General features: G+C 37.9%; 1 protein-coding gene across 1 annotated transcript; it reads left to right on the top strand.

Moving 5' to 3' along the window:
• Positions 1-8,238: 8,238 nt before the first annotated feature.
• On the top strand, positions 8,239-58,653 carry PPP2R3B (protein phosphatase 2 regulatory subunit B''beta; the record flags this gene model as incomplete). The annotated part of the gene is made up of 13 exons (XM_082013986.1): positions 8,239-8,586; positions 36,782-36,967; positions 38,666-38,769; positions 39,325-39,427; positions 40,140-40,214; positions 43,671-43,757; positions 44,181-44,337; positions 46,474-46,522; positions 47,827-47,916; positions 48,635-48,810; positions 52,246-52,364; positions 52,462-52,568; positions 58,380-58,653. 13 exons carry the CDS (start codon positions 8,239-8,241, stop codon positions 58,522-58,524), a joined length of 1,746 nt encoding a protein of 581 aa, XP_081870112.1. The 3' UTR covers positions 58,525-58,653.
• Positions 58,654-61,743: the final 3,090 nt, after the last annotated feature.

Genomic DNA, 61,743 nt, shown 5'->3' on the forward strand with positions numbered 1-61,743 from the left:
CTAAAAATCTTTATTTTAAAGAAATTAATCTGGGGCTCTTATACTTTTTTTAATTAGCATTTTTGAGCCATTAATTTCATATTTCCAAGACACTCTTTTCAACCACAAGGGCTCTTTTTAACATATACATTTAATGGAAGATAATATTATTTCATAGTCACAGGACTCTGGAGTTGGAGCTTTACAAGAAAAACACTAAATCTTATGAAACTTGTGATAAAATTATTGGTGTTGGCAACCTTGCAGACATATGACTAGAGCTGCACAGTGTTTTCCTCCTCTAACTACTGTAACTAAAAAGACATTAATGAGAGCAAAAGAATGTGGCTCTGTCTGCCCAGAATCTTTTGGAATTTTCACTTTTCCCTAATGAAAATGAAAACATATACTTTTTTTTTCCCCCCCTGTAAGCTTTTATGGACATCTGAACTGACTTGTAATGAAGAAGGATTAAGCAAACTCAGGGAAATGATAAATGTGGTTTCTATTAGTACACTAATTAGCTCATAAATTTAGAAATAGTTAATCTTTTAGTTTTGCTGAATGAACATAGCACTCAAATTGCAGATCAGATCTTGGAACTGGAGTAATGCACTGCTGAATTAAAACCCCCTGAGCATAGGTGTCTGATCCCATAGCATTATGAAAACTTGAAATTTTGCTACTGGCTTTGAAGAACACAAAGTGAATTTAAGCAAAGTTGTAAACTATTACTTAAGCAGCCAGATACTTAATAGATAATAATAAAAAAAAAAAGTAATTTATTAGGTGTGTGCTTCTCGTTGTGTTGTAAACCAGCTATTAACTATGTTAATTATTTTTAGTTCAGAGAGCTAATTAGAGCACTGGTAGCTAGCACAACCCTATGTTTTACTGCAATTTTCATTTAATGTGTGTATATATATGTATATGTACATAGATAGTCAAAGACCATGCCCTAGAAATACACGTTATTTCAGAAACAGTTCTGAGTGCCAAGTGATAAAAATACAGTTATCCGTTACATGATTTACATTTCTTTAGAATTGTCAAAGTAGAAAAAGAGCCCAGGCTTTATCTGTTTTACACTGTGTCCTTGATAATCTGATGAAGACTGCTCTGATGGAACACAGAGAAATGTGTATTCTATCTCAAAACAACAAGTTTAGGTCTCAGTTCTTCAGACTGGGTCCTAGCCAGGTGGTGGAGACGCAAGAGCCAAGCACTCGGGCATGGTTTGCAGTATGGTAGCAGACAAGTAGCTGGCAGACATTGCAGGCTGCTGAATACAATAGCTCAGAGTCTCCTCTCCCCTTTAATGGCTGCACCAGGACAAGGTTAGAAGAGAACTGGGCTCCGTAACACTCAACGTGGAGAATGAATAGACTCCCATTCTCACACCCCATAAACATCTTCATGCACACCTTGTTAAACACCACCCTAGAGACTGCATTTCAAGCAGTTTTCCATAAACTCCATGTGACCGGGATACGATACTAGATAAAACCATCAGATAAAATACAGCCCTAGAAATATGTGAACCAGGGATTAGAAGATCAGGGTGACTTAATGAGGAACTAGCCTTCCCATATGGACTGCTGTAAACATTGCTCAATCCAAGGCCCCTGTGGAAAAAAACAATACACCGATAGTAATTCAGTAAAATGTACGAGAAGTGTTCATTGGTAGCCCTGCAGTGATAGGCAGTAGGAATTAATCTAAAATCATGATGGCAAACAACTGCTGAACCAATTTTCTTCTTTGGCTTGTAGTGCACCTGGTCTTACAGTATCTGCATTTTATACTCTCTTTTTTTCTTGCAGAAATGTAAATATTCCCCCATTAAACCAACTACTCGTGTAAAGAGCTAGCCAGTGACAAGGCGCTGGTCTAACTACACAGCGTGATAAGGAGGAAATAAAATGTGTCTGCAAGTCCAGAATGTTTAAATGACTGCACTCATGACACAAGCTGGCAAGTTACAAAGCAATTTGTAACTATACCTCCAACTTGCTCCTAAGGAGTGGTGCATCAGCAAGCTATTAACCAGATCCTACACAACTGCAGTATTCCACCTCAAAGCGGTAGGAGATAGAGAAAATTCAAGCCTCAAGTCTCAATATCAGGCTCTTCTGAGAGCATTGCTGGCTGCCGAACATGTGCACCCAGTCAGCATTGCGGACATTTTTTTGTCTGCATATGATGCTACTTTTGGAGGCTGTATGATCTGTAGCTCACCATCCTAACTCTATTTTTGGTAAGCTGCTGCAAGAAAGGGTGAAGTGGCATGGTTAGCTGGTATGGGTGGGTAGTTTAAGGCATTCCCAGTTCTTACCACTTTCTTAGCCTTTCCCTTCACTTTAACTGAGGCTGCATAAGGCACCCAAAGTCCTCTCCATTCTCCCCCCAAAATAGTACCAGGACTAGCAATTTTTCTTTGAGTAACAGAATGCTAGACTTCATCTTTCACTAAGTGGAAAGCAACATTTACACTCTCCTGAAGTCTCTCTGACTGCATACCACAAGCAGGTTTACAAGGAACATCACCTTGGCAGCACAACCTCAATGAGCCCTTCTGGACAAAAGTTTCAATTTCAGCAACTCAAATAAAAGTGACCCGCTTGTCAGAGATGTTCAGCACACTTGCTTCCCACTAAGTTAGCACATCAGGAAATCAGGACACAATTATTTTAGTACTTATATATAGGTTAGAACCGAACTTCAGATACCTAAATTTGAAAATTGAGAAATGTGTCATCAAAAGCATTATAAGAAGACAGATCAAAATGCAATATTCTCCTTAAAGCAACATCCTAAGGAGGTATTGTAGCTCTCTTCCCTATATGACAGGCATATGAAAAGCTCTAGAATAAGGACTCAGAAAGATCCTGCAGTGAACTGCATTTTTGATCTCCAGCACGTGTTCCACCTCAACCTCGCACACTCTGTGGAATGATGACAACTCTACTTTCGAGACAGGATAAGACTACATCTAACACAGCCCTGTGCAACCAGATGAATGTGACACTGCGAATACATTTATTCTACCTAACTTTAGACTTCTAAAATGTGGTTGTGTATACCTCAGATGCTAATTGAGATTCTTATCAATTAGTGAGAGGAACAAGTCATGACACATCTGACCTAGGTTAGATGTCTACCTCAGGATAATATTAATCAGGCCTTAGAAATGCCACTTCACTCCCATCAAGTACAGAGGCAGTGTAGACAACCCTTTCATACCCAGATGTCTAAGTTGTACATACCCAAGGTTATCGGGGAAGAAGCCCAGCCCTTGTTGCGAAATGCTGATGGGGAATGGGAATATCCCCAATGAACACCACTGTGTCACTGTAACAGTGACAAATAAAGGCAAGGGACTTTGATATTTAGCCACCAGTGTATATTGGCAGTACTGCTAATATCACCTTGTGTGTCAAGACTGGTAAAACAAGGTCAGAAACGAGCTGTATGCAAATGAGCCAACAAGAACTGGAAGCTGGTCTGGCTCTTCAGCTTCTGCACTGGGGTTAGCACCTCCATGCACTACATGGAGGGAGGTACTGTGCTACGTGGACATACTAACGTGGGTGTGCTAACTCCACTGCACTGTGAAGTTAGGCGCAAGCACTCCATTACTTATTGGTATGAATTACACCAATGTACTACTCTCTTGCACTTGTTAAACAGGCCCCTGCCTTACCTAAAATGTAGTCTGCGTCTTTTACAACAATGCTAAGTGTGACCCCATCACTTTAACTTTCGGGTATCAGTTGGATATTGCACACTCGGTATTTTATATTTAATAATTATTCAATGGACTTTTAAAGAGCCCATCCTTAAAACAGATAGATACACTTCACACAAACTGTAACACACTAGAACAGCTTTCTGTTTTCCATACATTGAAAGCAACATAGAAATTGTACAGCTTCTGCACTTACCACGCCAGCAAGCACATGGAAATAGTGGTCAAAAAGGAATTTTGAGTTTCAATTCTTGGTGGAAGGTCTGAACACACAAGTTCAATTTAGGTATTTTTCCACTTTTGGCCAAGTTTGGGCTCCTGTGTCGCTACGGACACACATCCCTAGCAGTAGATACACTGCTGAGTAGATCTGATCCATCCAAAGACACGTTCAAAATAGCTGTCAATTGCAAGTATCTGTATGACCTTGTGACGATGCCCAAAGCACTATTTAAGAGAAGACAGACAGAATTGATTCCTTTCTCATATCCACGTTAATCATGACAAAGTCTAATAAAGTCAGAATTAGAATTGCTTTTAATATATACTAGCATGCACAAGAGAATACTGCAACTGTCTGTACTTCTCAGAGGTTGGTTTTTTTCATTTCTTTTTTCTTATTTCTCCCGTTCCTCTGGGAGATCTTATTGCCAGTTTCAACAAAGGGCATCATCTCTATGCAGATGATATCCAATTCTACAACTCTGTCAACTTACTCTCTGATCCCCTTCTTGCCACCTGTCTTCAACATGTCAATCAACAGATGGCTACACCATCACTAAGGAATGCTTCAAAGGCATTCAAAATGTTTTAAAACTCCTCTTTGTTCCATGTCTGTGGCTCTGCTATCAGTCTTCTTAATTCAGCTCTTCAGTTCTCAGCTAAAAATCTTGCTGCTACCCATAACACAAGGTTTTTTTCTTTGCCCCTGCTTTAAAGCTACTTCCATAATATTTAGAGATTTATCCATACTTTGACATCTGCTTCCTCTGTCTTATGTTGAATGCTTTACTCCAGTTTAAAATAATGCCATTTTGTCTGCTTTGGTTTTCTAAAAACATACCTTCAAAACTTCACCAACCAATGGGCAGGAAACAGAGTACTACTCTGCAAAGTGGAGACTCCCTCAAGAACTTTCAACACTCCACAGGTTTTCTTGAATGTAGAATCTCATTTTAAGACTTGTGAAAATATATTTCAGTGTCTACAGCAGTAAGGCAAAGCCCTCTGATATACTTACAACAGCAACACTGTTTTTGCCACAAGATGATGGTATTTTGATTATAAAAATGTAACCGTATTGATCTGTACCAGATCTCTCTCACAGCATCTAGTGTTTCTTACCTCTGTGTCCTCTCTCCAAGCCTGCAGTAATAAGAAAGTCCATTCCTTCACTTGCCCTGTTTTAATCTTGACTGCATATTTAGGCCTTCTCTTCAAACTGCTGAAAGATGTAAATGGTATCATCTCTAGAACTGCCTCAGTTCCACAGTAGTAACGTTTCAATGATTTGTGATAATAACCCATCACAAATCTTTGGAGCATCTGTCATAGTAAAGGAAGTGAAAGAACATAAAAGGAGTAACTGAAGTGTAGCCACGTAAGGAAAACAGAGTAGTGGAAGCAAGGATCTGATGCAAAAACACAGACGATTTGCTGATGTACAAAATACCAAGGAAAGAAAGTACATGAGGGTGAGGCTTTTGCATGTAAAATTCCATTGGCATGTCTACCTAGAGAGCTTTGCAGGAGTGCCTGTGAAGGCTGGTAACCACAAGTCTCCCGTGTATGTTACCCAGTGCAAAAAGGGGCTGCAAACAAATTGGCACACATTGTTTTCTTAGAAAGGGGATTACCTTTTTATTTGCTACTGCCTCCACTTCCCCTTTCACCCTCTCATTTGTAACCCGGTAACAGTAATGGTAACTACGGCAATTACTTGTGTAGAAACGGTATCTTGTGCTCTCCTTTTAACAGGATTTAGCAGCTGGAACACACAAAGGTTAAGCTCGCGTACTTTGCCGGCTCCTCTCAGAAAACAAGTGAGCGAGGAGCAGCCCGTGAGCCACGGGTCAGACGCCGAGCTCCTACCACAGCTACCCCGCAAGGTCAGCGCAGGTGACGGGGCTGAGGCGGCCCTGGGACCAGGGAAACGGGGGTGGGCGACTCCGCAGCAACTCAGCCGCCCCACACGCCCCCGCCCGGAGAGCAGCGCCCCGGGCACCGCTCTGACTGCAGGGCCCGCGGCAGTCTAGGGGCGGGAAGCCCAACCGAGCAGCCCGAGCGCTGCCTTCTCCCCACCCTGCCCCTAACGGAACGGCGCAGCTGCCTCGGCCCCGAGGCGGGCTCCTACGCGGAGGCAGCGGCCGAGCCGGGCCAGGCAGCTCCCCGGCGGCAGGGGGCCGAGCCCACCGCCAGTCGCGTCGCCGTGACGGGTGCGCGCACCCAGGGCCGCGCTCGCCGCTGAAGCACGCGCCACCACGACGGTCCGGCAGCGCAACGGCGCTCCCACCGCAAGGCCTCCTGGGAAGGCAAGAGACCACCACTGCCCTTCGCGCTGTAATGTAACGATGCGCGCAGAAAACATGACGCTCTCGCGCCCCGCCCCCTCTCGTTACCATAGTGACTGTCCACCGCGTCTCCGGCGGGGGAGGAAAGAGTTGAGCTCTCGCGAGATCTCGGCGCGCGCCTCGCCGGCGCGGGGCTGGCCGGGCCGGAAGGAGGCGCGGATTTGAAGGCAGCGGCGGGAGGGGCGGCACGGCAGGGCAGGTGAGTGGCAGTTTCGCTTCTTCGCGGTGCGCGCTCCATCCGTGTCTCTCGCATCCCCCCGTGTGGGTCGCTCTACGCGGCGCGAAGCCACGTCACCCCTGGGGTGCAGCGGAGGGAGTGGGTGCTCTGCCCATGTGCTCGCCAAGCGTCTCCGGGGGCAGCAGGTGCTGGCGTGTGGCGGTGGCGGTTCCCCTCCCCGCTCCCGAGGCGGTGCCACCGCCGCCCTCCTCCTCCCGCCCCGGCCCTGGCGGCGCGGCCGTTGCGGGCTGGCCTTTCCCCGGTGCCGCCCGCCCCGCGGGGACGGAGGCGGCCCCACTGCCCAGCTTTGCGTCCGCCGCGTTTAAGCGGCCCGCAGGAAGGCCATCCCGCTCCCGTCCGCCGCAGCGGCGGGCGGTGTGGCAGGCCGGCCGGCGGGGCCAGCTGGGCGGCTGGGGCGAGCGCCGCTTGAGGCTTGCGGGCACAGCGGCGCTGGTCTGAGAAGCTGGTGAAATAACGTGACCTTCAGTTTGAGCAGCGAGTAACTTAACCGTTGAGTTGTTAAGGTTTAAAAGGCCTGACTGGTGCGGCATTATAAAGGTTCTCGTTCTGCCTGGGATGAAGACTGAGCTTTCATTTTAATAGTACATTCATTTGCTGGGTGTTCTTTCCAAGTTTAAGTGTGTATTTTAAGGCTTCTTCAGCAAAGTATTGTGTATCTTTGCTGCCTTCTCCATACGGATCAAATATTGATAAAGGCTTTAAAAAAAAAAAACAAAACAGAAGGAAGGATGGGGTTTAGTTAAACTGTACCAGATAACTAAATAATTTGATTGCAGAGATTGACAGTAGTAACTTGAGTTCTATTCTCGGTATTTAGCTCCAGTCTTCTGGCCCTCTAAAAAAAAATACATGTATCTTCTTTGCTTCAGGTGAGCAACTGAACCTGAAATCGTACTACTCCAGTTCTTGAGTCACATTGTGTTTCACATGGGGCTTAAAAAACGGTAAAAGAATGTCAAATAGATCAGTTCTTAAAGTACCAAATGACTGTGTGGTACCAAGCAGGTGGGCAAATCAAATCCTGAGGAAGGATGTTGGGGAATTTAGTTGGGCATCACTCGCGTGGGAATGCATCTTGCACTGCAATATGCAATTCAAGATTTTAAATCAGAAGCACAGAATTCAGAATGAAAATTGAGCCTTTAGTCTTAGCTTTAAATCTCTTGACTGAAAAGCTTGCTGCTTAAATCTTAATTTTGCACCAAGGCTTTGCATAAACTGCTTGGATGTTTAGTTCTTACCAGGTTCAATTATAAGTCTTTTAAAGGCTATTTGTCATAATAAATTGTATTTTAATACATGTTCTTGGAGAACATTTGTTGGATAGCTCTCTTTGAGAAAGTCTGAGTGCAGTTTCTTTCTCTCCAGTCTCCATCATTTACACAGTATGCTTTTAAAAGAAATTATCCTCTGGATTTGACTCTGATTAATGACTTCTACTTGCAAAATGACTATATGTCATTGTAGTCACACGTTAGCATGTATCTCACAACACCTGTTGGTATCTTGAGGGAATAAATATCAACACTTTTTAAAAACTGTTAAATAATAAGGTTCAATTAACCTTTAAAAGGTTAAATAATAGTATTTTTCTTAATAGGAACCCTGGAGTCTGTGAAACAGTGGAAGTCAAGTGGAATAAGTAGATGATTGTCAAACCTTTATTTTGAATTTCATCTAACAAAAAGGGAAACTGGTAGAAAATGTCACCTGGGAAAGTTCTGCAACCTGTACTGAAAATGAAGGTGGATGAACTCTTTTTGTGCTGGTTGAGTCAGCCTGCAACTCAGCTGACACTAAAGGACTGCTTGAGAAGAATCAAGAACGAGGAGAAAACGGATACTGGTAGTGGAGATTCAGGAAATGGTAAAAATGGGAGATTTGCCGATAAAAATTCCAATTCCAAGCAATGCACATTAGGAGATACCAGATTGCCTTTGGTGTCTTTCAATCCTCCTCAACTTTCTACTACTCTTCCATTGGCAACTCCAGCCAGCCCAAGGAACATTTCTAATGTTAGAGCAACACGTCGATCCTCAGGAACCAGAATAGTAAGCTTGTTTCTTACTTATTAGACCTATTTGTTTAAATGTAAGTGAATCTTGTGTTTGTGGTATTGGCAATTATGCAAGTAATTAGTCTCCCCACAAGAGGTGTCCAGAGCGGAGTGAAGCAGCGGCAATGAACATAAAATATCAACATTTGTGTATCATTAGGGCTAATGGCTAGGTGGCCTAAACTTCCAAAAGAGCGTCTTGGCTCCTTGGTGCTCTGTTGCTTTCTATAAACCACGCATGCCTGACACAAAATGAAAAATTAATTGTTTTCTATTTCCAATAATTTTTCTGTCGAGCAATTATTATTTTGATATTGCCCTTGTTCTTTAAAACTGAAGAGTGGAAGGCATCTTAAAAATTCCATATCCAGTACAAGTGATTAGATTTGGTCTATTTACCCTGGTTCTAAGCTGCAATTTCAGACATCATGCAGTACTCATCTGTGTTGCAGCTAATTTACATGTTATGTTTGCTTCTGTCGGTGCAGCATAGATAGAAAAAAGTCAAAATAAGTGATTCTTGCTTTCTGAAGCATTGCCTTCCCTATGCAAAAAGCTTAGGGCTAGTATCTTTATGCTTGCATTTCTTAGCTGGCATGAACAAACTAGAAGTGGTGGAAAAGTAAGAAATAGCCTTATAATAAAAAAAGTAGTTTTCAAAAATGTCTTAAGACATCTCTCACTTTATACTAAAAGAAAAATCTAGCATTCTATCAGAGGTGGTAGTTTACAAAGGCTATTTAGTTTACTAAATAGATCATAGTTGCTGGATACCTCTTGTTTAACTTACTTTTGCCAGAGGTAACCCAAACCAGGTGTTGATGCTTCAGATGCCATGGTTTCAATAACAGCCCTTCCACTGTTAAATACCATCTAATTGTGGATAACTGTAAGTCCCTGTGTTTGTTTGCAGTGTTACTTTTATAACATACTACAAGATATTCCTTTGTGTAATGATACCAGGCACTATTGTTAGTACAAGACTCAAAGACTCAAATGTGGCTCCACTGATACTGCATATTAACAAAGTAATTGTTTTGGTACTGCATGGTACACTCAATGCTTCCTTTCTAAGGAGGTCTTGATTTATAATAGACAATGCCCTCTATGCAAGAATGACACCCCTGCCCCCAACCTGAGATTTTTCTTTTTAAACTTGCAGTTCAGTTCAATCTAATTTCTAGCCCTTTTCATAAACTGTAAAAACAAAACTGGATAGAAAATGATGTGGTGACTGACAAAACTAAATATTGCTTATGTGATCTGCCTTTGATAAAAGGAGTTAAGAGGTATGCTGTTTATGCTATAGGACTATGAATTCATATCCTGTCATAAAACTGGTAAGTTGTAAGCGGTCATCACTCCCAATCACTCTACATACTTTGTCTATCTCAATACAGTGGCCAAACCTCCTGGTGTTCCAGGGAAACCTTCTTAGGTTGGTAAGAGGTAGCTCTGAGCTGAGGATGTTTAAGAGTATTGGTTATTTCTTGTCTTTTATTGGTGTGCATTGAATGTATATGCTTACCTTTTGACCCAGAGGATTAACGACGTGACTACTGTTTTGCACTAAAACCTTTAATCTGAAGTGTTGCCTTGATTGCATAAACACTAATTTTCAAATCTAGCTTGACAACTTGGAGTCCCCACTTCTTAGTTTCAAGACGTCACACTTCCAGCCTAAAGTTTGTCTAGATTAGCTTTATAATAATAGGGACTTGTATTTTACGTGTAATCTCCATCCAGATGGCAGGGCATGACAATTGATTTACGTATTTGTTTCTTTATGTTAACACCATTGTATTTCCTGTTCTAGTGAAATGTAGAAAGTTAGCAGATGCTCAGTTTATTCTTGTATCAGACAAAAGGGAGAGTTTCCATTAAAAGCCACCGTTAACTTGATGTATTTGATTATGTACTGCAATTTCTCTTCACGTGTCTTGGTTGATCACTTTACATAGATCCCATAAAGAACAACTAGAAGAGATTAATGAAGAGTAACATTTTTCACTTAATTGGAATTGTTTGTATAGTGCTGAGAGAGAACCTAGAGAGTTAGGTTGTTGGTTGTGGGGGTTTTTTTTTGTGGCTTTTTTTCCAAGGAGTTGGGCAGGAGGAAGTTTCCAAGCAATAACAAATTTATTTGTGGCTTTTATTCAGCTGAACTGAAGCTTCATCCAAAAGTTTCCTAATCTTTAAGAAGTGTAAATTACATTTGGAGCAGGCATCAGCTCTTAAAATACCACCAAGAGTTGCATAATTGCATGTTCTGCCACAACAATGTATTTTCTCAAAGAAAGCAAAATATACCCCTTTTCCTTCTTGTACATCCGTAAACTACCTGCTGCAGCAAAAGCAATGCATCTGTTTTATGCACTTAATCATGGTTCATGAATTGAGCCACAATGGTTTCACCTATGTCATTTGAGTTTAAGTCTGAGGTCTTCATCTCATTTCTATAAATGGAAATGTTTCAGATAGCTCTTTAAAAAAGACAGCTTGTACTGTAGGTCAGGTAATACATATTTAAATCCTAAATAGCAGTCCTAGAAAATGGTAGAAATTAATGTGCTTAACTCTGTGTGCCTGAGGGTGATATCAGGAAAGGGCTTTATGCAGCTATAAAGAGCTGGAGAATTATTTCTTTTAGGACTATATAATTCTACTTGGGCATCTTCTTATTAAACTTTTTCTTACCATGTACAGGAATTCTCATAATGCAGCATACAAGCAGTAAACTCATTTTGGCAGGATACATTTTCAGTATCACTGAACTGAATCACTACATTTGATTACGGGTAAGGTTGCTGTACACCTTGTCCTGTTTCTTTAAGATGCTCCTTCCTTTTTGGTGGAAGGACACCAAACAATGAAGCTGATACCACAAAACTGTCATCCCCAGGTTCTTACTAGGTAGTAAGGATGAATGTGTAGGAAACCACATTTTCATGTTTTTTTAATACATACAGAAACCAATAGCATGTTTTGCAGCATAGGAAGCATTCCTGGAAGACCAGTCTTGAAACTAATTAGGTATTTAATCTTTAACACCTTAAACAGTAGTGTATGAGCAAAGCAAGTTGGTGTTCTGATGGCAACCGTTAAACAGCATTAAAAGTACTGTAGCTAACAGCTATTTTGTTCTCTATCTCTTCTCTTTTTCAGAGGCTAGCTTGTAATTGAATTTTGAGCGTTGTATTTTTATCCAAAATTCAGAAGTTGCCATGTTTTTGGTGAAACACTAATGTCTTGTCAGAGAATTTGCTGTCTTTCAAGATAGTTGAAGCTTTCCACTGATGAGCAAGTCTCAAGTACTTTCTCAGATAATGAAAGCACCTACATGGTCCATATGTTAAAGATGAACAAAAACTGGAGGTGCTTCAAGCAGGAATTTGTTCATCTGGACAGGGCACTTAAAGCCAGGTTCTAGAAAAACACTAATTCAGAATAAACTATTGGCTTAATCTACACACACTTTTTGAAAGCTAGACAGAGCTCTACCATGAAAAATCATTTTATGATGTGTTTTAGTGCAAGTGAAACTTGCACTTAGGTATGGGTTTTTTTCCCTTTAGGGGAGGTACTGCCCCTTCACTTGCATGTTGTCATTCAGAGTGAGAGCGGTGTTCAGTGAGTGCAATGGTACTGCATCCATTGTACAAACACTGTAATTGCAAAGTTCTGGTCATCTTTGTTATGTGGTGTGAAGTGCTTGCCAGCACTCAGTGTACTGCAAGTAGGCCTGTGATTGGTATCTACTGAATGTATTAAAATAACAGAAAATCGGAGGCATAGAAAAATCTCAACATTTAAGTCTTGAATATTTTCTGAGTATATTCCTGTAAAGAAAGGAAATTCTAGAGCTGTAACTTTCAAACTTGAGGAATAGCTGTCATAGCTTTCTTTTAACCCTTATCACTACTGTACATGGATTTAACAGTGTTTCTGGCACTCTAGATTATCTTAAACATATGGGATATACACAATTGTACACTGTTCATCGCATTGTCAAAAATGCCAGGCCTCAAGGCCTAAAAGATGCCGCAGGCAATATGTTTAATCCTAATCAGCTGGTGTGCAAGGCATCTGGGGAAACAATTCACAGAATTCCCTATGGCCACTTCAGGGGGTGGTGGTGCAGCGAGAATGTGATATGATCTGAAGTACTTCAAAGTTATTTTCCATTTCTCTCCGGGGTCAACCTTTGATAGAAAGGTACTTCTTGGATTGGTTTCTGTATATCTTTCCTTGATAAGCATACTGTTCCTGCTTGTTGTCTTATGACAATTATTAAACCTCATTGTCCTGTATTTCTGTAATTTCTATTTTTTATTAACTACTTTACTATGTTGCTCTATAGCTTTTTTCATCATTACCATTCTTGCCAAATTTTTGTTATTAGTTAATTGATTTAAATGGAGTGGTAATACTAGAATCCAATTTAGTTCAAAGGGAGACTAGAATGAAACCTTTTAACAATGACAGACGTTTTGAGCATAATAACACTTAACGGTTGCTTATTGAAACAATTGTGTTCTTATGAGGACTCGAGTTAAAGGGTAGCTAGTCTTAGACCTGCATCTGTTAGACCAGTGGTGGACTATCTCCATGTTCTGCAGGTGTGCTGTAAGGTTTTGGGTTTTTTTTGGTGGCATGGGGGACACACACACTACCTCCTACTAGAAAGGAGAGAAACGATGTTCATAAAACATCAGAAAAGCAAGAGGAAGTGTATGAATCCTGGCAGCTTAGTTATTAAGTTTTGATGTCAGCCTTGAAATTTCAAGTGTCCAGTCTTACATGCCTGCATCTGAGTTGCTACCTAGTATACCTTAATACTAGAAGCAACATTAACTACTAAGTCTGGGTTACGTAAGCTGTATTAGCATTGCCCTGCACAGCAGATTACACTGTGCAGGACTGAGTGTGGTCTAGCACATACGCTCCCTAACTCTGTATTATGCAAAGCTAGTGTTAATGGTGCCATGTCCCATCACTAAGTGGGGAGGATGGTGGACCTGGCTTCCAACTCGAGCCCGTGACTTAAAGGCAGACTGTAAATAACCTGGTATCAAACTGATGTACTTTTACGATGATAACAGGGTACTATGACAGATGTCAGCACTCATCTGTTCACAATAAAGGTCCCTTCTATGGTGCCAACAAAGGAAGGACAGCCCAAAGTTCATATTAAAGTCTGGAAGAGTGCAGCTATAGGTGTTCCTAGAACATCATTATTAGTTTCAAGTGTGGTGAAATAATAGTAGTCAGCATAAGCAGCACTGGTAGTATGTTGTGTTATTCTTCTTAAGCTTTGTTGTATTGAAATAGCTTAGAATAGAATAATCATTATCCTGATTAGAGAACCAGCTATTCATTTTATGTATAAATGAGAAACTGAAAGCTATTCACTGTTACAGCTTTTTGGTAGTGCTCTTTATTCTAACTGCATCTTGTACCCTGGGACATAAATGTTGCACTTTTCTTAGCAGTGGTATTAACGCTGTTTACACATTGTGCTTAGAAGAAATAGTGGCCTGTTGTCCTCTTTAAAAGTGGCAGTTGCACTTGAAAGAAGATACTTATGTCCTACTGGAAACTCATAAATATTTCTTATGTGTTGCATCCAGTCTTAAGAGGTTTTGGCATTTCTAGTGATGAAAAATTGAATTCAGAATTATATGTGGCTTTCTTCAAATTTAAAATTCACCTGAATCCTGACACAGGACAAATTAAAATATTTGGATGAAACTTACTAATCACAGGCACTCTCTCTCCTGTGTAACTGTCACTTAAAAGCAAACAAAAAAAGTTTGTAGCTGTATGAGATCATTACTTTCTTCCAGTTGCTCCTCTCTGTCCAGTCTTTCAAAACATTTAAGCTTAATTATAGCCTTACATCAGTCATTTAAACAGTTCATTCTTTTAACAGGTGGTCAGTCTGGGAGGAAATTAGATATAGAGGAGATGGATTTCTTTTTTTCCTTTGGTGATTTTTGGGAACCTCTCCATTTGCATAGCAATCACTATTCTATATAAAAAATAGCTAGAAACTGTAGAGCCACCCATGTACCATTTCTTGATCACAGGTACTTGCAGGTACAATGAACGCTTAAGGGCTGTTGGGATATGTGCTTAAATAACATTGTGTGTACTGCTTAGTTTCATTTCATATGGAACTAGCCTCACAGTTTTGTTGATGCAGATCTTACTAGAAACTTTGATTTCAGGCTACAAATGGGATGAGTCGGAAGACTACAAGGAGACTTTCACAACATTTGTAGAAATCTATATGCAAGGAAAGTTCAGGGAAAGACCTTATGAGGGGGTGACGAGGGAAACATTGCAAAACATCTATAAAATGGAGTTGTAATGTGTCCACCATGAACAAGATTGGACCTTCTTGACATTATCTTGACAGTTTTATTCCTTTAGAAGCTAGATTTGTATTGATAAACAGTTAATATTCCAGATTTTGTAAACATTTCTACTAGATGTGATCATCACTGATAGATCTTAAATAATCTTCATCCTTGTGGCATACTTCATTGACGAAGAAATAAAGCAAACTATTTGAAATCAAGTAATGTTGAAAGCACTTAATAGGCTAGATTTGTCTTCTGTCTACTAACAGTCTTCATGAATCATCATCATTTACAGTAAATACTTCTAAAAAGTCTTCTGTTGTGACTTAAATTTTAAACAAAAGATCACCAATTTTGTTGTCTTACTTGCTGTTAACACACTAAAGAATACCTCCTAAAATTTTGACTGCTTGTTTATTTATCAAGTAACAAATTTAAGCTTAGTATTTTAGAAGGATCTTCTAGAATGTTTGAAAAAATATTTAGACATCACATCAACACTTCCAGTGATGGAGAATGGAGGAAACTGCTAGTCAAGATGTGCTGTTGCTGTTCTGGCAATGTATTTGTATTGTTATATCTCTGTAAGTTGTCTTATTACTTAAGTCTTATTTCTTCATGTGTAATGGTTGTCCCTTTAGTTATACCGGAAGCTGAAGTTCGTGCGTTACTAGTGACCAGCTTCTTTGCTCTGCCATCTTTCTTTCCTTTGTCCTTTACCACTTATCCTGCTTGCAAGTTTGGAAGTGCATGACTTTTCATTTAGGTCTGTAGAAACCAGTATAGTTTATAGTCCCTCCACTTCCTGTATCAGCAATGATTTCATATTGATTCATGATCAACACAGTAGTGTTAGTTCAAGAGTAAGTCTCTACAGGACTTCTACCAGAAGTCCCATTGTTGGTTGGTAAGTAACAGTCTGTGATCTTACTGACAGACTTGTAGAACAAGGTCTGTAGCTTAAACTTTCCAATTTGTTGGTTTTGCATTAAGATCTTTAGGAAGGGAAATCTCAAGCAAAAGCATAAGCAAGAAGCTGTCCTGCAGGCAAAATTACGGTCTTGTGATTTCGGGGACTAAATTATGTCATGTTAGCCTGTGATGCTGGAATTAAAGTAGTGGTTGTACTTTCATACACCAACCATTCTAGTTTTGGAAGTTATGAAATTCCAAGATATAACTGTGTTTTTGAAAGGATTAATTGAAAATTCAGTTCATGTCAACATGATGAAGTACTGAACAGCTGGTGCAATGTTTAAATAAGTTGCTGGACAGCTATAAAACATTGCCATTCATGTTCTTTATACCAGATTACTCTGTCAACTTCTAAATCACGCTGACACAAGGTAAATAATACCAATCTAGAAATTATTAAATATCCAAAATGGCCTTTGACTTTGAAAAGTTGCATAATGCATAACATTAGACACTGTTATAAAAGCTGATGTCTCCTGTAGGAAACTCTCAGTGGCATTCTGAATGAGCCTGAACTGATTCTTCATTTCAACCTATTCTACTATTCAGAGGCTTACCTTGGTAACGCTACAGATGTGTATGTTGTGGACTGTAGCTTCCTCTATGGATAGTCTCTGTAGTATCATGGTTCATCTAAAATGTAAAAACCCAGTATCTTATTAGAGCAAGTGAGACCTTTAATTTGTCTAATTCATACTAGATATTTTGCTTATGTCTGTCTTTGTTTAATACCCACCTCAGCAGCATCAATGTGGGTGTACCTGGCTTTCATGATCTGATGAATAGGGTCATCTGAAGATCGTTCATAGGAAATCGGTTCTACCTGTAGAGCACCATTCCAACAACCTGTTTCCATTAAAGCTCTGTTTATGCTATACACAAATAAATAAAATATAAACTGGTAATATTTTCCTAAGATGGCAGAGAACATGAGAATTGTTCTGAAAGGAATATAAACCATCCACTAACTGTCAGGCTTCAGTTTTATATTATCTAGTGTTGACACTTAGTCTGCCAGATGCAGTTAGCATTCTAAAAAGGCCATGCTATGTCTTTGGAGTCCTGACAGTGTAATCATAGCAAGGTGACATGTATCTTATCTTACTTATAATCTGATAACAGCCCATGGCGTGGTATACATACATGGCATACTTTTAGTAATGTGCAGAGAATCTCATCAGCCCATCCTTTCTGGGCTAACAATGTGACCATGTATCTCACATCTAACTGTTGTCTTTTTATTCACTGTTCTGCCTCTTAAATATTCTGGATTCTCCCAGCAACTGTGGAAAGAACCTCCAGGCATTGCTCTGTCTAATCCAAGAGTACTGGAAAATTTCAATAATCATTAGAGAAGGCATGCACATGCAAGACTTCCATGTTTTTTAATTGTCTGCATGTTCTATGGGGGAGGCATTGCATCCTCCAAGAAAAAAAAAATGCATCTAGACCCAGATTCACATGAATGTCCTTCCAGTGCCAAAGGATCAGTTTCTCCCTGTGAAGGTAGATTTCTTAACTACACAGTGACAACATCTAGCAGTTCATCAGTGTAGTACACTATACTCGAAACACTGTCAGTAACTGTAAAGCAATCAGTTTGGGTAGCTGGGTATGAGCATAACAACTTGATTCCTTCTGTGATCTAGAAATTCTAGACTTCATCTCCCTTGGGTTTTTCAGTGTAGTGCTGAAAAGGGATGACTCTCATCCAAAGGAGAGTTAGGGATGGATAGTAATACTTTGTTGTTCTGTTCAGCCAAGTGTATTGTCCTCTTGTTCTCTTCCCATACAGAGCATTTAGAAATGGGAAGTTACTAGCAAGCAGCCAGTTAGGTAAGTGTTTGAAGAACTAGGAAAACTGATTATTTGGGATCCCATTAAATTGCTTTCATTATCCAGGAGTATAAGGATGGATAGGTTTCAACCTTGTGCATCCTTATTTCAGGACAGAGTCAAGCATTTTGGGAAATGATATTAAAAATCAGTATTTGTGAATTCAGTATTGAAAAATCAGCACCAGTGGGTTTTCTCCCTACCCCTGAGTGGGTCACCTTGTCAACAGATGTTAATATTGTTGATTGCTTAGGCAGTTATAGGGATAAAAAGTAGACTTTCTTTTGCTACTTCCCATTTATTCTTGTATTTTCTCATTCTCTAGACATTTCATGTTTTACAGTACCTGCTTTACTGAAATTCAAGGTCAGTAAATCTTGCTATGTACTGTAGTCTCCTGAGAAGGGAATGTTTTGTTTATTGCTCATAATAATGTAAAATAACACGCTTGGACAACTAAGACTGTACTCCATTGCTGTAAAGAGTTTTTCCCCTGCAAGGGCCTTTTTGCAGACTTCAGCAGGAGTTTTAGAATTCTTTCCAAAGAGAAGCTCTATCATTCTTCATTCATTTATTTAGACAATGTCAACAATGGATGTTAGTGTTAAGCAGAAAGGTACTGCAGATGTTACCAAGCCTGCCTAAGTTGTGTTTTCTCATTTTGTAGGTCACAAAATCAAATCTGACTGAGATGAACATTGCCTTCTAATCTTTCCCCTCAGTTTTCACTCGATACCTTGAGAAATGCTGTTACAAAAATGATCCACAGGCTACCCTTGGTCTGCAGGATTAAAGGTCTGCAGTCTAGTGTAAATAATGCATCTACTCAGCATTATGTTTACTGAGTGTGATGTTTGCATCTACTATTATGCAATACGTTTTGCAGAAATTGGGTTAGATTTTTTAGAAGTTCAGTTTGACTGTGGAGCTTTGGTCTGAGTGGGGAACCAAATAATTATCAATCAAATGTCTAATAATTATGCAAATAATGGGACATATGTAGTTCCAGCATATTTCAGTAGATCAAAGGCCAGGTATGGACTATTTGCTCTAGAAATAACTCTTGATAGTATTAAATCATGGTGATAGTCTAGTCAGAAACTCCTGCGAAGACTGAGGGGGGGAAAAAAAAAGAACCCAGCATTTCAGGGCTTTTTTCATTGTTTGCTTGTTTTCCTAGTCTAGCAAAGAATTGTCTGCTTTCTAGTATTGGTCTGTCTTCTAATATATTTACATAATTTCTTCCTTGCCTTTCTGGCCTCATAGCAGCTGTTTTACTTAGCATCGTTAGCTGCATTTTTTTTTAATATCTTCCTGAACTATTTGCTTGTACTTATAATGCCTTTTTCTACTTTAAATGTATCTTTAGTACTAAGTTAGACATGCTGTTTCATGTTTTTTCTATATTGATAAAGATGCTACCTTGCCTTAGTTATCTTGGAAGGTTCCTGTAATGCTTGGATGCTTTTTTTTTCAAAGACTTGAGGTCAGTTCCCCATAATCTCTGAAGACTTTCAATCTACTGTCACTATATGCTTCTGACAAGAAATTGCATTTTTGTAGGCAAATGCTTAAGGTTTTTGAGGTATTCTCCAGGTTTCTATTTCTTCCATACTACACAAAATAGTAGTGATCTTAAATTTTTGTCTCACTTGAATACTTCTGTGTTAAAGCCACATAAATATTACATTGCTTTTGTGTACGTTCAGGTCTCTGTTAAAGTGGTAAACTCTTTAGCCACGGTCCCTTGAATCAGATCCATTCATAGTGTGTATCTTTAGCTTTGGAAGGAAGCTCTGAGCATGCATCTTCCCCTCTGTTTATCTAGCTAATAATAAGCTGCCAGGGTACTTGAACAGCTTCATGGCTGGCATCCAGCCCTTCACCCAGGAAAGGATTTTGCCATAGCTTTCACTGGAGAGAATTCAGATTTAGAATAAATGTAACCCTATACCTGAACACTCCTAATTCAGTCTGGATAGAAGCTGACTTTCCCTTTCCCCTGTGGCTAATTCATGACTTAAAAGGTTAAAACAGTTCTTAAGTTCTTAAGGGCTTCTTGACCACTTTTAGAGATGTTTATATCTCCTTAAATATGGGCAATACAAAACCCTTTTCTATTCAGGTGGTGAAAAGGAGGTGATTAATAGCTGCTAGTGTACTTACAATGTACTGCAACTGTAAATGCGCAGTTGCATGTAGATTCTTCATATATTGCAACCAGTGAACTTTTGACAACTATACTGCATACAGGTATGTAAATGACCATTAGGTTTGAAACCAGATTAGTGACTATAGTGCTAAAACAGTATTAGGCTAGCAATGGGATTGACTTAATGTCTACCTCGGGCAGTGAAGTGATATTATGATGACAAAATACAGAATATTCAAAATACTGAACTTAATATGCTGGTTAGGTGGTGATGGACTCTGAGCTCCATTTGAAGACAGGAGGGAAATCTGAAACACTTTCCAAAATGGAGTTCAGAACGCTGATTTCTTACTGAGGCTCCTTCAGCAGGTTCAGGTGAACGGGAACTCCAGTCTTTTGGGTTAGCTCTTCATGTGGCAGTCAGTCATCTTAATGGCGTACTACAAGCCACCCCAAACAAGACCATGAACGTAGCAGTGGATGGGACTGCATCACCTGGTGAAAAGGGGTGAAAATAGAAAGCAATTTAGGTGAGGAGATACTTTTCCTTACTTTAAGGCCTATTTTGCCTAACCTGAAATGCAATCTGCCTTGCAATACAACCTTCCTGACCTTTCCCAAACATCTTGGCCTGGAACAGGTATCTGTTGCCAGAGTAGGATTCTTCTCCTACTCTTAACACCTCAGTCTTTCGTCTCAAGTTCCAGGCATGCTGCTGTTATGTGCTGCGCGCCCAGCTCCCCGCTGGCTTCCCTGTGGCTCAAGGTTAGTTGATTTGATCTTCCTAAAAGACAGTGAGTGACAGCCAGTTTTGCTCGATGCAGTTTGATAGTCTGGTCATGCCAACCACAACATGTCTGACTCTTGCCTTGTCAATTCCTTTCTTGTTCTCCCACTTCCGAAAGAAATAAATATCTTCATAACGAGTTTCAGTAAAGAAGCAGGTGGGGAAAACTGGACACTAAATTAAAAACAAGAAAACAAGCTTTTTGTCATCATTTACTTTCTAACAGTGTATGATAAACTAAAAAGGACCCAATTAAGACAAATCATATTTCACTAGTACTTTTTCATAGCTTCTTTTTCTTCTTAATCTCACAAGGAGATTTACTGTAGGGTTTTAATATACTGTTACATGACAGAATGCCTATGAATGGATGAATAGGGCTAAAGATTATAGATGACACAGCACGGGAGTAAAATAGCGCAGTCCAGTAAAAGAACCCTAGAACTTAGTGGTGAAAGAGTTGTTTTGTTGTTTCTTGGGCTGTGTCAATCTTTATGTAATCAAGAAAGTGACTTTACTTAAAGCATGAGGGATGAAAACAGAGTCAGATTGGTCAGCTCTTTCCTTTTATGCTGTTAGTAACTAAACTTGTGCCTGACAAGGTACAGATAATAAACAGGCAACATACCAATATCTGAGAGAATTTGGGGGTGCTAAGAGTGTTCACAGCTTGCACTGGAATAGCAAGAATTGCCATACCCATAACTGTAATGGTGATATTTGGGGAAAAAAAAAAAAATCCATCAAAATATGGCATTTCCTAAAGATTGCTATGGAAAAGGTATACCCATTTAAAATGTGAAAACTTCACCAGTTATCAATTAATGTACCTAAAAATGTAAAGGAGGAAGGACAGAAGGCCACTTCAATTTCCACAAAAGCTTATCAGATTTCTGTTTCTGGGAAGATGATTGCTGTGGACTAAAACATGGCCTCCTCCCTTCCACCCCCGGTAAATTGTATTTGAGATTCAATAAACTGAAAATAGAGTGGTAGCAGACTCTAACTTCAGTGCTACTGAAATGTGACAGGTATGCAATCTAGTATGTGGATGTTAATGTTTATGAAACTCCTATTTAAGCCAAAAAAGTGTATCCTGTCAACTTTTTTCAGATTCTGTTAAATCATCGTTATTTCCAATGTAGTTTTTCTGTAAAACATGATTTAAAGCAGCATTTCCTTGTGGTAACACTTGCCTCATTTCTGCTACTTCTTTCTACCTTACATTTGAATGATTAGACTCTTATGATACAGTAACTTAAATCCAGATGAATGTAACAAAAAAAAAAAATCTATTTCATGAAACCACATCAGCCATTCTGAAAGTCTGTCTGCAGCTTTTTCTGTTGTTGCCTTCATTTTCCCAGTGTAATAGGGTTCCTTCTAAAGGACTGAAGAGTTTAAAAAGAATTTAATTGCTGTGTAATAAGTCTTATCCTTCGGTGAGGTACTTCATTGAAGCTAGACAGTGAGTGTTTTGTGACAGAAGGAAAAGCTGAGGGGGATGGGAGGAGGAGGAAGCTATGAAATGACCACGGCTGGCCTCTCTGCATTCCTGTAAGGCTTGCTTTTTTAAAAATGGAAGCTACTTTTATAGATGCTCCTCCAAACAGGTTTGTTTTTTTCCATACTGCCCCATTTAGACTTTGGAATGCATGTATGAAAGGGCAGGCCTCCAAAGTGACTTTCCAATCTGTTTTTGCGATTCCAGCCAAGTTCCCTTTAATGTATGGAGCGGGCGAAGTTGAGCTGACTCCCTTATAATATCACAGAACTCGGGCGCAGCTGCTACTTTAAGTGGCACTGTGTGATAATACAACAGCTCTGCTATTTACTGGGACTCAAGTGCCTGGACTGGCACACAGAGACATTATATGAAATCCGAAAGCATGAGGATAAAGGAGATTTCTTTGCGGCAAGATCCTGATCTAAGAAAGGAGTTGGCACTGCTAGCTCGAGGATGTGATTTTGTTTTACCTTCTAGATTCAAGAAGAGACTGAAAGCTTTCCAGCAGGTCCAGGTTTGTCTTTCAGTTCTTAAACAGTTAAGTTATTGTTGCCAGTTGTACCTTCACAACCACGCAAATTGCAGGAAATGCATGCAAGTTCTTCCTTGGCTAGTAGGATTTCGATAGTCTGTTCCATGTATGATGGTTTTTCTGTGTTTCAGAAGACTATGCAGGTAGTTTTCTGCAAACAACAAGAGAGTTTACTGAAGCATGTAGCATAGGTATAGTATGATGTTTGCACAGAGGCATATGCAGTGGAAAGTTGGTGTACGAAATGCTATTAGATTTTTAAAGATGGTTTTCCTTAATCTGTAGAATCATAATCTGTATGTATTTCCCCAGGAGTTTTAATTTATCTTCTACTGAAATTGGGGATATAAAATACACTGAAGTAGGCTGTAACTTCACTAACTCAACTGTAATATGTTAAAAGGTACTTTCGTACTTACACGATGATCCTGAATTCCTTTAGATTATGTTTATTTTGGACTTCGTGTTTGGATGAGATCAGTTGTTGCTACATGGTTCGCGCATGTGCCTCCACTGTTTCATAGGAGTGAGTTAAATCCACCATTTTAAAGTGAGCTCATAAATAAGAATAGAAACATTTGAAATGTATCATTACTAGGAAAACTACTTACACAGTAAATGTTCAAAGGTATTATCTTTGCCAGGGGGAAGCATACAGCTGTTTTATTGGAGAAACTGAAAGTTGCTATTTCCTCGAACACACTTAAACTGAGGCTTTTGGTGGTATGTGAAAGCATTCACTTTGTCCTTACCTCACCCTCACTTCTAATTCATGTACTAAAGGTATACCGGTGGTGGTATGTGTGACTGCTTTTTTAATTAAGGAAAGTTTAGCTTGAATAAAAATTATATTATCTTAGGATTTCTGGCTTTTAAAATCATTCTTAATATAGCCTGCTACTTAATTTTTAATTCAGTGCACTAGCGTACCTTTCAGATGACCTTCAAGAGAGGACTATAGAGCCCTGTGACCCTAAAAATGTGTTAGCTTTCTGTCTTCTTTATTATTATTTCCAGTTTGTTTCAGCTGAGCTATATAAGCAGTGTTTATTCCTTTGTGCAAAGCAGAATGCAAGTGCTGACCCTGCGTTTTATGCCATTCAGCATAAATTTCTGAATGAAAGGATTTTATGACTTTATCTTTTGTGCTGAACTGGAGTCAGAGAAGGAAATTTGTTGACTAGAGACAGCAGGAAAAGAAAATACTATCTTAATTACTGAAAAGTAGCAGTATCACTTAATATTTAGGCACCTCTGAGCATGAAGCAAGTTTAGTCTAGTCATGGCATCCTGTTGTAAACAAACAGATTATTGCCTTGTGTGGTGCCCCTTAACTTGATCTGTCTTTCATCGAATGAAGGTTGGATCACTTGCACTTTTACGAGGCTTTTTTATGTTGAGGTAGAAAACATTTCAATGTAGTATGGTAATGCATATCTACAAGCAACTAAGTATTTTAAAAAACTGCTTGTATAATCTGTAGGTTTTTTTCTGTTTTAGCATACTGCCAGCTATAAACTTACAATGCAGACAATGAACAAAAATTTTTCATTTTTAGGCAGACTTGCACTTTTTGGGTAAATGGCAATTGTAGAATAATGTATGTTAAACCACATGCTATATTACGGACAAAAATCTGTGGGCAAAACAGACTTAATAGGAGTATAAAACTAAAATCTGATGTCTCTGTTTCCTCAGTTTCATATAAAGTATTTTATCCAAGGTTCCTTTTTGAAATGGTACTGCACTTCAATGTCATGATCTTAAGGAGACCTTTTTTGAAGATACCTAAAAAAACCAAAATATGAGTGCTGATAACTCTTGGTATAGAAGATGATGGACATTCTTTACCTGACTGTTCATGTTAATGTTAATTTCAAGATGTCCACATGGGTTACGTGCATTTCAAAGAATAGCTATTTATCATCTACATAATCACTGAAGGAATATCATGTTGAAATTCGACTGCTTAAGGCTTTTGTAGAATAACTTGAAAGTTTTTTCTCATTTCAGTTGCTAAGCTTCATTGCCATTGGAGTTTACAACCTCCTATATCAATGTAATACTGGCTTTCAGACAGAACAGTTCATGAATATGATGTAAAATTAGAATCCTAAAATCAAGCAGAAATGGAAGCCAATCTTTTTTTCTATACTTATACTACACTCTCATGTCCATGCAGTTTCTATAACTTGTTAAACAAATGGCAGATTCTCCTTAAGAGAATCTCCTTTAAGAGGTTTAGTGCTTTTACAGCTAGCCTCTTAAAATAAAAACTGAGTAATGGTGGTGGATGGTGAGATAACATGTGGTTCAACATCTGCTCTGAGGTGGGTTGGAGGGACTGGGTCTCCCACAGGTTCTGGGAATTCCAAGGCAGTGCCATGTAAGTAATCTGTGTAGGTAATCCCCTGTGCTTTGGAAGGTGTGGTCATTGGAGTGTAGCAAATGAAGTTTCATCAAAATCTTTAAATAGACGACCAGTAGTGAGGTGGGTGGCTCTGGAAAGTGGTGTAACAGGATGTTTCTCAGTGGTTGCATTTATTAAAGAAAATTAGTTGAACTGAGCAAAATAGGGCTTTCTAGAAAGATCAGTTTCTCAAAAGGAAGATAAAACAATATACTGCTGTTGAAATAGTCTCTATTACTTTGGGGGACTGAACTTTTGAATATATAACTGCATAAAACTCAACAGAACTTCAGTGTATCGTCTGCTGACACTGGTTATAAGAAAGACCTTTCTTAGGTAATTTAACACCTACAGAATATAGTGAACTGGAAATGCAGCACTTGAAGAGGCACTGTGTCCACCTTGCTCATCAATTTCTTGGAAACTTTGGAGGGAGAAGAAACTATCACCATGTCAAATGTACTGGCAACTTAAAAGATGTGAACTGAAAGGCTTATTACCTGCTGATAGCTGAGCAGAGTGTTTTAGCCAACAGCTGGTGACATCCCTACCTGTCAGAGCTGGAATAGAAGCAGCATCATTACCCAGGCTATGTGAAGAAAATATGTCTGAAGTTGGAAACAAAATGATGACAGACTAAAATACATCTGTGTACAGTGACACGCTTATACCCATGTAACTCGGTGATAGCTAAACTAGGAAAATAGGTATTTTTTGCTACTTAGAGGCCATACCATATTGTAAAACAGTTAAGTTCTAACTTTAAAACTAGATTTTCTTAAAGTCAAATAAATTTGTGCTGAATGTGATCATTTAAAAACAAAACAAAAAAAAAAAAACCCAAAAAACCCAAACAAAACCAGTTGGTCTAAATCTTGAATTAATCCTCTGAGTGTCAGTGCCAGAACTAAGTGTTGGTGTATTTTCTGATACCTTAACTGCATCATACCTTTGCTGTTACTACTTGGTGATTCCTGTAGTTATATGCATAGCTTCAGTGTGGAAATGGGAGAACTACTAGTTCCATTACCACCTGTTAATGATACTAAATGCTGCTTACGCAGGCTATTTATGTCAGCTGTATGAGAACTATTTCTTCGACTTCTGCAGTGCCTCACAAAGATTGGCTTTCCTTCTGAGTGAAGTAAGTGTAGACACTAGTGCCTCTTGATCACTTTTGCGCTTCTGTGTTCCCAAAATGCTTCATAAATGCTTGTGGCATGTTCAAGACAGCAACAAATGCAGAGCTTGTAGGTGCTAATGTGTGCTGGTATGTGGTTGTGCTGTAGTGCACTGATACCTCCAGTCATGAAGATAACTTTCCCCTCTCTGAGGGAAAGTTTAAGTGACGCATTTGGTTTTACAACCATAGCCATAGAAGTAGGTTGTGTAACAATTAGAGGTCTCTGGCAAGCCAGCTTTCCTATTAGTATCAATTTTCTAACTTAACGTAATTTGCAGACCTTTTAACACCAGAGGGAGGACCCAATATCCAGTTTTATATAACAGTTTTGCATCGGGGCAAAAAGACTTTTTTTAAAGAACAAAACGCAAGTATTTGCTGGGGCAGTAGGCAGGAGAGGGGGGAATAGAAATCTCATCCCGACTGCAGATAATAGTTACACTTAATGCTAGTTTGCTGATATAATGCTAATTTTCTGGAGCAGATGCCAATGTTTAAGATAGAATGAAAATATGTAAGCTAACTTTCGAGACTGGCTAGTTAAGATGAGAGGTTTTCCATAAATGGTCCCTTGCTAATGGATTGCCAGGTCTTAAGCTCTAGCCTCTTAAAGGAAGCTGTAAGCAAACTGGTAGTTTTTTACCACTTCTGCAGTGGAGGCTGCAGGTTCGAACTTAAAATTTATTTGCTGCCTTGTGGTAGCAGCTTCTTTACCTGCTCATGGCTGGTAATAAATTTATGCGAATGTGTACTGTTTCTCTATAAAAGCCAATATGGTGTAGTTTACTTTCCTGCATGATTTAGGAGTCTAGATGTCAGTTGCCTCTGCAGCTAAGTTTTTTTGACCCAACAATTCAGACATTGAAGAGTTCTGATTTCTTTATTTTTCCCTTGGAATAAAAGTTTCATTAGCCTTTTCTCCATTTTAACACACTTCCCATACCTTTATAACCACTAATAGTAGATGTTCTATGACTGTTGATGGTAGTACTTTGTATGCTAGAAAGCCTGAAACAGTTTGTCACATCTTCATATAAAATATCCTTCAACTTCTACGGGATCAGAGGGATATCAGATTGTTTTTGCAATTGTCCAAATCACAATTTGTTAGGGCATTGCCAGACAAGAAGTTGACAGAATACTTGTTCCAACTACTGACTCTGCAGCTTGGTAACAAGGCAGATCTTGTTGATATTTTTCTTGTTTGAGTGGCGTTTTCCTAAGCTCAGTTGCATTGAGTGATTGAAACTTGTTGTAAACATGGAAGGATGAGAAGCTATTGCAGAGTTTAAGAATTAGGTGGATGTCTGTCTTAGCCCTGTTTGCTACTTTTGATGTTGAACTGATGACCTGTCCTGACAAGGACTGTTTTCCATAGACAAATGTTAGAATTGCCTCAGGTGTAACTGACTGTCAGTTTTTCCCCATTAAAATGATGTTTAGGCATTCATGACTCCTTTGTAGGTAGTGAGTCCCAGTGTGGTCCACTGGCGTTCTGCAATCAATATGATCATGTACTAAAAGCATCTTGCAAACTTGTCTCCTGAAAGCAGTTGGGGCAACAGAATATACTGGTAAAGAATAGGAGTACTGATTTAACCCACAACTGGAGTATTTTCTGAGAAAGCTGCAACTATATGACAAACTGGATATATTAGTGATTGGGATACATGATTTGACATAATTTCTAAAATTCCTAAAATGGAGGCTGTTTGACAACAGCTCACAGCCAGTGACTAATATTTTTGCACCACTTCTGTCTTACCACAAAACGTAGAAGTTGCCTTTCACAGGGTAGATTTTTTTTCCTGAAGAATCTTGCTTTTTTCATTTTATAATCTGTGCCTTTCTCCTTTTGTAAATTAGCAGGGCAGGTAGAAGAGACAAAAAGTATTTCCACTGGTCAACAACAGCAAACTGTTAGACAACCCTAGCTCTAAAGCCTTTGGAACAAGTTTTGTCAACAAAGCAAGTTACTGGTGGACATGCATGTGATATGCAAAGGTCTCTTGTGCTCATAGCTTGGTGGGGGGAGTAACTCCCTTTTTCCATTCCATCTCCACCGCAGGCACTTATGAATAAATCATTAAATGCTATCTAACTGCATAACTGGAACTTTTTTTGACGCTGAAGCTCTATGTGACCGTACCAAAAAAAAAAAAAAAATTAAACATACGCAGCCGTGTTTGGAGGTGTTTGTACAGCAATAATGCATTTGCAATAGCGTACTTCAGTTCCCAGCAGAACTGCATGGTTTGTCTAGGTCAGCTATACCAAACTGCAAATCAGGAGTGTCCTGGTATTTCCAAAATGACAGAGTAAAAAAATCTGTTAGCACAGCATATATATATTACTGAAAATGAGGAGATTGGAAAGTGTATGCTATAATGGTTAGGTATCATGCAGAAAAGTGACACTGATGTATCTCAGATGGAGAGTTCTGTCTTCACTGAAGTTCTGAAAATGAGCTTTTGACCATTTGAAAGTTTTCTTGTGCTTGCTTGTTTATTGCATGCTGCTTTCGTATGTGTACGTGTAATATGACTTGTCTGTGGTGACCATTTACAAATGCTTTTAGTTGAAATATGTTTTTACTTTTAATGTGCAAGGTGGTGTGTATGGAATGTATTTCATAGTTTTGGGCGGAAGCTTTTCCTGGATGCCACTAGCTACTGTGTCATCCACCATGAGAGTTAAGACACTATCCCAAATAGGTTTGTGTAGATGGTGTAAAGTTTGCATGCCCTGCTGAAATACTGAGGCTTGAACATAGAAAGCCACTTTCCACTGCGTGGAATTCTCGAGGCTCATTTTGGCCATTTAAATACGGCTTGATTAAATTAAAGGGGAAAATGGTTACTGATAATTGTGCCACTATCAAAAGTTTTTGAAAGAATTCTTTAAGCTTTACTAAGACTTTCAAGGCTATCCAGTGATGGCCCTTACCACAGCAATTTCACTCGAACTGGGTGGAGTGCTTCTTTCCCTAGCTATCATGCAATTGAGAGGAGCTAGCTGAAATGCTTCTTACCCTGCTGTCCTGAGACTTAAAAAAAGGGGAGAAATTAGCTTCAGGTAGCAAGCAACTAATAAAATCTTTTTTTACCTCAAAATCAGAGTTTACCATACAAACAGTATTTCAGTGACAAAATAGACCTAAATTCTAGTTTGTTAATAAAGCTGAATTTTCCAACATTAAATTGTGAAATGAATGTAGATGCTTATCCCTGCCCCTTCGTAGCCAGGGATACTCTAGAAGGATTGATTTTTGCTCTTGAAGTTGATGTTTGCTCTCAACATGGACCACATTACTACTGAGTTACTGCACTAAAGGTACAGTAGAATTTTACACTGATTAAAAAAAAAAAAAAGGCACCATGCAAATAAACTAACTCTTCTGAGCTTTCTATTTGTAGTTTGGCCACCAGCTGCCAAATCAGGAAGGGTTTTTGCCCAACCCAGGTTGTCTGTGGACGGAAGAGGAAACAAATCGGTTATATTCACCATTTGTTTCATCCCAACTTACAGTAACAGTGTCTGCACTATGAACTTCTGAACACAATGAGCTTGACATAGTTAAACCAAATATACAAAAGGTTTCCAATCTTAGAGCTGGTTTTATATGCTTATAGCAAATAAATTGAATATATTTTTATGCCATGGAACTCTAGTTATAAGTCCATCATATTTCTCTGAGTACTTCTGCAAGTTATAGTGCAAGTTTAGGGTCTTCCTTAAACTCCATTTTTACTGTTGTAACATGAAGAAGGATCCTGGACTCCTGACCGCTCTAAACCTCACTGAATCTCTTTTGATTTGCTTATGGAATTGCTACTTGCTAGAACATGTCAATCCCAGAAACTCAGGGCAGATTAATTCTGCCAAAATGGGACAGAGCAGTGTATGGCTCAGTCACAAAGTAAAGTTGGTTTAGCATTGAGGATTATCATTTGTGTTGAATTACAACACCAAATAACCATAAAATTTTGTACAGAAATAGTCTTGAGAGTAAACTGCCAAGAACAAGCATAAGTGAGATAATAGCAGTCAATCTGTGTAAAACTGAGATGAGTGCACAACCTGGCACACAGGCAGGAGACTCCAACATATTTGTTCAGAATTTGAAGGTGGACATGGAATTGCTAACTGGAACACAGACTGCATTGGGAGGGTTACTGAACCCTGTTCTCTAGTATTCACTCAGGTGAGCAGCATGTATAAAATCAGAAACAGTGTTGTTCAAAGTACTTTTTTCTTCTAATGGTATATGGGCAGAATTTTATGGAAAAGTGTATTAATTTTTCCATTTCCTTCCCCTTGTTGTAGCACAAATTCTAAGTGACTGCAGACCAGCCTGGATCAGAGAACTGATCTGAATTAAGGCTAACACCAAAAGTAAGCTAGTCTAAAACTGCATCAGGGTTAAAATTAATAGATGTTTATCTCTTACTGTGGAAAGCAAAGAGGAGAGTGTGTGATAAAATTTGTCTCTATAGCACATCCAAAGCCAGCTGCCAGACAGTGACTTAAGGATAGCAAACTGAAGTTCGGGATAGGAAGAAGCAACTTGCACCAAAACTTTTGTTGCCAGAGGAAAGACATTGCATAGATACCCTGACACCTGTTTTTAGCATAGGTTCATTCTCTGTAGGTGTCTCTCTGAGCTTGATCATTCACATCTGTCTTAACTTTGTCTAAGGCAAAATGAATCATGATCTTAGCATGGGTTTGAGCCTAATGTAAGCTTATTTCAACTGACACTGCCACAGCATTCCTCTAATCTTCCTTATGTTAGTATCAGAACCATGTTGCTTCTAAGTGTAATCAACTGTGTGAGACTGGATGGGGACAAATAGCTTTTTTTAACTTTGTATGTTAGCTGTCTTGGTGACCTGAAGCAATCTGATGCACCGTCACTAGTACTGACACAAAGATCAGTAAACTCTATTGGCGGGAGGAGGGGGAAGATGCAGGTGTCCAGTGGTGTAGCTTGCCTTATGCTGTGCTGTGAAACTTTATTATTAGGCTTTCAGATTAAACTATTCTTTTCAAGCTATTTTCAGGGTAATACCTAGATTTTGGAGAAATCTAGCTTGGCAAAAAAAACTCTTAATTTTGAAAGCTTTCAGTTGTCAAAGGATCATCTTTCACAGAGGAAAAAATACTGTTAAGCATATCAAGCTGAATGGGAAGTTGTACAGTCAGTGAAGTCTTGCAGTAATAATTCTTTCCTTTTAATTTGGCTAGAAAGAGGCTAATGAAGAGTATACAGAGAATAAGGAAAAAAAGGTCACTTCCTTAACTTAGATAGTTGGAAATCTAAATGTCTACCACAAGGTCAAGAGAGCTGGTGTTACAGAAGAGATGTTTCTCTGGGTTGTCCTGAGGGAAGTTCTGGTACTAAGCTTACTTTACCTATCCAGAAGCAGATTTTTGAAGGCACTTTAACATGCTGGAATATTTGAGGTCTTGGAACACATTTTTATAATGTCTCTTCCTTCCAAATGAGACTGAACCCTTTTCTAGACAATAGTAGCATAAATCTTGAGAACACCAGATAAAAGATTTAAATACCATAAAATTACTGATCGTGTCATTTGCTTATGTAGAGGGAAATGTTGAGTTTCACTGCGCAATCAAATAGATGGTAAGTTAAACAAAAATATTCCTGTGACTTCATTGGTCAGACTTAAACTGACAGCTATAAAAACAGAGATGGGAAGGCTGGTTAGGTACTCCTTTTGAGCCTGCTAACTGATAACCTTTTAATTAAATGGTAATTGTGAATGTAACTTTGATAGACTGTAGGACACCTTGTATTCTGTAAGAACTTACCGAACTTAATAAAAGAGAGACTTTTCATTAAAAAAAGTGTAGCATAAGCTTAGAACTTGCGAGTTCATGTGCTAAACAGCATTTGGGTCTCAGTGTTGACTTCCATTTTCTATTGTATATCAAGGAACTTGATGCAGTATCTGCTTTTGTTGTTGGATGGTTTATAAGCATTGTACGTGGGTGGTTGCAGAGATGTTAGTATTTAAAAGGCTGCATAGCATACCTCTGCATAAAATCCTCTTAGCTTATTATGCACTTTGTTTTAGTCAGGTAACATTAGCATAAAGTCTGATATATAAGAATAGAAGACCCTGTCTATTGAAGAAATAGATTAACTTCTGCACTGCACATGTGAAAAGTATTGCAACATTCCTTTTTTTTAATTACCTAGTTAAAATTACTAAGGATTTGAATCAAACTTTTACCTATTTGATAGGTAAAATCTCTTTATAGCAATTTCAGTATTTAATGACATTTTTTGTTTGGGATTGTGGTGTACTACTTCTTAGTAAAACCTTAATGTGAAGTTGGGCATACATGTGACGTAGAATTTTTTGGGGTCCTACTATCTTGACCTGTTGTATGTATTCCATTGATGTTTTTCTAATATGGACATCCTTATGGAAATTTAAGTCAAATAATACAGCAAAAGCTGAACGCTAACTCTGTAAATATGTTCTAAATGTTTTTTCCGGAGAAATATGCGTAACAGATGTTGGTGTCTGTCAGGTACTAGAAAGCACTGGCATTTCTGAATGAAAATATAATTTTCTGTAGCCATGTCAAAACAATGCAAATACCAAATCAGTTCAATGTACTTGTGTCTTAATCAGTAAGCTGTTTTAAAAATATTACATTCGTATTTACCTTGTTTCCTTTTCCAGCCAGTCCTTTTTAAGTGAGGTTTCACTCGCTTGCATTTGAATCTACATATTCAACCCCTTTTTGGGGTTCAGTACTTCTGGGTGGTAGTCTCTATGTGCAGATGTAGATCTAGACTTGACTTGAGTATACAGTCTTCAAATATCTGTGAACAAGCACCCCCTTCATTTTTAATTCAGAAATACATCCTGTTGTTGAACGACTCCATCATAGCATCAGCTCTTTCAGTTGAGAGAAAAAGGGGAAAAAGGCACCCCATTTTAAAATCCCCACTGTCTTCACTGTTGCTTAGAATCAAGTTAACTGCCAAGTGCAACTCATCTGTTGGTAGAAATAAAACTATCTAGCAAGAAGACTGAACTTCTGTCTTTGGAATGAGGGGTATCCATGTTCCCTTGTATTTATTAATGTATTACTATATTGTAATTATAATAATGGTTTTATACCATTATTATAAAGAACTGCTGGAAAACAGTTGGAAGAGGATCTGCAGAGCTGCAAACTAAAATGGGAAGCTTGCCCTTTGAACGGTGACCCCAGTGGGATATAAATTTCCACTTCCTCCTCTGTAAAAGTCAAGGCAAATAAGTGTTGGATAGCTGTGGACAGTTGTTATGATTGTATATGTCAGGAATGAAAACTGGTTATGGATTAAAGGTTTTTTGAATTCTCTTATAGACAAATCTTACACAAGTTTGTTTACATTATTACAAACAAGGAGTTTTCAAGGTATTGTCACTTCCCATCTTTTAGGTAAAACTTAATCGCAGTGGAAATTTGTAATAAGCTTACAGATTGTGGACTTTACATATACTTATTCCGCAGTTAATGTGCCATTCAGTCCTGACACTGCAGCATGCATCTGCTTGCATGAGTGAGTTACAAGTTTATACAGCTGTTATCCTTAACTCCAAGCATGTTATTTTTTGTGCTGTTTCTTGGCAACTTGCAGTGAAAATCTTACTTACCAAACCTGTCTTTTTTGTCAGTTTAGCTTACTGATACCAGTATTAAGGGTTTTAACTTAAAGCCACAAGAAAATGTGGATCAGTTTCTAAATGTTAAATTGACCACTGAAATGGAATAGTTGTATAAGAAGAGTAATGGGCTGTTGCTGCAGATCTTCCATACAAAGATCTTGTATTAGCAGACTTCTAGCAGTTCTTGTTAATGCAGAAACTCCCTGGTTAAAGTTATAATTAATTTTAGAACAGCTCAATCTCACACAGTTAGTGCATTTTGATTGCCCTGAAATAACAGAACTGACTCTCTTCATCAGCTCTACAGTATGTGCATCTGCAGAAGTAACCAGCTGAAATTATAGAAAGCAGTGGAGCTTTCAGAGTCTTTTTAGCATCACATGTTCCTTCACTAGAGTGCACGCAGTGCACTTCACTAGAGCAGTCCCAGTTGTACAAGGACCCTGTCAGTTGTCAGGTGGGATTCAGACTGCGAGAAGGGAAGAATCCCTGGCCCTTCTTGGGAAGGTGAGGAGTAGGAGGGGATACTTAATACTAACTTTATAGTGCATTAGTTGGAGCTGATAGTTTTGGATGACCTGGTTCTTTCTTTGGTACAGGCTCTTATCCCTGTGTTGACTGACCTTAACAGTACAATTCAGTTGTCCAACTGCAAGTTGCTAGTGGCATTTAAGAAGCATTAGCATGCTCAGAACATCCATGTGGCAGATGCAGAACGAGAGCTGTGCTCGGAGCTGGCTGCTGGATACCACGTGGAATACTGAAGGGCGTTTTGGGTTGTGCCCTAGATGATACTGTCACTAGAGGCCTATATGTAGGCACCAAATAAATCTATCAGAAGCGATTATGGTCATACACTTTCTAATGCAAATGAAGCATTTTTATAGTTTCTTCTTTCACCGACTTTGAGAAACCAGCATCTATGAATAAGCAACATCTTTCAATATAGGAAGTTAGTTTGTCTGGCAGTGAGATGTTTGTAATCTATAATTGGTTTTAGAATTCAATAAATACACTGTTTTATAGAATACATATTAGATAATTTTACACCAAACACACCAAATTCAGTCAGGCTTGCTTAAACGTAACATTTTTATCTTAGAAAAATCAAATTTCTTCACATATACATCTATTTTCAGTTCTGAATACGTTGCTTAATTTCTTCCTCATAATCTTGGTCTGGAACATGTTTACAACAGACAAAAAAATGGAAACTAAGTAAAAACCTTTTACTGTAGAACTGTCTTAAATAACACCCAAGGAAATTACACATACTAGAATAGGTCTTACTACAAATCCTGAACTGAGATCTCTACATGCATTTTAAAAAAAGCTTTTAACCTGGACTAATGGAAAAATTTATTTAGTATTCTGAGGTATCTGAAGTAAGCAAGCAGTTTCTGATAAAGTTTCCAATGAACAAATTGTTCTGTTGATAGCCTTTCTTCTTCTCTTGGGACCTTTTCCAGTGTAGTCTTCCCTCTGCCCCTACCTTTTCCTTTAAAAAGAAACTGGTTTTTAGTCTGAGTCTCTGAATTTTCCTAGCTTTGGGTTTTAAAAATGCCTTGTCTGTACTAGGTTTTCTTGAAATACTGATTTACCTCATGTTACCCGAAACATTCGGGGCCGTTAGTAGCCTATAACTGACACTCTTCTCAGATGAGGCACACCTCATTGGGCATCTCTGAAGAACTGGAACACCTGCTGCTTTGGTGCCAATTTGAACAACTTGCATGGGAGTGGCTATCCAGGCAGATCTTGTAAATGGGGAAAAGAGGAAATAAAATAAAATAACCTTACTTTTGGGGGGAGGGGTTGGGTTTCTTTTTTACCCCAATTCTGGTTGGAAATGAGAGATGGAATTCAGGATCTGGAACATATTTAACACTAGGATGAGCCACCTTATAGCATTAACCATTATTTTTACATTTGAACGGGATGAAAGACTTTAAGCTGAGTTGTTAATTTTCAGTTGCCACATAACTCTGTTGTTACTTTTCTTGTTATCTTTGTTTCTCTGCCTTATTGGCCTTTTGGAAACGTAAGTACAAGGTAAACTCTTTTACTGAGGCTACATGCATTTAAATAAATAATTTCTCTTGTTACTGGTCTTCTTTCTTTTTTTTTAGTAGTACAGTATATCACAGATTCTTGAGAAACAGTTTTCTAAGCTCTCATGCCATAATTATGTATAGTTTACAATACTCCTGCTGCAGGAGTCACCTTTATAAAATCAAGCATTTTTTAGGATTAAAAAAACCCAAACAAACCAGCCACACTGTCTTCGCTGTAACTAAATTAAACAGATTCATGGTTTGTAATGAAGTTGTCATGCTTATTTCAAAGTTCAAAGCTGTAAAAATGGAAATATTTCAAAAGCAAATTCTTTTATGACCTGTCTGTTAAGCTAGAAGTTGACATTTTTTCTTCTGAAACTGATAATATAACCTGAATTATTTCAGATGTCTCCAAGAAGCTGGCTGGTGTATTAATATTGAAACTTGATATGTTGAAGACTGAAGTTGTTTTTATTAAATTTTAACATCCTAGAAATCTTTCTAAATGGCAGGTTTTGGAAATACTCATGAATTTTTCCAATTCTTAAATAGCTTATTCAGCCTATCATCAGAAATCTTTTTGAAGGTGTGTTGTAACATAAAATACCAAGAGATTCAAGTCATCTGAGGATGACTGTTATATGTGATTTCATTGTACCTGACATTCAAATGTGTATTTATCTATTTAGGTTCAGACAAAGAAGGAAGACAGTTTGCCACCATCACTTAGTCAGAACATTCCAACTTTCTATTTTCCTCGAGGATGTCCTAAGGAAAAAGTGAATATAGATGCTGTGATTGCCAAAATTGAGAGAACTTTCTCTGAGTTTCCAAATGAGAGGGCAACGTTAGAAGACATGGGGAAGGTTGCAAAGGTGAGAACTTGCTGGCTGTCTGCTTTTAGTACTGTACACCTATGGAAAGGAAACATGAGTTCTCTGTGCTTTGTTTTATTGCATTATGTGTGCTCATCTCCTACAAGGTAGTACCAGTAAGACATGAAATTCAGCATTGTTGATAGCACAACTATGTGTGGAAATTTTTCCATTAGCTGTGTCTCAAATGGCACTGCATTTTACTTACAAAAAGAAACAAACACTAAAACAAATCTTGAACTTTTTTTTAGTTGCATAAACAACCAAATACTGAAGGGCACATTTTATGTTTTCTGCATTCCGTATTGACTAACAGACTTAAGGCAAAAGCACTGCTAATGTGTGTTTTGTTTTCAGGCATCCGCACTGTTTTTTCTCATCAGCAGTGTCATGAACCTCCATTGTAAAGACATTGAAAGACAGAAATTATAACTTGAGATTACATCCCTCTAGTCATTATTGAGTAGCTAATTTAGAGTTACGGCAGAGTGACAAAATACTGACCTTAGAAAGCAGAAAATATTTCTTAACTTCTGTGTAACAGACAATAGGCTACTTAAATTTAACTTAAATTTTCATTTTGTTATATTGAATCAACCCTTGAAATATTATCACTGCGTGTCATGGTCTTGGTCGTGAGTCTCAGGTTCTCATTCCTGTTCCTGTCACTGTAAATGCAAAGTCCAGGGTCTAGAAAGTAGAAACAAAGACTTTTCACAAGAGCAGGACAGGGCATTCAGAAACTCCTTGTTTGCCTCACCAGAAGTGTTTACCTGCTAAGCTGAATGGTAAGGTTCCCATCTTCCACAGCTCCTTTCCATATAGAAGTGGGGAGAGGTGGAAGAGACCCTTCCCTGTTCACAATTCAGTGGTGAAAGGCACCCTCCTGAAGCATAGGGAAGAACCTCTCAGACTGAAGAGAGTATTTGTCAAACTTGCTTTTTCTTATTTTTTAAAGTATTGGTTAAACTCTTGCATGGGAAGGAGCTGTCCTTTTGCTCCAGTGACCTTATACATGTTGCAGTATTCACAGTCTTATTTGACAGACATCCACATAAAATTCTCAGAGGTGCCAGCATGCCTGACTACTCCAGGTCATAGTCAGTTTTAGGCCAGAGGTAGGTATTTAGCTGTTGGGACTGAGGAAGCTTGGAGCAGACACAGAAGCAGCACTGTTTAGTTGGGAGCATTGAAGCTGTGAAGGTGTAACTGTTGGGTATCCTGAAGCAAGATACTGCTGTTCAGGGCAGGCTGGCCTGCGACTTAAAATTGGATAGAAGATGTGCACCCTCTGAGCCAGACAAATGTAAATTTGCTCCAGTTCAGAAGCTGTGTAACTGTTTGCTGTCTTGAGCTCACGTTAATGATAGTTAATGAACGTTAATCCAGCCCTTTAGTGGAGCTTGTTAACATGGACTGTGTTCAGCTGCTTGGAGAGTGGACAGAGCATCTGTTAGGAATGCTGCAAGTTGCCCTGTGTTTTGCTTTCCACTTTCAGATTTCAGCCTAAGCAGTTGCTTAAAATTAATTATTTTGAAAGATGCAGTTGGTTTCAGAAACAGTTTAAAAAAAAAAATCTATGCCTTAATGTTTTCTTCTTAATACTTGTAAAATTTAATTTTTGTAAGATTTATGAGTGAGGGAGTAACCCTCAGATAAGCAATCAGTGGACTGACTTGATGTATACTTTAATCCTAGGCTTGTGAATGCCCACTTTACTGGAAAGGTCCTTTGTTTTATTGTGCTGGAGGTGAACGAACAGGATATGTGTCAGTTCATAAATTTGTTGCAATGTGGCGGAAGTAAGTAGATTACTTTTTTAAAATTACTACGTTTTTTAATTGAAACATGATATTTCAGGCTCTGACTGAGATCCAATCTGTAAAGGGGAGTAAAACACCTTCCCATAAACAACCATTGACAGCAAACTTGTACCTAGGAAAATGTAAGTAAATCATCACTTTAACATAAACAAACAAACAAGTCTGTATTTACAATGTTTATAGACTTTTTTTTTTTAATGACTGGCTGCTTATGGAAAAAGTGAAAACCATGACCTTAACTTGTAGATGCCAGTTTTGGACAAAATGCTTTTTCTGTCTAGTTCTCCTTCTAGTTCTAATTTTAAAATGTTCTTTTGTGTAATCAATTACATGGTTTGCCTACCTCCTTTAACATAAATTTATGAGACAGTACTGCTTTGATAAGTTCACTTGGAATGTACTTTGACATTTGTAATTAGCTTTTGAATTAAGCGTTCTGGTTGCAGTTCCATAAGCGTTGCTCTAAGATGCCTGTACAAGGTAGCATGACCAATTTTCTCTGTAGAGTATTAAATGGATATATTTACATTTTAGAATACTTCAGACCTGCTATGATGATGCTGCAAAGTTTGTTCATCTTTTAATGAACCCTGGATGCAACTACTTGGTGCAAGAAGACTTCATTCCTTTTTTACAAGTAAATAACAGCTGAAATGAGTTCTGGAAACACAACAAAATTGAGCTGGCAAAGCTCTGAGTTTGAGTTAAATATACTTTTCCATGGTCTTCATTAAAGTTGATTGATAACATTTAGTGTAACTAACTTTGTATGGTCCACTGAGGTGCTAGTGAGTTACTTCTTTTACAGTTAATCATTTTGAATAAGATGAGGTCTTTAAGAGCTTCAGTAAGATGCATGGATTTAAAATTGTTGTAGGATTTACACACGAATCATTTAGAAAGGTTTAGAAAGGCAGTTGAATTTACTTAAGTCAAGGAGGCCCTTTGGAGGGCAAAGGAAAAGTGGTGTATGAATTCAAGACCTAATGCAGTTTCTCTCAATGAGCAGCAAACACCACCTTTACTAATGAATGAATAAAACCTAAATTGGCTTTTACTGAATCGTAGTCAGCCACAGAATACACGCTACAATGGTCAGCAGTGTTCAAAATCTTCAGCCCATCTAAAATATAGGAAAGCTTTTGTTTATCTGGCTTGTTTAAAAGATACTTTTACTTTTAAAAAGTCAGCAGTGTTATTTACATGAAGCATGTTGTAAATGAAGTTATCTTTAATGATTGTGATAGTTTGAACTGTTTTGGATAAGGAAGCAGATGTGCTATTCTGTTCTAATTGTTTTTTATAGTCACTAACTAATGCTGTGGGCTATTGTTATTCCTTTTGTGTAGGATGTGGTGAATAGTCATCCTGGCCTGTCATTTTTAAAAGAAGCATCTGAATTTCATTCTCGGTACATTACCACAGTAAGTGATTTTTATTTGGAAAAGCTATTTCTTGTTAACTAAGTAATTATTAAGATTAGTCAATATGTATAAGCATCTTTGTCCCTTGAGAAAAGTTGAGCATGCTGTCAGTCTTCATTTCTACATAACTAGAAATCTTGTGAAGAAAGACTCAATTTCTTAAGCGTCAGTTTTTCATTTTTTAACATTTACAAGAAATTGCTGAACTTAATACTAGTGAGAGAAACACTGAATTGTAGTAGTGGAGGATAAGTTAATGAACATTAAGTGAAGAGCAGACTGTTATCTTAAACATGTGATTGTGGCTATAGACTGTACTCATTAGAATCTTGACCTTACTCTGGGTTTAATTAAATGGAATTTTGAATGAAAGATCTATATTGACATGATTATGTTCAGTATTAAGTAAAATAATGATAATATTTAAGCTCTCTGCCACTTCCCCCTCTCAGGATTTTTCTTTCTAAGCAGGTTTTATACATGAAAAGTTCCATTTCTCTCTTCCTAGGATTATGTGACTGAAGTATTCTTTCTGTACCTAAGGGCAAAATCAGTGACACTAAATTTTCTCAACTATGGACTAGACAGCTGATTCCACTTGAAGTCTCAAAAGACTAAAATTCTTCAAAATGACATTTGGTTCATTTTCTTTGTGCATGTGAAAAATAGCTTAATGAATATTCTTCAACAAAAAAACATGCAGAGTTGATAATCTCTTATCCATCTTATAGTTTGACCCAGACTAAAACTGCGGAAGTTTTTCTGAAAGCGTTTGGTTTTGATTCGTTATATCCATCTTACAGAGACTGCCAGGCTATCAAGTATGTCCTGCTGCATTAGGTTTTGCTTCTTGTTATAATGATTATGTGAACTCCCAGAACTTTATTGTCAGCTGTGACTGAAGGAAATGTTCTGCGTGTGACTGGTTTCTTTCTTAATGGATTCTGGGTTGTATCAAAGCCTGCTCTGCTTAAAATTGTGCAAGCTTCCTGTCTGTCCTGAAGGACCATAGGAAGGAAAAGGTCCTGCCATTTCCAGTTACTTTTCTTTGGGGAACAGCTTACTTGAGTAGGCCTGAGTCTAGTAATATTGAATAAATTAGTGCTGGCAGTACTTTACTAATAAAATTTAGTGTAGTCTACAACAGAAATCACTGTTTAATCAAAAATCCCAAAAGTACATGAGTATTACTGTGAATATAGCAACAATATTTGGAATTCTATTCCGCAGATCAAGAAGTGACAGGAGGGCTCTGTGCCCCTTCTTGTCTTACTTTCAGATGGAGTAATTATTGCCCAATAGAGTCTTGTAAAATTCTGTCCTGCAAGTTATTACTAATAATTGTAGATTATTTTCTCTAAGATTAAGTAAGGCATTTCATACCTGTATCCAATTAGCTTCACCTTGCTACATGAAGCTTTATCGAAAGGATTTTGTAAGCATTGCAAGTTAAGATTTAATCTCTGTTCATGCTAACTTCCAGTTGCAAGTTACATGATACATTTTTCTGCTGTGTTTGTATATACATGCATATATATGTGTATGTACACATACATGCATATCTTTAGTAAAGAAGGTGTCTTGTAAGCGTTGTTCAACCATGGAAGCAATCAGTTCTGTCTGCTAGGCTGCAGTATAGGTTGGTTGGTCAGGTTAAGGTTAGGTACCTATGTTCAGGATAAAGCTGAAACATATTAAAGACGTTTGCCCTGACAAATGAGATACTACATTTAATCTGCAAGTATGTTATGTATGTATCTGAACTATGAATTCTTGAAATTAAAATCTCTGTATTTCATCATTTCCTCTTCCTTCTGACAAACCACTCTGCAGCATAGACAATTGTCTGAAAATTTGCTTATACTCTGTTTCGATTGACTTTAGAAAAACATTTTTTAAGTCTGTTCCCAGTTGTCTTTAGCAAACATTCAATTTTGGTTTTATTTTTAGACCAGTTAAATGTATAACAGATGAGATAATGACATGCAGATGGATTAAGTTGCAGAGCTAAGGCAAAACCTTTTCAGAAAAAAATTGCTTTGTAGTATAAGCCAAAAATGGGCCTTCCCTAAACTCACAATTAAAATTGAGCTAATTAAGTTTCAGAAGTAGACTAGTCTATTCTCCTTTCTGGATTCTTTGAAACAGCTGTTCCTCTTCAAAGAAAGAACTGCAGAGCTTGCTGCATGCTATAGTTTAAGCTTTAGTTAAAATTTTATGAATAAATTACTCTTCTATTTTGTAATTTAGAAAGGATTGGTTTGTTAAAGCTATTGATTTACTGTAGTTGAAGTCTGAAGTGATAAAAACTTAAATAATGAAGTCTTTAGTTTGGTAGAGGTTTTATTTGGGGGAAAAGGGTTCCTAAGATTTTTTTTTTTTCTTTTTAGCTAGTAACTGCTGTGTTGCAAATGAAATGCTACACATGCAATATTTAGTCGTGCTGATTAGCAGGTGCAATCGATCTCCAGTAAAGCAGTTACAGTTCATAATATGTTTAGGTTTTTTGTCTACTTTTGTTAGTGGTGATATACTGGAAGTGTATATCTGGTTGACTTAAGTCAAACTAATTGAGATGAATACTGAATTCAGTTAAGAATCAGAAAAAACATTTTGAAGTCTTATGTTTGCAAACTGAAACTAAGCAAACTATGCTGAATGTATGAGTCTATCAATATAAAATGTACATGTAAAACTGACTTAAACAAAAGTATTGGATACTCAGCTGAATGCATTTGTTTCTGCTTCTGATATCAGTCATGGCATAAGAACTAGTCATTTTGTTCTTCAGTTAAAAACCATTACGTACTTCTTTTAAATGCTACTGATGTGTGGGTCGTGTGTTTTGTTTTTTTTTTCAAATAGCTTTAAATAGAATAAAATTAAATGGGGAAAACCTATTCTCTCTCAATCTGCAGGAAGTATTTTCTGTCAAATGTTGATTTGCTGTATTTGCAGACTTTAGAAGTAGCAGCATCTCCCTGTACTCTGATCCTTTAACAGACCCAGTTCTATTTCTGTAACTTCATTTATGAAGTAAAATATTCTTATAGTAAATATAGGTCTCTAATTCTGAAGTAATGAGATATATTAATAGGTTTATTAGATGATATCCTGTAAATCTGGAAGACTGGGAGGTGGTGAAATTGCCAGTAGACATATTCTGGATAGTATACAAGTATTCTGCAGCTTTACTGCATGAGAAACGGGTGCTGCAGCATTGAAATAAGACTTATCAAAATGAGCTTAGAGGTAGATTTAGAAATGTTTTGGTAATATGACATGTAAGAGAAGTACCAACCTGCTAAGTAATGAGAAGACTAGAAATAGGGGATAGATGAAGTTGTGTAATGAAGTTGAACTAAGACTTATCTTTGACTAATGTTTGGGAGGGTATTTAGTTAGCTTACCTAAGATCACATTTCTTTTTTTTGTTTGTTTTTTTGTTTCTTGCAGGTTATACAGAGAATATTTTATACAGTAAATAGGTCCTGGTCTGGGAAAATAACTTGTAATGAGCTCAGGAAAAGCAACTTTCTGCAGGTACATAATACCTAAATTTTTGCAAGACGGATGTTTCTACCAGTTTGAAAACTGTATTAGCTAAGTGCTTAAGGGAGTAACATAAGTAGCTTTTTTTTTTTCCCCCAAAAACAGGTGAGGACTCAATTGCATTAATGCTTACACACTACAATATGTTTAAATGTCATCTTCTTTTATCTAGAGCTGTATAAATGCATCTGTGATTAGAAGTCTGGCTGATCACCTCATTCTTTTATGGACACGTTAGTTTTCTACCTTGTGTGTTCAGTCTTTGTGTCATGCTGCATGGTGTGCACTCTCTCTGAAGATAGAAATTGTTCCGCTGAAATAGGGTTAGATATTAACTTGGTTATGAGAACTCGGATTATTCAACAAATGTCTTACAAATTCTTTAATGTGTTCTATTTATCCTTCTGATAATAGAATGTGGCATTATTGGAAGAGGAAGCTGATATTAACCAGCTGACAGAGTACTTCTCATATGAACATTTTTATGTTATCTATTGCAAATTTTGGGAGCTGGATACAGACCATGACCTCTATATTGATCGGAAGGATTTAGCTCGACACAATGATCATGGTATGACAAATGAAACACCTTTGTTTACATGTATTAAATGACCTGTAAACTTTCAGCTGAGGAAGAGTGTAGCTGCCAAGACCAGTGTTCATGAGTCTGTTGATATAGCTGATCCTGCTGACTCAGTGAAATAACACAGGACAAGTAATCTGTTAATGCTGCTTTGTGTCTAGCAATACCAAATTTGAGGAACATTCTGAATTTGAACTCTGATCTTGGCAAAGTAGTAGAGGAGAAAAAAAATTTGTAAGTGTGTAAGCTTGATCTAAAAAAATCATATAAGTCTTTGGTGTATTATAAGTGGCTGCATTTGGTGGTTTTGGGTTGTTATCTTGGAAAGGATCCATTTTACTGATATTATTCAAGTAGCATGGCTCTTATGGCAAGGTGTGGAAAGAGTAGAAAAAGGCAAACATATTCAGGTACTTTGCTTATTTTAAAGTTTTGTTAACTTATCTGCAGTACATCTTGTTTTAAGATTTAGCAGCTTTACATTTTCTGCATTCACAATATACAATAACTGTGATTGTGTAGTCTTGCGCACTTGTACCTATTTTAAATATGCTTGTAGCTTTTATGGAACTGTTGGGTTTTTTGGATGCTTTGTGTCCATTGTCATCTTAAAAGTATTCCCTTCAGGACTGGAAAGCTTACTTAAGCTGTGGAGTATTATCCCACCTTAAAAAGAATAAATACAATTCTGACCATTTGCTTCTGAAAACTTGCCTAATGAAGTCTGACTACGCTTTTGGACACTGAGGAAAGGTTCCTTCATTTGAGAGGTTGCTCTACTGAGTTAGTACACTATAGAAAGCAAGCGGAACCGATATCATGCCACTTGCAATTTATTTTTACATCCTTTAAACCATGCAACTTTTAAACCATGTTGTCAAGCACTGGATCAGGCTGCCCAGGGAAGTGATGGAGTCACCATCCCTGGAGGTATCAGAGATGTGTAGATGTGGTGCTTAGGGACATGGTTTAGTGGTGGACTTGGCAGTGCTAGGTTAATGGTTGGACTCAATGGTCTTCAAAGTCTTTTCCAACCTGAATGATTCTGTGATTCTATGAATATTGATTAAAGCTTAACAGCTGCTGCTTAATAACAACTAGACTAAATAAAAGCATAAAATGGATATGATAAGCCAACTTTAGTCTTGAACTTCTATTTTTTGCATGTCAAAATTATATAGTCTGGTTTCATCAATTCCTTCCTTTTGTACTGTCACTGGTCTAAAATTAGGCTAGATCAAATGCTTATACGTAGTAAGAAAAATATTAAAGTGTGTAGCTGTTGTTGTTCAACCTTCTCAACTTCAGTGTTTCAAAAGTAAATAGGAAGCTGCAGCAGCAGCATGTATTTCTGAAACAAACTGGCTATCCTGTAGTTCTGGGGATAAATATTAAGTAGGGACTAGTGTCCTTACTAGTATAATATGGTGATAGCATCACTGTAAGTATATAAAACAGATGAACTGTTTGAATGGTTACCCACCTGCTTTAATTATCAGTATTTCTACAATGCTGAAAAAATTTCAGAGCTAGAATAATGAGAAGTAATTCTTCTTCTGTGAGAATATTATCATATGCTGCTTTGAAGAATTTGTAGGTGTTACTCAGGGTAAATTGAATATCCTTTAAAGAGGTAGTGTTCAGTTAAGACATGTCTCTCAAATCCCTGAAATGGTTTCAAAATAGAAGCATGGATCAGAACCATGTCAGAAATAGACCCATGTCAGAATCAGTTAGGTATGCTCATTATGTATTAACGTGCCAGTTCTGCTTTGGCTCTTTGCCAAAACCAAGGTCATGTAAATGTAATGGCACTCGAAAACATGATTTACTTGTCAGAGAACTGGTAAATGCTGTCTTATTAATCAGCCTGTTTTGTTACATTCATTACACTACTACTTCTGCATCAAGTCTGAATTCAAAGCTGGTTGTTCTAGCTTTGCTTTGGAGACCTCATGTTAAATGATCCTCTCCAAGAGGACTCAAACGGATTAATGAGCACTACACTTCGTCTTTCTCACAGTTGTGTATATATGAGAGGTTTCCCATAAACTTTTCAACTAGACAATACAAAGCAAAAATAACTTGTATGTAATTGACACTACTTTAAACCTTTTTTCACAGCAATTTCAAATAGGATGATAGAGCGGATCTTCTCGGGAGCAGTAACAAGGTATTTATTTTGTATGCTGATCTAAATCCAATTTAATATTTTCTTGTTAAGTTGTGTGACATTCCTAGAAAAAAATGCCCTGCCCTGGAAATGTAACAGTGAATTTCAAGATTTAGTATTGTAGTTTAAACTCTAGTAGTACTAGACTACTCTTGGAACCTTTGGCTCAGTCCAAGTTGTTCACTCTCCTTTGTTTACCCATATGAACCCTTGCCATTGGATATTGTACGGTTTCACAGGGATGGGAATGAGGGAGGAAAGAAATGTTGGCATTGTTGTTTTTCCATCCCCCAAATCTGTAAAATTTTCAAAGGGAACTGGACTTTCAGTACTACTTGTAAAATCAATGCTTATTGCATCAACAAATTTACAAAAACGCCTCCAGTTGAGTTAGTTCACATTTTTGACAGTCATTCTTCATTGTTCCCACTTTGATTGACTTCCTCTCATGTATTTATGGCATTTTACTCATTTTTTTAAACATTTTGCTAGCACATTATCTGCAGCTAGAAGGCAACTGATAAACAGAAATAACAAAAGCTGAAATAAGTGAAATTACACTTGGTAGGCATATGTCTAGAGCTTACTCCTTAATGTGAGTGTTTTAGGCAAGACAATACATATACCATATTTTTCTAGACATCTTAGGATAAAACAGCAAAAAAATGGATTTGAGGAATGAAATGTAATATGTCTAGGGACTGCCTACCTGACTTTTTACTAGGTAGACTAACCATGTGTTTTCAGAACATGTTTGGATGCTGTGTTCTGTGGTATGAGAGTAGAAACAGACAATTAGTTCTTGCCACAAACACTTACTTCCTGAATGCTTTTACTTCATTTTTATCTTCATATTTCCATTCCAGTGCTTTTAGCTAGTGGAGTTCTGTACAGCTTTAAGTTCTCATCACTTCTACCTGAACAGAAATTCTGAAAGGCATGTGTATTTGTATATAGTATTTTTTTAATTAATTTTAAAATTTAAAATCCCTTCTGTTAACAATTAAGCAGTGCTATTGCCACCCAGGAAGGAAAGCTGTAAGTCCTTCTGAACAGAGTGCTACCTGCCCTCCTATAGCTGCTCCCTACCTCTTGGCCTACTGCAGTAGAAACGGAACAGACCACACAAGCTGTTTATCCTGAATGATCAAAGTAGTCTATGACAAGTCACCTTTAAGAACACCGCATTGTTTAGGAGTAAATAAACAGTTAATAACACAGAGGAAAATAATCCTTAATTTTGTTTAGTAAAAGCTCGGTGTTTTAAAATAAATTTTCTATGTTTTTCCTCATTGGCCTTCAAGAGGTAGAAAAGCACAAAAAGATGGGAAGATTAGCTATGCTGATTTTGTCTGGTTTTTGATATCTGAAGAGGACAAGAAGACACCAACTAGGTAAGAATGAATTTATGTTTTAACAGAAATAGACTGCCTTTATTGGTTTTCCAGCCCATAAATGGGGACCATTGATGCTCAGCTGGAACTCTGAGTTTAGCTTCTTCGCTTAACTGTAAAAACATGAGTGGAAAACTGGCCCAGTTTGTTGCATCGTTCTTATTTTTCAGTGTTGTCTATTGTTGCTGCTGTAAAAGTCTATTTTAATGATTTTTTTTTAAGAGGCTAATTAAATGGTATTGTTCCATATGCTCTGGGTGCCCTACTTACCGACAGGGTCATAGATAAAGGAAATTGCAGTTATTTCCCAAAGTCACTGGCACCATGATACAGCTAGCATTAGCTGTAGGATATTGATAAGAAACCTGCCGTGTAACTGGCTTGTTCGATATGAAAAAAGAACTTGTGTTTTCATGCACAATTCAATTTTTCATTGGCTCCCTTGAGTTTTTATGTAAAGCCACATGTTTCAGTCATCTTGTCCCTCATCCACCCACAACAAAGTGTTCTAAAATGTAGTAATGTATGGCATAGCAAATACCAGAAACTTTGACCACAGTAGGTGGTGTTTAATGACTTCCTGTGGCATTATGAAATGTAGTCTTAAGTCTAGTTTTGCATCTGTAAGTAACATAGCCTTTAAAACAGGCAACATAAATTCTTAAAATTCTCTACTATTTGTGTAAACAGTTCTTTGCTATTAATTACTGAATTTCAGCATTGAATACTGGTTTCGCTGCATGGATCTTGATGGTGATGGTGCTTTGTCTATGTATGAATTGGAGTATTTTTATGAAGAACAGTGCCAAAAATTAGATAACATGGCCATAGAACCTTTGCCATTTGAAGATTGTTTGTGCCAGATGCTGGATCTCGTGAAGCCACAATATGAAGGTAATAAAATCCTTTTCTATATGTAACCTCTGTTTCTCTGGATTAGGAGTTAGTGCGCCCTTAAGAGCACTCAGCTGATCATGCAAAGAATATGCCTTTAGTTTGTCTTTTCTCTGAAGTCTGTTAGAGCTTATTAATTGAATAGCCTTCCAACGGCAGGCCCGCATTCATTTTCATATCAAAATTTACTATGATGCTTTAAAATTCCTTGTAGGCTTTCATTTTGGGCTTGTAGCCATGTTTAGTCTTAAATGAAATCTTGTCACTGTCGGGCTGAGGTGATGCTCTCAAGAAAAGCTCTTGACTGTTCTGTTCGCTTGCCTCTTACCTGTTCTAGTACTCATTTAATAGAGATTCCTTCAGAGGGAACAGTTTCTAAACAGTATTTGTCTCTGTAGATCAGTAATGACTTACTTGAGGCTAGAAGTTTAAGCTGCCCTTAGGAAGTTCATGCCAATGTCAAGGGGCTTAAATAACTGAATAGTAAACTGTTCTTATTTTTTGACTATTTTCTGCATTCATTTGAACCTTCATAGATTGGCATTCTACCCTGCTGCATTTGACATATGTGATCTTTAGCTGATGAAACTTGAGTTTACATTTTACACCTGAAAAAAACTTACGACGTGAGCATGATGCTCACTTCATATTTGCACTTCTGTGCTGCTCAATACTCAAAATATTTTTGCATGCTTGGTAAACATATTACTGTGGTGTTGAAGAGTGATATCTTGCATGTTCATGGCCTCTGCCTCTGTGCTGTTTCTGATATTTGTCTCACAAGTTGACAAAACTGTTGTAGCCATGATGGATTGATCTTCAGGGATTTGCTGAACTCAACACAACTGAGGTCAACCTGTATCTAAACTTAATGTCTCAACACTTGACCACAATTAGCAGTAATAACCCTTATAATGGCTACACATTTTAACGTGAATTTCGGTGTGTAAAAGGACTTGGCAATACAGTCTGGTTGCTATTAGTGTACGGACTCTGCATTGCAATAAATTTAGAACTTGCCTATTTGTTCTTGAAGTGTTTGATAGGAGTAGCAACCTCTATCACATATAGTAATGTTTGCTACTTTTTATGGTAAAAGAAAATTGTTGACCATCTTACTTAATGCCTTTGTTTAGCAAATGCAATGTTGTGCTAGTGTTTCACATTTAAACACTTCTAGACAAAGCACTGAGTTTTTCCTACTTGAATTTCAAGTATCACTGTAGTTGAGTGTATAAGAGGGTGGTTCTGTTTACTGTCTATAAAATTATGGTTAGAGAATCAATTAATAATAAATAGTTTTGCTTATTGCCCACCTTTCTAGTATGACAAATATTTAAATTACAAGAAACTTAATTTTTTTTTTTTTAAAAAGCAGTTGTCTTATATTGAGACATTACTTTTTGCATGCTAAGGGAATTGAAATAGCTCAAAACTACAACTTAAAGCTTCATATTCTTATTTAAACCAAGTTAATATGGATTTGCTAGGTGAAAACACATTTGTAAAGGTGGATGAAAAAAGCTGTAAATGAAAGAGGAGTGTTAAATATGTTTCGTCTGGAAGCTCAATTCTACATACCAGCGGAATGAAGTGGTAGACAAACATTGTATAATGCATGGGGAGTGGGGAGCATTTACGGTGAGGTGAAGTAAGCTCCGAGGAAAGGATTTGTTACACAGTGGTTGCCTACAGTAGCCTCCCAAACCTAGGGGTTCCCTTCCAGTCTTGTACACTATGCTTCTGAAAGGCAGACATCTTCAATAATGTTTCTGTTCTGCATTTCAAATGAAACAAGATTGATGTATCTCTTCTATATCATGAAGATGATAAAAGGAGGCTGTGAAACACAGCCGAGACAAGAGTGATTTAGGGTAATGAAAATGAAAGCTGATTGTGAAGGGTTGATTTTTTTTTTTTTTTTTAATAAGAACTGGGTGATGTTTAAAAGGTGGATTAAGAAAGAAATTCTTCTGTTTTCCTACGCAAAAACTAGCGGCATAAAATGATGTTTCACTTGATAGATTTGAAACAAAAGAAGGCACTTTCATACATTTATGGCTAAACTGTGATATAGTTTTCTACTGGATGCTCTGTGTATCAAAAAGCAATTTTTTTTTAATTTGTGGAGACCCGAATTTAGTTATCTCAATTTCATTCTTTTTTTGTTGGTCTTTGAGAGAGAATGTAGTCATCTACATGAGCGTTAGGTGTCTAAACTTCCATTGCAATAAATGGAAAATGGAGAGCAAATCAAGGAACCAAATATAGGTGTCTAACTTAAATTGGGAGCTTACATAACTAAGACTCAAATCAGTTGCTTGGTTGTGGAGAGTTGCTGCCACTTGAGATGGAACAATACATCAGACATCTGTGTGGGTCTGACAGATATGACACAGGTGCTATGAGGGATCTGTAGTGTTCTGGAGCATCAGCTATAAGCCAGGCAGAATACACTAGGGCACTTCAGATGGCGGCGGACACAAGTGTGGCAACGATTTCCAAATGGGGTTCTTATTTTGCATCCTTCTGATGTCCTTGACTGGTACTTTGTTAGAGGCCAGGACAGTATGATGAGGAAATGCTGTTCTAAGTCTGGCTTTCATTGAACTGTTCCGTAACATCTGTAGTTAGCCCCTCTTTGATTGACAACAGAAGACTGACCATATTTCAGGTGAATCAATAAAGGGGAGTTTTAAGGATAGCCATCTGTCTTTTCCTGTATGTCTGGTATTTTTCAGTCATTCTGTAGAAGCTTAATACTCTGCTTTGAAATAAGGTAACATTTCTGAGCAACCTGACAAATACTTCTAATGCTTAACAGATCTATTGATTTGAGTCTTTAAAGTATCACTTTATAAAAAAACCAAACAAACCACCTCCTGAGCATTTAGCTTTCCTCTCAAGCAGTAAATATGTATCAGGCTAGACAAGTGTGACAAACTAGTCTCTATGAAAAATTCATTTGTATGAAGCATACTCGCACACTGTCATCTCCGTCACACATTTTTCTTTCAAGTCAGGGAAGAGAAAGAGCCACTGCCAGAGGAGCTTCCTACCTGCTACCCAGGCACTTCTGGGGAAGGAATGGCTAGCTCACGGAGGACTTCTATCTCCTGAGGAATCTTAGACAAATAGCTTAAATTATTTTTAATAGCTAAGTGAGGTAGATTGCATCTCACTCCAAGATATTGAAAGGCAGTAGGATGACAGCTAAAGCAAGTAACAGATCTGAAACATTTAAAAGTTTTGTCCACTTTGAAGGACACTTCTCTGAGTGTGTATTTTACCTATTCACTTCTCTCCCATTGCATTAAGTGTCAGTGACAAATATTCTAGAGCATAATGATGACTTAACTTTTGAATAACATTCCTCCTCTTTGGAGAAAGCGTAACTTCATCTCTAAATATCTTATCTCATAATCTTCTTTACAGGAAAAATTACTCTGCATGATTTAAAGCAATGCAAGTTGACAAATGTGTTTTTTGATACTTTTTTCAATATTGAAAAATACCTCGACCATGAACAGAAGGATCAGTTTTCTATGTTGCGGGTAAGTATGAAACTTTAAATGTGGTTTGTTTTTTTTTTTTTTTTAGCTATGTGCTTAATTAATATGTTTTTGTCTAACTTGCAATGTGATTGTTTAGGATGGTGAAGGTGAGAGCCAAGACATCTCTGACTGGGAGAAGTATGCTGCTGAAGAGTATGATATCTTGGTGGCAGAAGAGGCAGCCAGTGACCAGTGGAATGACGGGTAAGAATGTAGCAGGAGGGTTAGTACGAATCCTCTCTACTAATGTAGAACCTCACCATCGCTATTATCCTTAATGCTATTTTTGTAGAATATTGCTGCTGTTGTGTTTAGCAGTGTGCTCAGTGAGGGAGGAAGAACCTTGCTTGTATCTTGAATGAAATATTACTTGACAGTTTGTGATCACATTTGCTTTGTGAAAGAAAAAGTCTTACTTCAAATTTTCAGAAGAAAGAAGTTTTTAAAAAGCTTCAACTCTAAACAAAATACAACATTAATTTTTGTAGCTTGTTGTTAAGCTTCATTAGGAGCTTTTGGGGATGGGGGGTGGAATCTCACTTCTGAACTCAGTTATATCAGCTTAGAAGTATTATCTCATAGTTTTGTAAGAGTAAATAACATAATAAATCTTGCTGTTTCAAAATCACTCCTTTACTTTTGCTGTGTAGCTTCCAGAGTCTCTTGGAAGCCAAAGTCTTGAATTTGCTGTTCAGTTGTTTTCATTATTTAAAAAGATAGGGAAAACAAGCACAAATTTAACTTGTTTTAGGCCTTGAGTTTGATGGACCTGTCTAGAGAAAACACATTTTCCTGCATTTCCTACATCAATGTTTCACTTTTAAATGTCTGTAATTCTTGCCAAGTTTTTAGAGAACGACTAGCTCAATATTTGAGACTGCTTTAAAACCCAAGAAAGCAAAATCCTCTTAACACATTGATTTCAAGAAACTTCATAACAGAAAGTGTACGAGGAAGGAAAGAGGGGAGAGAGAGAATTGTTATCACCCAGCCCCTTCAGCATCAAAGGGGTTCATACTCTTAACTCTTCATGGAATCCTTTGCTAGAATTGATTAATATTACAGAATTTACAAGCCAAAAAATAACAAGCTTTGTGCTGTGAGTCAGGCAAGATTAAACCTTCAATGTTTTTTATCTTGCTTAATCTCTTAAGGTCATGGGTGAAGTTTGAGGAAGGTACAGAATAGGTATGTACATTTTTTAGAGTTTTTTGAGACATTGTACTGCCAAGTGTAATACCTTTGATGGATCAGGGGAAAGAAAAGTTTCTATGCTCTTGCTGGCTGTGAAGCTTTATTTATGTGTAACTCAGCTGGCAAAACTAGTGGGATTCTTATAAACCGGTGAAGGACTCAGATTTTTTTGGCCCTCTGTTTTCGAATGTCCTTATAAAATTAACATGTTTAAACCATCAGGAGTCAAAATTTTGAAAAGTTACTGGTGGACTTAGGCTGCTTGTGACAGGGTCAGACCAGCCCCTACAGTGTCTGCCATCATCTCGGTGTCTGTCAGAGGGGCCCCTTTATAATATGACACAGGAAATCAGTGCATCAGCAGGTCAGCCTGAGAGCCCAGGCTTGACAGGAGTGAATAGCATTTAACAGTACTTCAGGGCTCCTGAATCCAAACATCTTAAATCTTAACTAGAACCACTTCCTCAAATGTTTTACACCTTTGCTGTTTTACCCTTATTTTCTCTCCTGCTGTTTGTGTATTTACTTCTATCACAGTAGCTGTTTGCCTATCTTCCTTTTTAAAAATTCTGCTATGACTTTCTAGAATTTGAGTGGTAAGACCACTTTGCCCATTTTCAGATACGAAGTTGTGAAATTCAGATGGTTTTTGACTAAATTTGTCTCAAGGTCACCTGAGAGTTGATAGTTAAATGCAGATTTCCTGGATTTCATTAAGATCCTATTATTCTGTCTTACAGCTCTTAAAGCCTCTTATGGCTTTGCTGTGAAATATGCTGGGAAACCAGTTCTTTTGTCAGTTAAGATATACTGAGGGTGCAGAAGTATACTATATGGTCTGTAAAAGCTAATCCTTACCTAAATATTCAAGGAAGGATTTCAGCTGTTCCTCTGGTGTTCTGTCCTAAGACTGCATGCAGTGTCACTGGCAACTAAAATTAATTAGAGGCAAAATATCCTTTTGACATTAGCAGTAAGGGACCTGCATGGCAGGAGGTCGGGTTACTCTGCACCTCTGATAAGGGTTTGAAATTACTGGGCTGTTGGCTGTTGCAGACAAGTGTAATTTTGTAAAGTTCTAAGATAATGTTTAGGCACACTGCACCCACGAGTGCAGACGGGATATAAAGAGCGAGCCTCAGGGTCCTTTTATTCTGATTCAGTTATGAGCTCACTGACTGCAGCTATTTCTCTGAGCTAGGAGCATCTCTGTGATTATTGTTTAGCCTAAATTGTTTTATTTTTATGTATTTTCCACCCCCCTCCAAGATATCTGCTCCTGGTGAGGATAAAAGCTGCAACATTCACAGCCAGTATTCTTGGGGTCAGATCGCTTCTGGTGTTTTCCATGAAAAAAATTATTCACGGTATATTCATGCCTTTACATAGAAAGTGGACAAAATAGAAACTGAAATACAAAACATGTCTCAAGTTAAACCTTCAGATTATATTTAAAAATCTAAGATAAATTTTCACTCTCCAGTAGAATTCTAACAGGTCTTGGACGCTTTTTTTTTCAGGTACTTCTATGAAGTTTGTTCTCGCCACAGCATAGGCACAGTCTTCTTTATATGCCCGTGCAATTACAACTTAAGTAATACAGAGAGTATTGTGGAACTTACTGTATGTAAAGCAGAATCCTAATAACCCTAAAACTTGAAAAAAATGCACCTTCACTGTGTAAATACACTCCTTAAGGAAAACCAGAGTGTTATTTTAAGAATAATATAGCGGAGTATGCTGCGCTATGGAGGAGAGGTGTATAATGCTAAAATGTCCAGTTTCTCATTACTTTTGAGCCTGGAACTTGTGAACAAAGTGGTTGTAGGTTGCCTCTGCCCATGGCATTAGCAGACTTGTCACAGATCTTATAGAAAAAAACCTGACAATTGAAGAAAAATATTGCATCCTATGGAAGCACAGCTCAAAAAATCATGCATTTTATTAATGTAATTACTTTCTGTATCCCTAGTTAGGTTTGATGCGTAAGCCACAGCTTTAACTCTTGGCCCTCCACACTGATGGATAAAAGCTTTTATCCAAGCGTTCCTGAAGCTTTGGTGCTTAGTGTTTCCTTGGAGTATAGATTGTAATGCACGTTGTCTTCATCAACTACCACTTCATAATTTGCCAAAGTGTTTCAAGTATCATATACGCAACCATATGTAAGATGTATTTGGACTGACCAAATAGAAACAAGTATTACGCTTCATCTTACTGATTTTTGCCTGCCCTTATATCAGAAGCTTGTGAAGACTCTTGCATTTAAACCATTGAATTGAGATTTTTTTTTTAATAAAGAGCAAAGTTGGGATACCTTCCGAATTCTTTATCAAATAAGCAACTGAATCTAAGTTGTGAGCAAACAGATGAAAATCTAACGAGAAGAAAAGTGTTCTGATCTGTCTCAGGGAGGCTTTGTCAAATCTGGCTTAAAGTTTGAATGCTTTCTAAAAGCAAAGGCCACCAAAAGTGTCTTCAAAACTTAATGCTGAAGTAGGACTGTCCAAATCTTTTTTTCCTACAATTGTCCTGAAAAATTAAGCTGAGAGAAACACAAGGCTACTAAAAGTTTCCTTGCTGCTGTTAGGCAAGTTTGATGAACAAAAACATTAACAAAAATTTATTATAAGCATTTTAAGTTAGTGTTGTACAAAAACCTTCCTTAAAATCACTTACTATACTTAAAGGGTTGTAATGCCTGCCTGAACTGAAGTGACTGTTTGACAATTCAGTATGAATTTTTAATTTGATTACTTCTACGGTAAATATATTCCTGACACTTCCATTAACACAGTTGATCTGAAACTTGGGAGTGGTATACAGAAGTCTAGAAATAGGCTGATTTCTTTACATTTACCTGAGCTTTAGAAATGCAAGGAGGGGGGGAAAAAGGACTATTTAGGTGTTGTAGCTGTATGGTTATGTTTCCATAAAAAGCTCTATGCTGGGAATAGCAATAGACTTTCTAATATTGTGAGAAGCAACTCACATAATTTCAGTGCCCAGATGTGTAAAACTGGGACAGCATTTCTAAATGCCCTTAACTTAAATATCCTGTAAAGCAGTGAAAGTCCCTGAGGCTACCAAAGCTTTGGAAGAGAGGAGGATCTTCATCTGGTCCAATCATGTTTGAATAACAGTCTTCTGAGTATAGGATAGATGGAACCTGCAAATAGTATGTGGGGTGTCTTCATGCGGCCATTTTTAATGACTGGAAAAGCTGCTGTCATTTCTCTGTATCACTGTACAATAAACCAATCCCAAAGGTGTGTTCAAGATGTTTCTGTTCTAAAAAAAAAAAAAAAGGAAAAAAAACCTTTCTCAAAAAGATGGAATTAATGGTGTAGAAGACTATTATAAATTACAGGTTTGTGAGCCAAAACTGTTGTTATGGTAGAACATGCATCTTTCTTCCCAAACCCTTGTTTTCAAATGTGTAACTCAGGAAAGTAACTCCTGGGATGAAAAGTTCAAGTCAGTAGTGAACTTACGGGAGAAACCCAAGGTATTCTGTTCACTGCCAAAGCACTGATTGATGCTCACATAGTCAAGGCTTTACTACCCTAGGGGAGGATGAAATAACAACAAAAAAACCCACAAAAAAACCCCAAACAAAACAACAAAGAGGAAAGAAAAGCAGGAACTATTTTTTACTCACTGCTTAATCTTTACCTGATGTTATCAAAGCATCTTTATTTTTACTTTTTTTTTTACTCAAAATGGTGGTGAAGCTGGCTTCAGATGCTTAATAGTTTATCTATGACGTGTTTCAACAGAATTGCATTCACAATTGAAAATGTTCTTCCTCCCACCTCTGCTGTTAATGCTGCTCTGATTTTAGTGTTCGTAGTGGAATCTTGGTATTTAACTTTTCTTTGCCCTATGTCGTTCTCTGAAAGAATACTTCTCCTAATCTTCATAATGCCATTATGAAGTCACGTGTGAAGACCAGATACTGCAGTGTCTAAAGCTCATTCTTTGCCTAGTCTTGTTAAGCAGATGGAAATGATGGCGTGCAGAGATGAGATTCAGTAGCACTTGGGAAGACGTGCATGAATCTAAGTCAGCCTAGCCCAGGAAATTATCAGTTTGTTAATATGACATCATAAATCTCTACAGAGATTTATGTTTATTTTTTTTAAATGGCTATCAATTTCAGATTGATCCCACATAAACAGTGCTGAAGCTGATCTTTTTTTAAATATCAGCTGTCACTGACTTGAGTTAGTTAAACTTTACATTTCATTTTCCATCTGTTCATTTTCAGCAGCAGCAGGTGGTTATCAGTAATTTCTCATTAAACAATTGGCTTTTGCTTTCTAGCATCTGCTGTAAATACACAGGTGGTTGCTATCGCTTCCTTGTGCTCATGTGCATTTTAATAACACTTTCAGTATTCTTTCTCTTTTGTATCCACTACAGGTGTGGTTTGTTCTACCTAATCCAGCATAATTGCAGCTTTCTTTGAAAAGACCTGGAAGGGTGTCTGTCAAGCACTTAAGGCTTGCATTTGACCATTTCTAACTTAGGACTTGTCCACTAGAGCAGTATGTGCTTTGTGTCCCTCCAGTAAAGCTGTGTATCTCACTACTAAGCTCTGCACGTAATGGGAGAGTAAGCTAACTTGAATTCAAGTAATTATGATGGAAACCTAGTACTGTTTCTGGTTACATGTTTCTTTACTGTAAATATAAAATATTGGAAATTATCTTCTTCCTGCAGGTGCCTTGCTAGTGTTCTAACATTTGGGCACTTCCCAATGCAGTGATACTCTCTCTCCTTTTCTTTCTTTTTTTTTTTTTTTTTGCCTGCTTCTAGGTATGAAGCAGAACTGAATCCTGTAGACCATCAGAAGGCCAACGTCCTAAAGTATCAAATGGAAAAAAGACCATTTTTTGAAATGCCGTCCCATCTGGCTGATGTAAACTTGGATGAATATGACTATGAAGAGGACTTTGAGTAATGGCTATTTATGGTAAACACTTGCAGAAGAGAAGGGACAGTCTGCAGCAGGTCTGCTACACACACACATACACACACACCTTTCTGTAGGTTTTGTTTCCAGGAAGTCAGCTCAGTTTTGCGCTAAAAATATTTAATCACTACACTATCTTTTAAATAAAAGAAGTGCATTTGTATGGAATGATGAAATTTTTTGTATTTATTCAATAGTCTATAGTTTGTAAAATAGATTAAAATATTTATTTACAGATGTTGCATAATTCCTTTTTGGAAGAATAACAATATTTGATGTTAGAGAAAAGTAATCTACTGTTTTTATGAGAACTGTGTAATTATCTCCAAGTTGATGTGTGGTGCACTGACCATTTCCATCCCATATGTGAACAGGTATTCCTGTCCTGGTGTGGGAGGTCAGGAGACAATTTATACCAGGCCTGCGATGCTTACATGCTCATAGACAGTTCTAGGGTATTTATGCCTTGGCAAAGAAGAGAGATGACGATGAGTGCGTGATTAAGCTCTCATTTACAAATAGAGTTTTGTTTGACTAGCTGAGCATATTAGTGCACAGGGAAAGCAAATGCCTGAGATAAATCACTTCTGTGTAGTCCTTGTTTGCCCCAACTTTAATTTTGCTTGCCCCTTTAAACTTCAGTCTTTTCATTGATGTTCACTATAAAAAGGTTATTTAACAATGAAGTCTGTTTTATTGTTCATACTTGATCCAAAATGAGTGTGTTAATTTATGTAGAAGGAACCAATTTTTTAAAAATTATTTGTATAAATGTTACTTGATCAGTGATGTGCACTAACTTGTTGTGGGCATTCAGTGCTTTTGTCTGTCCCCCTCCCTTCAGTTGTTTGCTATTGACACATTCCATGGATATTCATCCGTGTCACAGCAGTTTGAAATTGTTGCCTCACTTACTGTTAAACTGATTTTGTTGAGGAAAAAAATGTACAAAAAGATGTAAGTTATTTTTTGGTTGCAGTGTAATCTGTTAAAATGTTTAAAAATCATGTTTGTATTTTCAAATAAAGATTTTCATACATGTAATTTAACAGTTCTCATTATTATGGTATGTAGTACACACAATTAACTTACTATTAAAGAACCACTTAGGATATGATAGGTTACACATGTATGCAGTCTGGTTGGATAATTACACCAAGCTGCATATTCAAAGCAATCAAGCTCTAACAGGTTTTTCTCCATCCAAAAGACAGTGTTGCTGAACAGCTGGAAGCAGTAGAGACATCTGTTCTGCTCAACTCATCACACCATCTCATTAGAGACTTAAGATACCTAGGTTTGTAAGTAATGAAACTTGCTACTGACATCTGTTAGTGAACCTTACCAAGGAAAACTCGTGTCATTTTAATACCATTCCAAGGATTCTAAAAATAAAATGAGGGTTGATCATTCCCCTTTTAATGGAAACTTGTCCATGTCAAATTTCTCTGGTGTTCGTCACATATCTTTTGCTACTTGCCCACAGTTTGGGGTTTTTCAACAGTAAAGCTAGAGCATTTATGTTAAGCTCTGTTCCCTGAGGTGCTATGGAAGGGCTGAGCAGCTGGCTTTCTAGATGATGATCCTGAACTTCTACTGCTGTTCAAGAGGTGGTGACCTGCTGCTTCTCCCTGCCTGAAACCCTTCAGCTGGAACCCCCTTCTTAAGAAGGGGGTCTGTAAAGGGGCAGGTACAGCCAAGGGCTTTCTCATCACACAGTGACATTTCTCTGTAAACACACAGAGCTATGGTGCAGCATGGGTCTCTCCTGCAGAGCCTGTAGCTGTTGTTGCCACTTTGTGTTTAATTAAGTGCCTCTTACATCCTGCTCTGTTAAACTTGTGATAACCAAGTCCCTTTTTTCCTAAAGGATTTGAACAGCTCTACTAGAGCAAATTACGGTGTTATTGTGGAAGTGACTTTTCTTGCAATACATGAACTAGAACAATGACTGTACCTTCCCCCAGAAGGCCATTCCCAGTCCTTGTCCTTCATTACAAGAATTAAAGCATCTGCATGTTTGATGTGGTCCCAGGTGTAAATGTATTCTTAGTCCAAGCCCAGCTGTAGTCTGCCTACCTGGTAAGTGTTTAGGCCTAGATTTATAAATCCAGATGGAAGAGGGAAACAGTCCAGATACAGTGGGGGGAGGCACAGGGGAACTGAGAACTAGTTGATCTGAGTGATAACTCACATTATCTTGTGGAGTGATACCTCTCCCCTTGCATTAGCCTACCACATACTTAACTATGCAAAATGAAACATAATGGCTTTACTATTGCCACTTCAGAATACCTGGGAGAGATGTTCATGGCTTTCATTTCCAGTTCATGGGAGCTCACTTTCAGTTTATAGTTTTAATAACAGGGAAACTGTAGCACTGCTGCCCTTCTTGCTCCAGAGTTTGCATGGGAATATCACTTGCACTAGCAATGGGTTATGCAGTTTATTTTACACAGTTACAATTATATATATATTAAAAAAAATAAAGCTGATGATTGATAGGATTAATGCAATGTACAATTCCACAGAGCAGCAACAAAAGGTCAGCAAAAGGGGCCAGCACACCCTGGCCTACTGCCTCTTAAACACTCCTGAGTGAAGAACATTTACAAATTCTTAATGGAAAAACTTCTTTTGAGCAGCCATATTTACAGCCTAATTACATCATCTTCTCAGGCTTTCTATTTTCCAAGTAAATACCACATGATCACTGTGTATGAAGAATTCCTTCCAGAGGAAAATACTCAGTCAACTGGTCTGCTGTTTCTTTCTTTGTTACTTAGAAGCCATGATGCAAGCCTCTTGGGAAGATGTCCTGATTCCCACAGACCGCTAACCACAGCTCTGTAAGCACTGGAATTTAGAAATGCTTCTAGATGATTGGATCCAGATTTTCCACCTTTCAGGCAGGACATGGCGCTGCTAAGTCACCTGCCCTCACCCAGCCGGTCACAGCATTCACAGCTGGGCTCCTCTCTCCCTGGGGTCAGGTACAAGGGGACAAGTAGAGATCCATCTTGGTAATCTCAAACGGTAAAGAATACATCCAGCAGAACACTGCCCCAGCACCGACTTCAGAAAGCTTGTCTCCTCTAGTTTAGAGAGTCTTTGACTCAGTACTTGTCAATAACCCTGATTCCGATCCTTAGGTTGGGAATTGTTCTAGGGCAGCATCAAGGACCAGGATGCAGCTGAGTAATGATG

Source organism: Phaethon aethereus (assembly GCF_964289735.1).
Source record: "Phaethon aethereus genome assembly, chromosome: 1".
NCBI classification, from domain to species: domain Eukaryota; kingdom Metazoa; phylum Chordata; class Aves; order Phaethontiformes; family Phaethontidae; genus Phaethon; species Phaethon aethereus.